This window comes from Larimichthys crocea, chromosome XVIII (assembly GCF_000972845.2).
Source record: "Larimichthys crocea isolate SSNF chromosome XVIII, L_crocea_2.0, whole genome shotgun sequence".
NCBI classification, from domain to species: domain Eukaryota; kingdom Metazoa; phylum Chordata; class Actinopteri; family Sciaenidae; genus Larimichthys; species Larimichthys crocea.
In genome coordinates, this window is record NC_040028.1 from 17,635,026 (window position 1) to 17,698,730 (window position 63,705).

General features: G+C 41.7%; 6 protein-coding genes across 10 annotated transcripts in view; 3 read left to right on the top strand and 3 right to left on the bottom strand.

The window, feature by feature from the left end:
- Positions 1 to 11,384: 11,384 nt before the first annotated feature.
- Positions 11,385 to 20,691, bottom strand: cbsb (cystathionine beta-synthase b). Its single transcript, XM_019261169.2, has 15 exons — positions 20,646 to 20,691; positions 18,257 to 18,532; positions 16,814 to 16,920; positions 14,929 to 15,063; positions 14,777 to 14,856; positions 14,493 to 14,697; positions 14,031 to 14,122; positions 13,787 to 13,906; positions 13,601 to 13,685; positions 13,429 to 13,534; positions 13,273 to 13,350; positions 13,061 to 13,195; positions 12,720 to 12,828; positions 12,557 to 12,641; positions 11,385 to 12,377 (listed from the first exon to the last, which is right to left on the bottom strand). Exons 2-15 carry the CDS (start codon positions 18,523 to 18,525, stop codon positions 12,265 to 12,267), a joined length of 1,719 nt encoding a protein of 572 aa, XP_019116714.2. The 5' UTR covers positions 18,526 to 18,532; positions 20,646 to 20,691; the 3' UTR covers positions 11,385 to 12,264.
- Positions 20,692 to 22,267: 1,576 nt separating this feature from the next.
- u2af1 (U2 small nuclear RNA auxiliary factor 1) lies at positions 22,268 to 27,564 on the bottom strand. Its single transcript, XM_019261157.2, has 8 exons — positions 27,436 to 27,564; positions 25,385 to 25,472; positions 25,093 to 25,159; positions 24,942 to 24,991; positions 24,662 to 24,760; positions 24,437 to 24,570; positions 22,818 to 22,910; positions 22,268 to 22,725 (listed from the first exon to the last, which is right to left on the bottom strand). The coding sequence occupies exons 1-8, from the start codon at positions 27,477 to 27,479 to the stop codon at positions 22,596 to 22,598; spliced, it is 705 nt and encodes a 234-aa protein (XP_019116702.1). The 5' UTR covers positions 27,480 to 27,564; the 3' UTR covers positions 22,268 to 22,595.
- A 4,724-nt stretch (positions 27,565 to 32,288) lies between these two features.
- Positions 32,289 to 44,080, top strand: gabpa (GA binding protein transcription factor subunit alpha). 4 transcript variants are annotated; one of them, XR_003464130.1, is made up of 11 exons: positions 32,289 to 32,442; positions 34,744 to 34,844; positions 34,936 to 35,080; positions 35,195 to 35,279; positions 35,363 to 35,587; positions 35,668 to 35,862; positions 35,957 to 36,013; positions 36,785 to 36,910; positions 37,460 to 37,652; positions 37,914 to 39,245; positions 44,065 to 44,080. XR_003464130.1 is itself a non-coding variant. In XM_027290725.1 (10 exons), exons 2-10 carry the CDS (start codon positions 34,768 to 34,770, stop codon positions 38,134 to 38,136), a joined length of 1,326 nt encoding a protein of 441 aa, XP_027146526.1. In that variant the 5' UTR covers positions 32,465 to 32,785; positions 34,744 to 34,767; the 3' UTR covers positions 38,137 to 38,629. The 4 variants fall into 4 exon arrangements, 3 of the variants coding, with proteins under 3 accessions (XP_027146526.1, XP_027146525.1, XP_027146524.1); XM_027290725.1 differs by lacking the exons at positions 32,289 to 32,442; positions 44,065 to 44,080 and adding an exon at positions 32,465 to 32,785 and having other exon boundaries at positions 37,914 to 38,629; XM_027290724.1 differs by lacking the exons at positions 32,289 to 32,442; positions 44,065 to 44,080 and adding an exon at positions 32,800 to 32,954 and having other exon boundaries at positions 37,914 to 38,629.
- On the bottom strand, positions 39,687 to 53,863 carry appb (amyloid beta (A4) precursor protein b). Of its 2 annotated transcripts, XM_019261174.2 has the most exons (18): positions 53,570 to 53,863; positions 48,872 to 49,039; positions 48,660 to 48,789; positions 48,464 to 48,576; positions 48,021 to 48,211; positions 47,694 to 47,926; positions 47,377 to 47,544; positions 45,348 to 45,481; positions 45,187 to 45,261; positions 44,081 to 44,239; positions 43,741 to 43,869; positions 43,554 to 43,653; positions 42,418 to 42,485; positions 41,460 to 41,598; positions 41,241 to 41,294; positions 40,778 to 40,869; positions 40,539 to 40,685; positions 39,687 to 40,459 (listed from the first exon to the last, which is right to left on the bottom strand). In XM_019261174.2, the coding sequence occupies exons 1-18, from the start codon at positions 53,627 to 53,629 to the stop codon at positions 40,358 to 40,360; spliced, it is 2,262 nt and encodes a 753-aa protein (XP_019116719.1). In that variant the 5' UTR covers positions 53,630 to 53,863; the 3' UTR covers positions 39,687 to 40,357. The 2 variants fall into 2 exon arrangements, with proteins under 2 accessions (XP_019116719.1, XP_019116720.1); XM_019261175.2 differs by lacking the exon at positions 47,377 to 47,544 and having other exon boundaries at positions 53,570 to 53,856.
- On the top strand, positions 52,914 to 60,620 carry LOC104932348 (selection and upkeep of intraepithelial T-cells protein 1). Its single transcript, XM_027290726.1, has 6 exons — positions 52,914 to 53,166; positions 54,983 to 55,348; positions 58,039 to 58,350; positions 58,453 to 58,710; positions 58,821 to 58,938; positions 59,125 to 60,620. The coding sequence occupies exons 2-6, from the start codon at positions 55,306 to 55,308 to the stop codon at positions 59,204 to 59,206; spliced, it is 813 nt and encodes a 270-aa protein (XP_027146527.1). The 5' UTR covers positions 52,914 to 53,166; positions 54,983 to 55,305; the 3' UTR covers positions 59,207 to 60,620.
- Positions 60,621 to 63,089: 2,469 nt separating this feature from the next.
- The window catches only part of piga (phosphatidylinositol glycan anchor biosynthesis, class A), a 9,405-nt gene continuing 8,789 nt past the window's right edge, over positions 63,090 to 63,705 (top strand). The window contains exon 1 of the mRNA XM_027291058.1: positions 63,090 to 63,134. The gene's annotated coding sequence lies outside the window, so the exon portion shown is untranslated. The remainder of the gene's footprint in view (positions 63,135 to 63,705) is intronic.

Sequence of the window (63,705 nt, forward strand, 5' to 3'; positions counted from 1 at the left end):
GGATCCATGAAGCCAAATTAAAGGTTTGAAAGAAGCTTATTGTGAGTACATCACGTAATGAGCCTTTCAAAAACAAGCCACAGATAATCTGTTAATGGATTCAAAAACATTTTATTCTGAAGGGCTGTGACCCTCAGATGAAGTGCTCCTCTGTGTTACTAGGCAGACAGCCCTCGAATGTCATGAAGTATTGAAAAGCTGCAGCAGCCGCTCTGAACTCTGGGTTTCGTAACAGAAAAGCCCGACTGTCCCCTGAGAGACACCTACACACAGCCCGGAGAGCAGTGTCTGTCTGGACGAGCTGACACGGCAGCACAGGCTGACTCACAGCGCTCCATCTGATGCACCACCTCTGCACATCACTGCACATCAGCATCAAACTCTTCTCAGAGGCACAGCTGGGTTTGTGTGTGTGTGTGTGTGTGTGTCAGTGATCTTGTGGTTTTCTTCCAGTAATCTTGGTTCATTAGATCTTCTGTGCACTCCTTACAGAAATGTATCCACCCATCATTTGCAGATTCCTATCTGTCTGGCAGCTGGTGGGTGTGTGCTTAACCTTTAAAGAACGTGACAGTACAGGTTTGTATGTGTCGGCTGCTCACAGTGCTGCTGTTAATACAGTGCACAGCAGGTTAAAGTTGAAATTAAAACACAGAATCAGTGTGTTCGTGTCTCCTTGCTGTTTGCTTTGACTGTAGTTACTCATTTCTATTTATTCCTCTGACGTTGTCACGCCTCCTACATTAGCTTTCTCCAGGGGCCGTGAATTTATAGGCTGACAATGTTGCTACTGTCATTCGAATTTGAGGGCGGGCACTAAAATTTGTTGTTAATATCACCTTAGTTTCAACAGCAACAGGTAGCCAGAAGTTGCTTGGATGCTAAAATCCAACACGACTGATGGAGCTGATCGCAGCTAATGTTTGAAACCCGACAAGAAGTCGGCTCTCCACAGAGAATATGCAGCTGTTATATCTTTGACAGACATCGCTAACAGCCCATGTCAATCTGCACAGAGCAGATCGAGCTGGCCAGAAGTCTGATGCAGAAACGGCTGGTCGATGCAAACTTCTGATCATAAAAACAGCCAAATTAACTACGTAGCATGTGGTAGAACCAAAGAAAAACGACCAAATCTGAGCAGGAGCAAGTTGTCCACTAATCAGATGATTGGTGGGTCATCGATACCGGGCTCCTCTGGCCTGCATGTCGAAATGTCCTTGGGTAAGAAACTGAACCCCAAATTGCTCACAATGGTGTACCATCGGTGTGTGAATGCGTATGAATGGTTAGCCCCCAAAAACTGATGAGCAGTTGGCACCTTGCATGGCAGCCGACACCATCAGTGTATTAATTACAAGTACAGTTTAGTTAACAAACTCTGGTGGGCAATTCGGAAACAGCCTCCCGGTTGCGACGTGATAGGGCAGTGCCGCCGCGCCCAGTAGGATTCAGGCATTAGTCCCGTCTGTGATCTGGGCACTTTGAGTTCATCTTTGTTATTATTCAGATCACGGGGTGTCTCCAAAGCATGGACAGTGGTTAAATATTATTGCTCGTTAAATATTATTCAATAAAAAATGACCAATTACTCAACTGACATCACTTTGGTTATCTAGCCCAGTTCTGACAGGTGACTATAAAAAACAACTCCCATGCGTCCTGGAGGCTGGAGCCGATCCCTGCAGGATACACCCAGGACAAGTCAGCAATTCATCACAGGGCTGACACATAGAGAGCAACCAGCTAACCTGCTGCACCACCGTGCTGCCCCAAAGCCTCCAGCCAGCCTGCTCTGGAGGTATCCATTGATCAGCAGTTAAGCGTAGTCCCATTGACAGGTGATTCCTGAATGTAGGCCATGTAGCAGCACACCAGCTATTCTGTTCACTCAGATCAACTGTATGCAGCAGCCAGATAGATACAAATACACCAAAAGCTTTTTTACAGTGTTTTGATTGACAGATTGGTGCCGTCACAAATGGCTTGTTTGCGCGCCCAGGCGTCATTCGGCCCGCCTCGGGTCCAACGATGATCCACATCTTTGACGAATTTTAGATTAGCCCGGAGGTGGCGGAGGCAAAGATTTTGACCTTCACAGCTTCGTATTTATACTATGATATTAATGCATAAGTGACCATAGTAAATAGCTTTTTCTACAGTGTGCAGGGCTGTGAATGATATGTTTACAAGCGTGGGAGTCTAGACGGTTATCCTGGGATACACCATGAATGGTGAATTGTGCATGTTTCTACACGCATTGTCAAACTGATGAAGATGATTTACTTAATTAGCTGTACGTAAAGTTACACAATCCATAACCAACACGACAGAAATGCACCACAATCACTGATAACACATCTTCTCTGCAACGCCTACACAGCTGCATTATAATCATAGCTTATATTTCACACAATAGACTTTAAATTTCAACAATGGTCTTACTGAAAGCTCTTGAACAGGCTAAAACAACGCAGAGTGACTCTTGCACTTGAATTGTTTAACACTTGGCTGACATCCGGAGCTCAGAGAGAGATCAGAGAACAGAGACGTGATTATTCGACATTCAGTCTCTCCAAAGGGACACTGTAAGAAAATATGGGAAACAATAAACACATTTTGGCAACCGACACCAATGTAAACTGTATCCCTCAGCTCCTCCCGATGAAGAGCAAAGGTTAGTTTCAAACTGCTGTGCTCGCCCCCCGAGGGGCCTGAGCGTGACGCAAGAGAGAAATCAGAGCAAACAGCTGCTTTGCCCTCCATTCATTTGACTCTATATCAGTAATTCAATCGCATACTTTCACATGTTTGTTTGTTTATCCGTGCCTGCCCGCTGACAGAAATGACCTACCTTTTATCTGCTTGTGTAAATGCAGGGGGACAGTATGACGGGGCACAAAGCAGAGAGGAGATTGGAGCTGGCAGGGGGCAGGGGTCTCTATCGTTTCACGAGATGACACACTTGTGATTTATACGTTTTGACGGAGCAATGACGCAGAATGAGAAAATTAAAACCAGGATGCGTTCTTCCTCTCTGCTGCCTCCTGCTCCCACTTCACTGCCGCATAAAAAAACCCTGTGATTCCTCACAATGTTCTCCATTGTGCTGTGTTCCTGTCGGCTAAAGAGGCATTTCCGACCACAGAATCAACCCCAGGATCCCCTGGAATACTGACAGTGTGTCCTTACGTGGAAAGTTATCTGAAGTGGGGGGGGGGTTGCTCTGAGGGTCTGACCTTCACCTGGTGCAGTTAGACGGAAAAATGACTCCCTGCATTTTACTGGAGTACAAAAGCATTAACAGCTGTTTCTTTAAACTGGTGCAAAGGTGGAAACAGTGCAGCTGTTTCACCTTTACTGTCAACTAAGATTACACCCTGCATAGAAACTGGTATTTCTTGTGATTTAGCACCCCCAATTTCTGAGTGCAAGCGCAATTTAGTAAATATGGACAGATGTGCATGCATATTTGCAAAATTATTAGTATTATTTAGATTGCTAACAGACAAACATCAACAACACAAGACATAGGAGCAGCTGATATTACTGACTAGTCCAGCAGAAGTCAGCCCAGCTCGGCATCTGTCTTTCAGCCTTTTATTTCACCAAGCTCTCACCAAGCACTAAAAGTCAGTCCCAGTCTCTTCTTAGTTTCCTCCATCAACATCCTCTTCAGTCTTTTCGCCTCTGTCATTATAGAGGCTGCTGAGTCTGGCTACATTGCTCACTTGCCCAGCTCCTGTTCTGCACAACACTGGCTCAGATCCCTCATCAGCATTCACCCAAAAAACTTCTTCTTCTTCTTCCCGGTGTTCTAAAACACCTGTGGTACAAACATTAACACTCCCCCCTGGTGATCTGAGCTCACACCCCGGCTAACAAACTGTGAGCTAACAGCAGCTGCAGTGGTTTATTACTTCACTTAAATCACAGAGAGTTGAGACTGAGCAGCCGGAGGACATCAGAGGGGAAAACCAGGAAACATTTTCTCCGTAAAATATGATCCAGTTTCACCAGAATCAGTGAAATAGTTGGTGCTGTGTGACTTGATTGTGATATATACCCGGACATTCACCTGATTACACGTCGACGTATCATCAAAACTATTTTGAACTTGTTATTTTATGGTTGAAAAGTTACATAATGTTCCTTGACCTCCGGGGAGAGTGCAGCTGGAACACATTTCCTCTTTCCTTTGTAGGTTTTTCATTTCTCAGGATTTGTTTCCGCTGCACATCTTTGAACTCTTGTTGAATTTTACTCTCGGCTTTAAAGTTTATTTCTTTACGCAGCCTGAACAAAACCTGTGGGAACTTCAGCACAGAGCACAGTTTATTGTTCAGTATGCAGGCGATCCAGTCGCTACAGTGGACGGAGTATTCTTCGTCATTAAACACTGGACAGGGCTATTCTCAACAGTATTGATTCCCCACAGAGAGAATAGCGATGATAATAGCTCAGAGCTTGAACCATTTGGAGCACTGACGCATGTGTAAATTTCTAGGCGAGGGGTCGTGACTACAGGTGACCCAGTGACTCCACTCGGGTGAGTTAGATAACGCTGGCTGGGAGCTGTGATGGGATGAACCAGCAGGGTTGTTCCTGTGACAAAGGTCCTCCGTCACTGCGGTAGCTGTGCACTGGCTTGGAAACTGACGGGGGTTCAATTTGTGCCACTTAGACAGAGACATGTCATTCACACCACAGTGTGTGTTGTGTTTGTGTGTCACTGTCAAGCGAGCGTTGACGTCTTTCCTGTGGATCTGAATTCATGCACAGTCAAGAGGAAGAACTGTGATCTAATAACTGCACGATCGTTTTGTCATGAAGTGTTAAAACCCGTCATATCCCGTCAAAGGAATTATGGAAACCATGAACCGATCTGTCCAACATTTTGTGCCAATGCTTTGAGTAGATGTTGAGGTACGTCACAGGATAAGTGAAAACTTTGACCTGCAGGTGGTGCTAGGCAGAAATTCAGAGGATCACAGAAGAAATGTGGGGCCATATACTCATGAATGTACCCAATTTTTTAAAGCAATCTATCCAAAAATTGTTGAGGCGCTTCACTAAAAGGCTTTTCTATCTGTTGACAGTGCTTTAGGAATCACTAAAGTCAGTAGGGTTCATCCTCATGGAACCAATGTCTGCACAATATCATCTGAACCCAACGGCAATGCAGACAAGGAGGTTTGTGAATGAAAAGTGACTTTAATAAATTTATCGGGCAGGAATGCAAACGCAAAAACAACTGAAGGCGCCTGAGAGTCCAGGCAAAAATACCAGATGAACCAAGAGACCAACAAAAAGTCCAAAAAACTAAATCCAGAACTGAGAAAAACAAAACAAAACAGGAACAGTAGCAGAAACACGTGTAAGCACAAGATGGAAGAATGGAAAGAGGAACCAACACAGGACAAAGGAAACAGAACACAGAGACACAAAGGAACTAAATAACACAGCTCAGGACACGCAGGTGAAACTAACGAGGGGCAGGTGAAACTAATCAGATCGTCAGAAACAGGCGGGAAAACCGCAGGAAGTAGAAATACACAAGACACTGAGGGAGAACTACAAAATAAAACAGGAAACTCGAAACCATTACAGACATTCTCCGTGGCTGTGAAGTGAAACCAACATGGCAGTGCCAAAAATAACACAGTTCCTCTATTCACCATGCCAGCACACTTTGAGCTTCACACACAGAGCCTGCATCTAGGTTTCATACCATTTATTAAACAATACACAGCGATTTCATTGGAGAATGTGTAACGTACATATGAAGGTGTGTGCACAGTACAGACATTGTGGAAGTATGTTTGTGTACATAATTAAATGCAGTAGAGATATACAGACACAGCCTTTATTTTCAGAATAGGGCAGACATGAAATATAATATTCATAAATATGATTTCATGCACGTATGATCACCGGAAAATGAGATTCTTTTTATTTTTGTTACTACAAAATGTCCCTTTTATTTCGACAAACAAACACCATCTTTCTGCAAACTAAACTAAACAGTGACTTTAGACACGGCTCTTAAAATGTTGTTTCTCCTTTATAGTAGGCCGGTGAAGGTGGTGTGAGGAGAGACCACTAGATGCAACTAAATTCTACACACTGGACCTTTAATGTTAGATTGTTCCCCTAATATGTTTACATTGTAGTCTATGTCTGTCTTCGGTTCAAACAGGGTTGTGTGTTCTTGCACGTCGTCACTGTTTGAACAGTGGCTGCGTGCGCTTGTAAAGCGGTCAGCCAGCATTAAGGGTCAGGCTCAGTGGTTTTCCCAGAGTACGTGGACTGAAGACGGTGATGAGCAAAAGACCAGGACCACGGAAAGTGCAGACATGTTAAAGCTGTGGATGTGTTGTTTCCTAAGATAGAGGAGGGCTGTTATGGTCATGAGATGATTTGCTGGAAATGTGACTCCAAATGTGCGCCAGAATTTTTATTGTTGTTATTCTTGTTGATTCTTTTGTCACTTCCTGGAAGTCTCAGTTGTCTGGAAACTGCTCGCAGCCAAAACAAACCCTCAGCACATACAAACAAACTGCAGACACAAACACAGTGTGTTTTTGCCCAAAAAACTGCAGTTCCTCTTGTCGTCCACTTGAGGCTGGCTCCAGAAGTGAGTCAGTCTCCATAAGTCCCCATGTTCAAATGTCCAACTTCACAGCAGAAATAAACATGTTTACAGCCTGGTACAAAAAACAGTTTTGGTCTCTGTAGCTAATTTCCCCGTTCATGACAACTGTACTGAGGGTGAATTTATATACAACTCACCTGTTCACATTATATTAAGGCTTAAAGTTATGAAGGATTTAGGACGCTTTGATTGCCTCAGGTCCGCTGATGATCCACGTCTTTGTCCATTGGTAGGACAATCAACTGTCGCTGTCCATTCTTTATATAGTTGAACAGACACAAATGTTAGCTATTGTTTCCAGTGGTGGAAAGTAACAAAGTACATTTTACACAAATACTCAAGTACTGAGGTATTTGTTCTTTCACTTTAAGCTACTTTATACTTCTACTGCAACATGTGAGAAGTAAATGATGCAGTAACTCTGCATCAGGAGATCATTTAAAAGTCTGAGAGCCCTCCTCTGTCTGATGTGAAATTAAATCTTTGGTTGGTTTTAAATCATGTCTATAGTCACTTAAAAATCAGCCTCCTTGATAAATATAATAAAGCCAATTTTGCAATTATTCTCAGTGGGCAAAGGAACCAGCGATAGTCTGAGAGGGAACTGGACGTGCGTCATTCCTAATGTCGCGCCCACTTCAACTTTTTTCGGTTGTTTTCAGTAATTCGTGAAATTGGTTTCATTTTCTCATTACGCCAAGAAGCAGCTACATCTTAACAGCTATCCACCCAAACTAAACAGTCATAATCACAAACTGTGCAAAACGATACAAAACAAGGACAAACGCCACATTATCTGTTGAATATGGAGAGCGGGTTACCATCACCTTGAGAGGTGACACTCCTTAATATGTGAGAACAGCAATAGTAAGCAGAAGCAATGTCTGTGTGTTCTTTACAGTGAATAAATGTGATGTTTATGACGATGATCTGAAGGTTCGGACACAAACACAAAGCTCAGCGGCCTCTGAAGGTCGTTGTTTTACCTCCTCGGGCATCTAAAACTATCTAAATAAAACAATCTGAATCACTCTGTGGTTCAACCAGTGGCAACATTATTCATCCTGTAACAAGGGGTTGTGTTGCTTTAAAGGTTTGCGAGACAAAAGTGTCTTTATCTGCAACATAAAATGAAAAGATGGACATATTGGTTCATTTTTAGTTTGTTGCATGTTGATATAATCAATCCATGACTAATACATTGTTTCTGGTCTTTAAATAGAAATTACCACAAGTTTCCAAAACACGTCCATGTGACTCACTGACTGAACGAAGAAGTGACTCAAGCATCACAATTATCCTGATTGTTTCAGCAACAAAAGGAGGCAGCTGCCCACTGAGCCTGGTGTATTTCAGACTGAAAGATATCGTTATAAGAGCTAATAAGTACAAGAATGTAATCAGGTGAAGATGTGGTGGTGCAGTGGTCGCCTCACGGCAATCGAACCCCAGCCGCGACCTTTCTGCGTTGGAGTTTGTATGTTCTTCTCATGTTTACATGGGTTCTCTCCAGGTTCTCCGGATTGGTGACTGCCCATAGGTGAGAATGGTTGTTTTGTCTCTGTGACAAACTGGTGACTTGTCCAGGGTGTAACCCAGGCCCGATGATCTGCTGGGATAAGGGCTCCAACCTCCCGTGATCTGTGATCCTGTGACGAGGATAAGCAGTTAAGAGAACGGATGAAATGGAGTTAATAGAGACAGATCAGCAGTCATCAACCACCGGGACGTGGGCTGCTACTGGGTCACACAGAGTCTGAGAGATGCTTTAATTTGAAAAGTGACTCCATCTGTGCGTCTGTGCCTCTTGACGCTTGTGTAATAACTTACCCAAAAAATGAGTAAGGAACATCTTTGAGAACTTCTTTGGAAAAACCAAAAAGAAATGAAAAAGAAGAGTAGTCTGAACATACCCCTCACACCTTGAAGGCCAGCCCCTGAAAACATCGTCTTGGTCCATGGCACAGGGGACCACAGTAAAAGATTGTTTATATGACAAGTCCTGTGTTGATGTCTGGGTGTGTCCAGTGTGTGTGATGTCCACAGAGGACAGTCAAGGGCAGTGTGATGTGTTTTGTTGTGTCTGTGGTTTTCCATCTGCTGTTATAGCGGTTGTGCTGTATGACCAGCTCGCCCCGTCGCAGTGGCCCTGTTTAATAATGAAGTTAATGGTTACAGTTTCTAGTCCGGCGCACTGGGTGTCACCTCCATGTGAAGTCAATATTCAGTGACATTGGAGCTGTTGAGTCATTTGAAACGTTTTTTTTTTCCTCATTGGGAATCAGTCACAAACGTGTGTGTGGGAAGCAAGGAATTACTCAACCGTGTACGCCAACGGGCTCTGTTTAATTTAATGGAAGAGATAAGTCAACTTTATTAATCACTCCAATGGGGAAATCTAGTTTTTCACTTCATGTTTACAGATCAGACCAGAAAAAGGGTTTAAAGATAAATAAATGTGGAGAGATGGGCTGACATGTAGCAGTTAGGGGGTCGAGTACTTTGCTCAAGAGCACTTCAGCAATGCCCAGGAGGTGAACTGGCACCTCTGCAGGTACCGGTCCACAAGCCGAGTCCTTACAGTCTGAGCTACTGCCACTGCCCTGAACTATCAGTGATGATGTTGTTATTTTCATAAATGCATGATGAACCAAACACAGATTTTTTTAACACGTAGGTTCATGTTTCGAAGTGGAAGTCAGTTACACAGCAGCAACATGTAGCGCAGTGGTCCACTGGCAGCCCACCAAACCTGGCCTGCCAGGTTATTTTGATAGTGTCTGGTGTTGAAATAGAGATCCGTCTGTTACCCGCAGAGTCGCTTCCTCTTTAGTTATTATAGTATAACACTAAATAACCACCAGAGAGATAATTATAACAGATGAAGTATTTATTAATTGACAAGTTCACAAGTTACTGCTAAACTTTTCCTGTGCGATTTTCTAGCACGTCAAGTTTTTTCTCCACAGCTGACCCTCCAGATCAGCAAAGTTCCACTGATTAGCTGTAGTAAGACTTGCCAGCTGATTACGATTGGACTCATCTACAGCTACGTGGCAACTTGTTTGTGCAGTCACACACTGAGACAGTGCGGTGAGAGGTGTGTGCAGCTCCCAATAGGTCAGTACTGTCAATATCTGCACACAGAAAACCAGCATAGTAGGATTTTTGCTGGCTTTTCTCTTAAACTTGTAACCATCTGCATACCATATTGATGTTGTTTTTGTAGTTTTCAAAGTTGTAACTATTCCATTTTAGTGTTTTATTCCCATAGGTATATATTTCCTTTGTTCCAGATCATGTCTGCTCCTGCTACGTCTCGTCGTAAATGCCTAAACAACCCTGACTCCTTTTGCTATATTTGTGCTAGTTTCACCATTCCAAGTCAGAGGAAAGCAAACATCAGTGCGTTTGTCAAAGGAGCATATTTTGCATATTTTAAAGTAAAACTCTGTGATCAAGACAACAAGCCATGGGCCCCTCACAAAGTGTGCAAGCAGTGTGTGGAGAGTTTACGGATGTGGGTCAAAGGAACACGTGAAAAGTTGCGTTTGGTATCCCCGCGGTTTGGAGAGAGCAAAAAGATCATTGTACAGTTACTTTTGTTTAGTGAAAACAAGCACATATCTGTTAAGTTCAGTATTTTTCATATTTTTTAAGAAAACGAGGATCCTATAGTTCAAAAACTTGACGTGATAGTGACGTGATCAGTTTTCCGCCCCCAAAGATTTGTAAAAAACAGCTGTCAGACCTAACTCAACAAAAACTGTGTTCCCCAGTGTTATTAATTGAAGTAATTTCAGGGTGGAGCAGTTGACTAAGCGGTTAAAAAAGACAATTTGTAACAGTCTGTTAGTAATCCCAAAACCAAACCCTGATCTAGTCACTAATGTTGGCCAACTAAAGTTAGCCAACATTAGTGACTGATCATACTAGAACAAGTAAATCTGCAGTATCAGTGTAATGAGTAAAACAAGGGCGTGTCTTATAAATTATAAATGTAACTTTTAAATAAATAAAATAAAAGCTTTGTGGAATATCTATTAAACAAGATTACATTGCCCCTATGCCTAGCTCTGGTTCTGGCACAACACCACCTCTGCTCCCTGGCCCCGGTCCTCCTCTTCTTCCCAGTGGTCCAAAACACCTGTGGTACAAGTTGATGTGCAGCAGGCGGAGGACATCAGAGCGAAAACCAGAAAAACATTTTCTCCATAACAAAAATCAGTGAAATAGTTGTTGGTGTGTGACTTAGAGTGCCGTAAAGAGTTACGTACTTCTTACGTACTAAACTCAAAGTTCTCATGAGGAACTGAACATACAGAACAGTTTGTTTATGTAGAAAGCTGTACAAACACTGACACAATGTAACACACACACACACACACACACACACACCTGTGTCCCTGCTGTGTGTCAGCACTGCCCCCCTCTGGTGTATTGAGACACTACACATGGTAACAACAAGCTGAATGAGGGCAAACGTCGAGCAGCAAGAAGTGATGAAGATTTTTATTAAATATGAGAGACAGCATTTTTAATCATGTTACTATCACACTGCATTTACTTAAACATATAAAAATACTCTTTGGATAATAACTACTTTGTTAGAAATTCCTAAAAGTGCATCTACTCTTTCTTTCTCACTGATAAATCTAAAACTATGAATGATAAACATTTCATCTTAAAAATATTGATTTGACACTTAAGATATAAAGTGACAAAGAAGGTGACTTTCCCCCTTCAGCATATTAATGTGAAAACATATTATCCTGCATAGTGAAGTAACAAAAAAATGCAATATATTTTTGAGTGGAGGGAGGCAGACCCAAAATAGTCGATATATTATGTGCATGTTCATATCACATGCGAGTACAACTGATTACTGCAGGTTAAAACAGTTTTCAGCCACTAGGTGGAAGACTTGATCCATGAAAAGGAAACAACATTAACTCCAACTTAAAAGAAAGAACAGGTTTCCACCAAGCCCATTAAAAAAAGTCTGTAATGCTCAGATACAATCAGACCACGTTGACTGTGAAGGGATCGAAATCATCAGTGAACAGCGTCATCATTTTATACTCAAGTAACTACAGTCTGGTCTCACTATTCTCATTAGAGCCACAAACAACATGTAAAACATGTAAAACCATAACAATTAACACTTTTCAGTGATTAATACCTTTAAAAATCATGATACTCATGATACTAGCAGTAAATAGTTAGTGTGTCCATCAATCATTTGACTTGATTATGCTTGTTGAATGTAATTCAGTTTCTATATTGTCAACGAATCTCGTTAAAATCCAACATTTCATTATGAATATCTGTGACACTCATCCTGAAGCTCATTTGTTCCTATGAAGACATAAATCTTTTTTTTTTAAAGATTAAAAATGTACAATTAAATGTTTTTAAGAGGCTCTGTGATGTCCTGGAACAGCTGGGCAGTGTAGTCCGTCATATTTTATACTCAAAATATAAATTTGCTGACAATGAAAAAATATATAAACTATCACCTAACCTTTCCTTTAAATTTGATTTAAGAAACTCATGCTGCCTCTTGGTCGGCCACGTCTTCAACATAATCTGGTGACAGATAGCGAGCATTAAGGTGGCGAGCCGTCCGGCCCCTCGTGTGTGGTGATGTAGTGGAGGAGGTCGATTGCTGTCACGACGCCAAACACCATCTGCCTCTGACAAGCTGACCCATCAGCCTTATCTGAAGAGGGGAGACAATGGACTGTTGTTACACTGACATTACACTGCTTAAATTAATTAATTAATAACAAAAAAGACACAGTATTTGAGATGCTATGCACAGTTGTATGTCCTGTCTTGTCTCCCCTTATTTTCCTGTGCACTGTGTCCATTCAAACAAATAAAAATAAGGTTTCTTACACTGGGTGTGATCGTGCACCACCAGAGCAAAGTGGTCTGTTTCGAGGATTTTGGACAGCATCCCTAGGTTGTCTGTCAGATGCACCTGAGAGCACAAGTGATAGTTTAAACACATGTAACGTACAGTATGCATGATGCACTTCACGTGTTTCTACTGACTAACCTGCGTGAAAGTCTTGCGGAGAACCTTGATGACAGCGTCCGAGGCTTTGACCTTCCCAGCCGACACAGACGACAGAATAGTTCCCAGAGTCACCATCCCGAGGATCACACTGTGAAAACACACATGCAAGGCAACAAACGCCCCGTCACCTGCTGAGGACGAACATCAGAGCATGTTAGAAAAGGTGCAGTCTGATGTTTAGCCTTTTTCTTTGAATTTTGGCTGCATCATGGAATCTCCTGCAGGTTTACTGCTACTAGCATTCCTGTTCACGCCGTACAGTCTGGATCGCTTTGATAATGAGGATGTATTAGTATACAGAATTTCCCGAGGAGATGTACCCTGACTCATCGACGACTGGGGCCTGGTCGAACGCTTTCTCCTTCAGGATCTCAACGGCTTTCTGGCAGGACACAGATGGTAACACAGTGAGGAGGGCAGGCGGGTGTAGACATTGGACAGTCATGTTACACCACCTTAGAGAGAGAGAGAAATTAGTTATTTAACACTCATCTGTGGTTTGGATTCGTCGCCTCACGGTTGACTCTCTCACCAGGGTTTGGGCTCCAGCGGAGCCTCCGGGCTGAGGAAGCCCTTCTCATACATCCACTTGTCACTCAGGAACTTTGACCTGAAGGCAAAATGGGTGTAACTTTGGTGTTGAATGCTCAAGTTTAGTGCCCAGGAGTTTAATACATCGGCCTCTTACATGTAGTTGCGGACAGAGTCGGCCAGGATGACCACACAGCGCTGTCCTTCTTCAAGATGCTGAGCCATCTTCACTGCTGCCGCCATGGCCGAACCAGAGCTGCCGCCTGCAGTAAAACAGGCCAATTATTAAACGCACCATTACAGGGAAGTTATTTAGTCAGTGACCTTACCGCACAGAAGACCCTCCTCTCTGATCAGCTTACGAGCCATCGTGAACGTCTCCATATCCGTTGATTTATACCACATGTCAACAAGCTGCATAGATTTGCAAGGGAGAGAGGCAGCAGCCATGTCATGTCACAAAACACATAATTATCAATTAATTACAAGAAGCTCTGTGTGTGTTTGAAACTCACAGATCTGTCCAGCACCGTGGGGACGAAGTCATATCCGATGCCCTCCACTTCAAAAGACTTCTTTTCGCTCGCCTCTTTTGATCCGGTCAGAACGGAGCCTTCAGGGTCAACAGCAACTATCTGAAATAAAACAAGACGACAGCATCACGACAGGAAACAGTCAACAGACAAATCCATGTGCATACATTTAGCAAATAAACATTCAAAGAGGTTCTTAATCACAATAGTGACAGAGGCGTCTTGCCTTCACATTGGGGCATTTCTCCTTCATCTTCCGAGCAACCCCAGTGAGTGTACCACCTGTGCCAACTCCGGTCACCAACATGTCCAATTTACCTGAAAGGAACAGCACATTTTCTTTTCTAATCGACAAAAAGAACATTTCTTTATTGGATAACAGCAAACAGTAACACTGAATATGAAAAACTTTTGACGTTCACATCGGTCAAACTTTCAGCATCAGCCTGAAATGTTTCCCTGACACTGAGACTATCCAGGTGGATTCATGGAGTCTGACTCAAAAGTTTATTTTGGTTTGTGTCTGATGGTTTGAGAGATTGGTCTAGTGATTTAGAAAGTAAATGAGAGTGAGGGAGCGTCGGCATCCAATGTGCTTGAGTAAAGGGCAGACAAAAACAAAAAGCCACAATATATTGAACAGACTGCACTGTGTATCCTGAAATATACAAAAAGATTCAGTACAAACCATCACACTGCTCCAGTATCTCCTCTGCTGTGGTATCGTAGTGAGCCAGAGGGTTACTGGCGTTGCGGTATTGGTCGAGGATGTGCGAGTTGGGGATCTCATTCTTTAGACGCCAAGCTGCACCGACGTGAGATTCAGGTGAATCAAAAGCTGCAGAAGTTGGCGTGCGCACTATTTCTGCCCCAAGAGCTCTCAACACGTCCACCTACAAACACACACAGGAAAGGTCAGATTTCATCGGACCAAATGTCCCATAATGAGGTGATGAGAAGTTGTGATTGTACCTTCTCCATGCTCATCTTCTCGGGCATGGTGATGATACAGCGGTATCCTTTTACTGCGGCTGTCAGGGCGATGCCGATACCTGCAGGAAGCCAGAAGAGGAAGATTTACAGAACTCGCAATGTTCTCTTCTGCACAGTTCCCTGCAAGGTACCTGTGTTGCCAGAGGTGGGCTCGATGATCGTGTCTCCTGGTTTGAGGATCCCGGCTCTCTCAGCGTCCTCCATCATCCGCAGGCCTATCCTGTCTTTCACGCTGCCTCCCGCATTGAAGAATTCGCATTTGGCCACTAGGGACAAGAGACAAACCCAGATTTACTCTTGTCTTGGCGGCTTCTTGCTCCCTCACGCTCTTCATATCTCTTCTTAGCTTCCTCCGTCAATGTCCTCTTCAGTCTTTTCTCCTCTGTCATTATGTCCACAGAGGCTGCTGAGCCTGGTTACATTGCCCACTTGCCCAGCTCCGGTTCTGGCACGACACTGGTCAGCATTCACCCACAGTGTGGGCCTGAAAACCTCTTTCCAGTGGTCTAAAATACCCGTGGTACAAATACTAACACTCCCCCAGTGTTTTGAGCTCACGGACCTGCTAACAAACTGAGCTACCGGCAGCTACAGTTGGCAGCAGTTCACTTCACAGTCCATCAGGAAACTCTGAGAGTTGAGGCGGAGCAGCCGGAGGACATCAGGCAAGATTAGTCTAGGTTAATAAGCGGAAGGGAGCACACGGTTCTTTCTGTAAGCCATCGACTGCTGAAGTGATTCAAGTCTAAACAGTCACTACACACCGTCCACACCGGGCTACACTTCCAAATTCAGTTTGAGTGACAGACCTGGTCACTGTAAGGCAGATTATGGAAGGATTGAACTTATTTTATTTGGGGTCGTCCAAAGGTCCCTCATACACAAATTCACAACTCTCAGTTACATCTGGAGCGAACTCCGGAGTAATCCCTGTCATGTGAACGAAGTGTAAGTATGGAGTGTAGGGTCCTTGTTCCCATTAAGCCGTGGGAACAAACTAGAACTTCACTTTCATCAGTTTAAGTGAGTGTAAAAGGGCTTTTCTTAATGAGGCTTAAACTGATGCGTCTGACAGGTTTCATCCTCGCTGAACCCGAAGACCTCACCGCACCGTCAGTACGAGACGGTGCAGCTGAGAGAATACTGTACTGAAACCAAACGTATGTCCGTGCAATGTGTTAGTCTTTGCTCTGTTGGCTAAAAGAACAACAAGTCTTTATTTCCACCTCCCCTTTCATGGGAGCCCACCACTGCCTCAGATAAAGCCCCCAACAGTCACAAATAAGGGCACAAGCTATACGATACCTTAAGGTTTCCTTTCTTGACCGGGGCTTCTTCTTCTTAAGCAGGAAGCCAGCAGGGACACAGTTGTATCAACATGCATATCTACCTGCACGTATCAGTTTTATATGTTTGTCTGCATACCTTGTTCCCTGAAAGAAGTTCTTTCTTAGCGTAGCCAAAGAATGTATACCAAGTAAGGCTTCACGCTTTAATCTAGTGCTGCTGCACATCCAGCCAACACTTTTCTCTGTCCTGCTGGTTGCTGAAACTTCTCAACTTTCTGGCTGTTCCAGGAGGGAGAACAATAAAGCTGTTGTTAGGAGTTAATGTCTCTCCTCTTCTGAAACGGAAAAACAAAATTTTTACTCTCCAATCCTGTTCATCTCCCAGAGGTGCCAAATATTTAAGCAACATCACAGGATGAGGGCTTCATGTAATGTAATAGGTGTATATATACAAATAGCTCCACAGCCAGACTGTACTGTACTGATTTTATTTATCCATATTATATTTTATATTTATTGATCACAGGCCTTTGTATATATTGTTGTATTATATATTGTATATGCTGTCTGTTTATCTCTATTTTCAAGTTTAATCGTCTAAATTATACCAACAATTACCATGAATACCAAGTTGATCAAAGCACAGTTTAGAAATAATAGTATTATGATGTTTTGTAAAAAAAACACTGATAACCAATCATGTGTGTGTCATATCGCTTTTACTCACAAATATCACACTTGAGTCCAAACTCCTTCGGGATTTTGTTCAAACGAACCAGAGGTGTGTGTCCAATTTTCCCAAGGATGTTGGGAAGGATGCTGGGAGGTTTGGTGCTGTGGTGGAAAAGAAGAAAACCCAACAAGAGACCGTCAGTAAACATCAATATAATACATGGCCACCTTTACGCAGGACAAGCACAGTGTCGCTTATAACATTAACGAGGTCTAAATGTTCCAGTAAACCATGTCAGTGAGTGAGTGAGCATTAAATGTAATGCAGCCATCACTAAAGTTATTTCAATGTCTGATGTGAAAAGAGTTCCCACAGTGGTCATGTTGACTGCGAGACACACAGGTCAAACTAATTTACTTTAAAGGTTCCCGCCTCTCGCCCAAAGTCAGCTGGGATAGGCTCCAGGTCCACGGGTGACCCTGATGAGGATAAGCTGCTACAGGTAATGGATGGATGGTTCCCTGTGGAGTTATTCAACATGTGTGGTTACCTGTTTTGTGTGCTCTCATGCATGAACGCACACATGATCAGGTTAATGGTTTAAAGTCAATCCATGGATCAACAGGTGGAGGTAACGAATAAGTAAGAATAAAATGAGGCTAAGAAGACAATGAGAGCTTAAATATGCAAGAACCTCATTACAAAGAATACTGATGAAAGGTCAGAGATCCTCACACACACACAATGTGGTTCAGAGTCTGTCAAAGAGTAATAAAAGTAACTTATCTATGCAGTTACTGCGCTTCAACTTCAGTTGTTTCTCATCCTGTCAAGTGAATCTTCCCGTAATGTGAATGTGACTCTTCTCTTTAGCCTTGAAGGTTATCACCAGAAGTCAGTTTGCTACCCAACTCTCAGCACAAACTTACAGCGAGGCACATGATGTGCGAGATAGGAAAGTTGCAAACTGTAGTCACAAAACACACAGAGCACGGAAAAATACAATCCAGGTCACCAATCACTCACCCAACTAGTTTCATTTCTGTTCCTGTCTGAGTGTTATCTCTATGAATGACTGCAGAATCTGTCCAAGATTTTCAGCCACCGTAAGCACTCTGGTTTCCGTTTGTAATTTGAGTATTAACCAAACATGTCTGAGCGGGCTTTTGTGTGGAAAGCAAAAGAAACAAAGCAATGTAACTTACTGGTTATTTACAGCAGAAATGTGTCATTCTTGTGTATCAACCAGAGAACGTCTTGGCCTGGATATCCATTTTTTGTAGATTGATCTGCATGTTATACACTTAACATCCCAAAAACACTGATGCATATGTCCTGTAAGCTATTAAAGGGAAAGTGAATTCAAGGTGATATTTTCCATTACTGAACGAGCCTGCTGAGACTCTGTTTAAAGTGACTGTTACTTACATTTCTCCATTAAAAGTAAGGATGTTCTGATTGTCTCCTGCTTTAATTGCTTAATTAATAAACTCTTACCGAGCTGGGTGGCCATGAGGTGACTCTGTAACAGGTGCACCCAGCCTCCAGGTACATCTGCTGGGCAAATCAGGACGGATCCAGTTCCTGGTCTTGTTCTCCAGCTCACTGTCTCTCTTGTGGTGTGTTTCATCCTGAACCTTGAGACAGTCCTGTTCTCTATTTGCAGACTTTTGATCCTGGGTGATATCTGCATTTTTCAGGTGAGCTGCATGTGGGCAAAGAGCAGGAGCGTCCTCCAAAGACGTACTTTCAGAGACAGAAAGCATGGCTCACCTGCAGGGAGAGGAGACAATCACACATGCACATAAACCAAACCTCTGAAATGAATACATAGCACTCTTTAGAGTTTTAATAGAAACCATCAAAATGTGGTGAATTGAATGTATTGGTATATTAGATAATGTATTGATAATTAAATAACATAATGATGAGACTGTGAGAAAAAAAACAACACGAGATTTACAGAAACTGAGAAGTTTTTTCAGCATGACTGGGAGTAGCCAGGAAATCTCGCCAAACAAAATACCAAAAAACAGGATACACCTTGCCAGATAATCTTTAAGCCAGGATACAGCTTATCTCTCCAAATGTTAATGTGTGTGCTAAGTAAAGACATAACAGTTTTTGCCCCTAAAATATAATGAATTAATAAAATGTCCAACTACACAGCAGGAATAAACTCAATTTTTAGCTCTAGTTTTGGTCTCCACCAATTCCTGGAGAGATCCCTGAGGGAAGACTGCACGATGTTCACCACCTCGTGGCTCATCTTGTCTTTCGTTTTGGTGCTGAGCAAGTGAATACAACGGGTTTATCAGGGATTGTTCACTGCCTGCTGAAAGTTATGTAGGGCTGTAAAGAGAGACGATGAGCTGAAAGGTGCTATAATGTCCCGTAGAGCGTTGGGGTTTCATTGTGCCAGAAGAGAGGAACTCATCCAGCATCTTCTCTTGTTGCATTTTGACAGACCGCAGAAGAAGATGACATGATGTCTCTCTCCACTTTATATCTGTTTTTATCCAAGTTCTCTTCCCAAAACAGTTCAGATTCAGTGTGTGTCTAACTGTCCAAAAACTGGTCTCAGACTTTGTAAATACATTCTCTGAACAGGTCGGCTGTGCCACACACTCAGACAAAAAATCCTGGGAGGAGGAGGAGCTGGGAACGCAGATCGGGATGATGTTTGGGAGGAAGAGGGTCTTAGTGGGACCAGATCTTGTTCCATTAATGCCAGACGGCAATTAATCCAATTTAAGGTGATGCACAGGCTTCATTATTCAAAACCTATTCTTAACTCCTTCCTACCATTTCCTCTCTATGTGATCGACCCAGCTTTTCTGGACATCTTCAAAGCCGTGCCTCGGTTTAAGTTAGAAAGATGGATCCTGACTGAGTAGCAATAAAATTCATAGAGCTACAGTGCAAATAGTCCAACGGTTTGAGAACGTCAGCCACATGTTAGTCAATACTTGAATTAAAGCTATACAGATCCAGGTTCACAAAAGAAAATCATATTGAACTTTCTTTTTGCAATTAGTTCCTCAGAATAAGTTTAAACAGCAAGAGAGGTTTTTAAAACTGCATGAAGAGACTATCCAGGTATGATCACACCAGAGCCAGGTATGATCACAGGAGCCAGGTGTAATCACAGAATAACAGAGCCAGGTGTGGTCCCAAGTTAACCTGGTTATCTGTCCCGTGTTTAGAGACGGCAGTCTGTTTGCTGTATATGTTATTTTATTATCAGGTTAATAATAAAATCATAGCTATTTGTCTTTTATTGATTTTGTCACAATGACACGTGTGCAAATATATATTTTTTTTAATTCAAAAGGCTGAATATTTCTTCTTACACGTTTACATGTTGGCTCCATAGACATATTATAGAAAATGTATTCAATGTATCGTTCACACAGATAAGACTGCAAGGACAAGGAGTCAGGTCTGTGTCTGACATTGTAACGTTAACGGGTCAGAAACTAAACAACGAGGCATCTACAAGGACAGCTGCGTCTGTTTTCAACATCTGTAGTATCTACGACAACCACAGACGCGTCTCACCTGAGATCACCTCACTTTTTCATATATATATATACCCTCATTTCAGACTTCATTAATTATTTTACACGTTAAATAATTTAGATTTTATGCCATCAAATATTTTTATGACAACGCAGATTCAACAGATATGTCACTGATCAGCTCGTTATATTCGAGAAATGATTTTACTATTTCAGTTGCGACATTAATAGATGAAAAAAAAAACTTCTGGTTAGTCATCATTGGTTGGTTTCCTTTTAAATACACAATACAAATAGAAATAAAAATAAAAAACACGTACTGTCAGAGTCTGCGCAGACAAAGCGATGAAGAGTCGTGCACTCACCTGTCGGTCAGACCAGCGACTGATTCAACAGTGACCGAGCCTCGATCATCATCAGACCAGCCCACAGCCTCTCTCACTGATCACTGATCAGCTTTACTTTGACATCACTGCTGTCTAAATGCAAAATGACTCTATCAGAGTGTGTTAGACAATTATCAACAATTATTAACTATCTTTACACACACTGCACATACATTTAGACAAGCACCATGGTGAAACATAAAACACAACATGCAACAAGAGCTACATGAGGTGCAGTGTATGTTCAGACAGAAAATACTGAATCAAATTCAGTAGCAGCAGAGATAAAAGGTGCAAAATATGCATGGAAATATGAGGAATGTGCAGATTGTATTCATGTTTTGCTGTTGTTTAACAGTCGGTATTAAACTGCAGAGTAGAGAAGAGTGCATGGGTGGAGTGTGTTGGTCTTGTCTTGCAGTCAGAGACACAGTGATGACACTTTCTACAATGGAAGAAGCTATCTTTAATATTTGATTTATTCCAGGTTTTCTTTATCGAAAAGTAACTAAGTTTTTTTTACATTTGACTTCATTTCAGAGGGAAATAATGTACTTTTTACTCCATTACATGTATGACAGATGTAGTTACTTCATATGCTATATAAAAAAAACAGTGTGTAGTTTCATGTACTGCAGCAGGACTCATGATTTCTTGACTCCTCACCACACTCTCTTCACAAACCTGTCCTGCATACGCTGTCCATTCTTGATACTGTCAGTGGAGCCAACATGCAGCACAGCAGCACTCTGACTGTGTGGTGGTACGTTGTACACATTTAAAGGCTCGGTCCTCGCCACAGCAGCACTGGATTCAAATCTAAACCCTTCCTGTCACTCTTCAGCTGCCACTACCCAATAAAAATATCTTCACAGAATGGCTGTTAATGCAACCTGCAACTGTTACCTTAATTAGCATTACTGGTTGCCCTGTTTCATGTCAAAACAGCTGCTGTGAAGAAGGTCTATTACTGTACATTTGTGTTTGTATCGTGTAAATAAAAAGAGGACGACAAACTCTTAACAGACCTGCCTTCACGAGAGAAAACAGCCATGAAGTTTTTAGTGTGTGCACAGCATCATCATCAGATTTGTAATCGCAGAAACACTACGTTACAACACTTCATTTAAAAGGTGGGATCAAAGTAATAACTACAACTTGCAAACACATGAAGAATGTTTATTGCCCTCGAGTCAGTTTAACCGAAACAATGACAAGTTCTTTATCATCGATCATCAGGGATTTATTGTAACTTAATTTGCTTTGTACGTCCGCATGCTGTGAAGATTATCAACCTGCAGATTTATCAAAATATTAGTTATGTTTATTTAGCACAGTTGCGTGTACAAGTGTACGTTCATGTAAGTATTATTAGATTAGATGTGTATTAATCACCACATCCAGGGGAGCTGCATCACATTTCTGTCGTACATCTTTGTGAAACTTTGAATCAAAAGAGGCAGCAGAAAACTCAAACATGAAGGTAAAATGAACTCCCTTCAGCAGGAAACTGATGCTTGTTCAGTGAAAGAGAACAAGAAAACACAGCAGGGTGCGTGGCAACTGTTGTTATCTTTATCAATGACCTCTGAACACCGAAATGATCTGAATAACACGTCAGCTTTAATAAACATCAGTGTGTACATTTAGTAATACTGTATTCTAACAGGAGTAGGAAAACATCGCGTTGCCATCATAACGTGTAATAAGAAAGGTTCATGAATCAGTCACGTTAAGTAAAAATGGTAAATTTAATGAGGTGAAAGTCATTTTCAGAAATCAAGAAAAAACATGTTCATCAATGCTGTCACAGCTTCAAAATCGGGTACCTCTCAGTTAGTCCTAGAGTGGAGCTGGAAGGGTACAAACTTAAAAAAAAGACTGGGGATGGATCGGGGGAGGGAAGGACGAGTAGTCATGGCTTGTGGTTCAGAAACGTCCTGAACGCTCTCTGTCTCTGGAGCGGCGTCTCTCGTGGTCGCGGCCGCCTCCGCCTCCTCGACCTCTGTCCCTTGAGCGAGATCGCCTCTCTCTTGATCGAGATCGAGACCTGTGACGGCTGAGGAGGTGAAGAAGGAGCGATGATGAATCTCTATTAAAAAAACACCTACACAGGCACTTAAATGTAAAAGGTAGCGTATGTGTTTGTACCTCTTCCTTCGACGTCCATACAGCTCTCTCCTCAGCTCACGCGAGATGGGCTTCAGATGCATGAAGTTGCAGAAGCCACCACGAGTGCATTCCCTGTGAGGGAGGGCAACACGGAGCGGTTAGAGCAGAGAAACATAAAGACATCAGACATTGTAAGTGTGCAGAGACTTCAAACTAAAGCTGGAACCTATAAAGGAGGACAACAAACAATAACGTATAAGCCGAGTGTCAAAAAATAAAAACAATACAAGGAAATGAGGCATAACTTATTTTCTATTGTATTCTACACTCATTTAATGACTGTTGTGTTAGTGATGATACTATATAGCTATCGTCATATGTTGCTTTCACACCGGGACAGTCCGAGGGACTCAGTTGGACTGGGTGGGGAATGCTGAATAAATTTCGTTCCCTTTCACACCGCACTTTGGAAAGCGGACCAAAGCGCCAGGACAACATCATGCAGTCGCAGCAGCTGCTCGTTTGGGGGCAGTATTGCCCAAAACAAACACTGACTAGAAAGAGAAACAAAAGGAAAACCTTGCTCATTGACCGATTAGCGTTCTGATCTTTGGTTCAGGGTTCACTTGCACGTTTTCAGGCGGACCTGAGTCCAGATGAGCTTCCACACCTGCCAAACTAACTGGACTATCTGAGAAAACAAACTCTACTCTGTGTAAAGCGGACCAAACAGCGGCGGTGTGAAAGCACCCTGAGAGGATCCTGAACAGAACGGCTGTTATAAAAATTAGGAGTACACTGGGGTGCAGATGTTTTAACTCTTATAGAGAGAGTGTGTGTGTTTTCTGTCTTTTGCATATCTTGCCCACTCCCCTTATCTGGCCTGTGTTTACTGAGGCTGGCAGGGAGAGATGATTAAAAAATAACAAGAGAGACCGGTTAGGGGAAGTGTCATTTTGGACAAGAAACACAATGTTCGTTACAAAGTGGAAAACCAAAAAAGGAAATTGTTAGTGGGGAGATGTCCGAGACCCATTTCGAGAAAATTGTATAAGAACCAACTGTTAGAGCTCCTCGAGGAGCCTTTTCTCTGTAACCTCTTCTGTGTGTTGCACTGTTAAACGCTCCTTCTTGTACAAGAATAATAAATTCAACTTAAATGTCGATACTTTGAATCCAGTCTTCCTTATTCAAGGGTCCTTCCTTAAAAATTCTCGTATCAACGGCCCCGGACAGACATTAAGGTTTTTATTTACACATTTGTTAGACTTATTTTGTTAGTTTAAACAGCATCCGGTCACTATTTGTTCCCCTTCGTTGTTGTCTCACCTCTTTTTGTTATATTATAACTAATTCACAATCCAGAAAATAAATAACTTTGTTTTTTACCAAATATAACTGGTTTAATGTTACTTAATGTAACCCTGAACAGACAGAAACAGTGTGCAACTTCCTGTCCAACATTAATGTTTAACGGCAGAGGGACATAAATCTCTTCATATTTATTTATTATTAATGGTAGTTCAGAGTTAACCTCTGTGTTTTTTCCTCTGTGTGGTGCTGATGTCCTGACCAGAACGTGCCTTTTTAACCTGAGTGAGTCGAGCTTTACATACAAGTTTACGTTCATATGCTCCATCCGAGCACACGGTACTCACCCCATTTCATACTGGCGACAGCAGGCTTCTCTGAAGTCTGTGACGGGAGAAAGCTCGGCATGGATGGGCTGTCCGTTAAACCACCGGTTATTCAGATCTATCACGGCCTTCTCTGCGTCTTCTTCATAACGGAACTACAGAAGAAGGACGATCGAGAGACAGACAGTTGAAGACAGAGATTTTACAGTGACGGTGACATATGTGGCTTTTAGACCCGATGCCTACCTTGACATACACATTTCCTACTAGGTGGTCCCCGAGGTTGTCACATACATTCATTTCCTCCACCTCTCCGTACTTTTCTTCCATCTCTGTGAAGACCTCCTGCGAGGAAGGGAGAGAAACATGAAGCATGTATGCATTAAAGAAATGAGATATGACATGTTAACTAATCAGATTTTGGAGGTGCTGGTGAGCAGAGACAGTTTCCAGACTTTATTCTAAGCTAAGGCTGGTTCATTATCAACGTACAGATATAGGAGTGGCGCAGACAACATTCAGTTACCTCAAAGAACTCGTCGTAGTGCTCCTGCATCTCCATGTCACTGATGGCACCTAGTGGTTATGAGAGAGAACACGTGGATGTAATGCACACATACGTCTGTTTACAACTGACATAACGTGATTATAAAAGGACGCAGATCATTGCCACGTACAGGTGAGACCATCGGCAGACTGGGCACTGTTTTGAGGGTTCCGGTAAATGTTCAGGAGGGCAATCGTCTGAAACAGAAGAATGTGTTAGGGATGATTGAGATATTGAACCATGGTGCTTTTTAAATAACTAAAATATGTAAATAGTATCGACACATTACGAGAAAATAACTTGGATTGTAAAGAACATGATTCAGATCTCAAATCAAAGACACAACACAGTCTGAATATTCTCTGCTGTCCTGCGATCACTGAACGAAGTGTACTGTAAGTGTTTCTGAATATGTATCTTACCTGGCTGAATGTCGGCTTGTTGTGTAATCTGGAGCAGCGGTCGCCATGTCGGCAGGCACCAATTTTAAAATAAAAAGAACAGTTGACCCTGGAGAGAGAGAGAGAGATCACAAAGAAGACGTGATGAGGCAAACATAAAAACACATAAACTTCTCTGGTTTGTCATGTTTGAAAAATAAGCATTTAATGAGCCTGTTCAACGAGACAATCTTGTTTACAGGAGACTTTAAAAGCAACATTTTTATGCCAAATCTCTCTCCAGACAGACGAACACGATTTTCCTCAACAAACGTTACAAACGGAAGAAGAACAGGAGAAAACCTCCAGTTTTAAACAGCTGGAGAAACGGTTTACGCAAGGTCACCGACTCAACGTCATCTTTTTTTGGAAACTATTTAAATATTCTGCCCACTGTGACACTTTTGCTTTTCGAGAACGAGCGCTCACGTTGGAAAGCGGTCTGACTTTCTCCTCATTTGGAGCCACGATCGCACGTCACATCTGAGCTGATGGACGTGTGTGTTTAAGGAGAAACAACGTGACTATGCATTATTAGAAACTTTGTAGTATTTTGATGAGTATAATACGTTTTTTAAATGCCTGCAAGTACGAGTACGGGAAGCTCAGATACCACAAGTTGGAGAATGTCTCAGATTAAACTGTGTATTTTATCATCCACCTTGTGTATGTGCGGTAACAAATCATTAAAGTCCATCTCATCTTATCAGAATATATTCTGTGTCACGGGGAGACGAACAGATCCAGACGTGGAACCACACGAGTGTTTGTGCCTGATATATATTTAAATAATAAACCAATAAATATGTTAATATAACATGGGAAACAGTCAGCGTAGGATGCATTTTTAAAGTTTACTGTCTGTAGTGTTGATCGTGACCAGTACCACACACACCATCATGATATTGTGTGTAACTTTGTATTTTGTATTATGTGCCCTGTGCTTTGTACTGTTTGTTATTGTGCTTTAATATGTTTTAACTGTGTCTGCGGATGAAAAGAAGCTGTAAGCTGGTGCAGTACATCAAATGTAATTTTGAGACTTTACAACACCTGCACCTGATCATGTTGTAGTCTCCTGTTCATCTCTGTTTCTGTTTTGTTTCTGTAACGCTTATGTTACACATTCTTAAAACTGCACATTATACTCTAGTACTTTTTGTTTTTGTAAATAAGTACACTGTGTTTCCCTCCTTGGTTTCTATTTTTCGCTGCTGTAATAAGTGAATTTCCCCGTTGTGGGATCAATAAAGTATTATCTTATCTTATCTTAATAGTTTAATACTTTACATGGTCCCATTAAAGAAATGAATGAAATGATGATGGGGCATGAATGGATGAAGTGTCGCCTAGCAACAGCCGCCTGTAGCATAAATAAGAAAGACTACAAGAGTGTGTAGAGTAACGGGATTCAAGGGTGGTAACGTTGAAAGTAATAGATTACATTTAGCTGACACGCTTACAGGGAGCGATATGGGGGGGGTTAGTATCTTGGCCAGCCGGGAATCGAACCACCGATCGTCTGATTAGTGGACAACTTCAGAGCAGTAGATACAACTCACACCTGCATCATGACACAGGTGATACTCTGAGGTTTGAAAAGGTGGAGGAGCTTTCATCGTGGAGGAGCTCGGTCGGTTTCCCGCTGTAACAAAGACTCCAACGGCTGCGAGAGCGCACCCAGCGTCCGTTAGCGCAAAGCTAGTTGATGTTAGTCGCTTTAACTCGAGTTTAAACGTGAGACTGAATCCGTTTTAATTCAAAGCTAAGTCTGTAAACGTGTTTTTTTCCCGCTGACCATGCCGCCGCCGCTGCTCCGCACCCCGTGGATGGAGGAGCGAGCTGTGGCGGCGCGGTGTTAGCACTAGCCGTTAGCTGCTAACGCCGAGCTAACGGCTAGCAGCTACCGGCAGTAAACACACACACACAAACACACAAACACACACACACAAACACACACAGGAGGCAGAGCTGAACTGTGGACAAAATAAAAACACGTCTAACGATTAATTAAACGAACGTTAACTACTTACTTATCTTTCTCTGTCCCAAAAATGGACGCCAGGTACTCTGCCATCTTGGCTCGCCTGTTGTTCGAGCAGCAGCAACCACGCCGACAAGACTTCCGGTGGAGCCCCTTCAGAATAAATGTCTACATAAAACAATAATAAATAAATAAATAAAAAAAGAGCTCCCGGCAAAAATCTGCACAGATTTTTTTAAGCACACACTGAATTTTAAATGTTATCAAATTCAATATCCCTCCTATAATTGTTCATATATAACATACAGTACTAAAACATTATTTTGTTTTATTTAACTGTTATTTATAAGGTTTTAGATCTACATATTGCATAGTTCACTGTCACTTGGTTTTTATTTTACTTTTACTGGTTTAATTTAACTGTTTTTATACATGTGTGTATATAGTGTTAAAAATAGGATATTGTATAGTGTTAAAGTTTTGTTTTCTTGCCCTTACCGTTTGGGAGCTGCTGTAACCAAAACAATTTCCCTGCGGTGATTAATAAAGTATTTCTGATTCTGATTATATACAAGCTCAAGGTTCATTTTAATGTGTTATAAAAATTAGGATTTATACTGGGGTTCAGATGTTTAACTCTTATAGGGAGTGTGTGTGTTTGCTGTCTTTTCCATGTCTCGTCCACTGCCCTTATAATGTGTTTGTGTTTTCTGTCTGTTGCATGTCTCGTGCACTTCCCTTATTTAGACTGTGTTTTGCTGAGGATGGCAGGGAGAGATATTGTTATAAAAATTAGGAGTATACTGGGGTGCAGATGTTTAACTCTTATAGGGAGTGTGTGTGTTTGCTGTCTTTTCCATGTCTCGTCCAATCCCCTTATCTGGCATGTGTTTACTGAGGCTGGCAGGGAGAGATAATTAAAACAATAGTTCAAGGACAAGAGAAACAGGTCAAGGGAAGTGTCATTTTGGACAAGAAACATAATGTTCATTACTAAGCAGAAAACCAAAAAAGGGAATTGTGAGTGGGGAGGTGTCCGAGACAGCCCATTTTAAGAAAATTGTATAAGAACCAACTGTTAGAGCTCCTCGAGAATCCAGTCTTCCTTATTCAAGGGTTTTTCTTTAAAAGCATAACATAATGTATGTACATAATGTATGGCTACTGTGTTGTATCTATCTAAGGCCTTCTTGACACTGCCTCTGGATGCTATGGACTCAATTATGTTTTATATACACATAATATAATTTAACCACATAACTATTACTCTATTTTCACTATTTATATTGTTTAGTTCACTGTACAATACATCCTGCTGCTACATAAGCTGCTACATTTCTGTGAAAAAGTCACAATTTTATTCTGTTTCTGTTTCTTTTTTATATTTTATTCTGTTTTATATTTCATATACTCTATATTTATACTGTTATTACTTTGTCTTCTGTTTTTATTCTGAGCCTATGCAACAAAATTTCACTCAAATGTACAGCTGAATGACAAAGTTTAAATTAAAGGTACAGTGTGTAATATTTAAGTTGCTCTATTTGCAGAATAGGGCAGAAATTTAATGTAATAATTTAATGTAATATGCACAATTATATGTTTTTATTAGTCTATAATCACCTGACAATAAGACTTGTTGTACCTACAGATGCTGCATACAAGTTCATCATTTTGACCCACCATGTTTCTACAGTAGTCCAGCATGATGAAAGAGGGTGAAAATGAAGGGGGTTGTAATTCGTAACTACACTGCTAGATGCCACCTAATCCTACACATTGCTCATTTTAACTGTAGCGTAAATACTGTAATGCACGTCCTCAAGGTTAACCAAATCTTGTACAGAGGTTAGATTTCGAATCAGATCGGCTGCACAGGATATATTTCATTAATGCACAAATGCATGTCAAAATACACCTACTAGTTTGTGCTCATGCTATTATTTATACTGTAATTATTTAAGAGAAGACTGATGACTAATTAAAGTGTTATGCAATGATGGTATTTTGAAATGCCCTATGAAAACTAATCTGTGCCAATTATTATGATTATAATTATATATTTTATGGGATTAAAGTGTACTATTTTTTTTTTTCAAACATTTTATCTGTGCCTTTACTTTACTTAAAAATTACCGCCCTTGTTTTGAAGGCAAGGCACCCAAACCGGAAATATTGGACAATAGTGATCATTTCCGTTTCGACTGTGACTTTCGAAACAAGAGTTTCCTTCTTACTGTGCACGACACATGGCAACACCAACTACTGACAGCTTAGCATCCTTAATGCCTTTAAAAGACTTGGATATTATATATTATAACATAAAAGAAGGTTATATGTTACAAAACATAACATTATATTGGGAATACCACACAGTTATAATTGTGTAGAAATGCAAATGAAGAGCTAATTGTACCCTGAGTAGCCAACTAAAGTGCAAAATTAAAAATATATTATGTTTAATTTATAAAAAAGGACAAATGACAGTGATTCCCAGGGAAGCAACTATTTGATAGATGTGAAAATGAGACGTGTAACCATATTATAAATACAATTAAAGCCACAAATAAGACATTTATTTAGTAAACTTTACACATTTGTGTGTTTTAATATGAAAAATCAAGACTTATATAGACATTGGTTTGTCCTTCAGATCACATTATAGCAGATTAACAGAAATGCAACAGTACACTATGAAGAGCTTGCTTTGCAAAGTCTGCAACCTACCATAATAATGTACATTAACATAACCATCACATGGCCTTTACCCAACACAAAAACTTTAGCATAAACCAAGGCCGTGATTAAGAACCAGACAAAGAGTAACTGCCCCTGAAACAGTAGGGGTCCTATGGTAGATTAGATTCAACTTTATTGTCACTGCACAAAGTACTGAGACTATGAAATGCAGTTTAGGATCTAACCTGAAGTGCAAAAAAAGCAGTAAAGTGTATGTGCATATGTATAGTGATATATAAATAACAGTTCAGATATAAATCAGAATATGTTATATATACAGTATGAACAGTTGAATACACTAAGATATATACAGCTATACAGTATGAACAGTTGAATACACTAAGATATATACAGCTGAGCAGCAGCAGGAACAGTTACAGCTGCAGGTATAAGTGTGATTATACACTGAAGGTATGTACAGTATGAACAGTATTAAGAGTAATTGTATACACAGCTAGATGTGAATACACTCACAGATATGTACAGTATAGGCAGTAGCATGTGAATACACAATAGATAGTAGGACAGTGTAAATATGTATAAATATATAGGTTCTGTAGGAAGGGCCTATGTCAAATATATGTTCAACACCTTTACTATCATGCTTACATAGTGCATATTCATAAACAAAAGAAAACTTGTTGTGTACTTGAACTTTGGGGAAAAGGTGTGTACAGGGACCAACTATATTCATACTGTATATATCCATACATAGCACTACTGGGTCTGTATGTTGTTTATGTTACACTTCATGTAGTCCTTTTGTGTTGTTTTATGCTTGATACAGCAACTGTGCACCGTGTATTTGTTTGAAATGACCAGACTTGACTTCAGTAAGGGTGCACAGCTCACTTTAGATAGATAGATAGATAGATAGATAGATAGATAGATAGATAGATAGATAGATAAGATAGTGTAATAACTTGTGCAAATGTGCACTGTGAAAAACTTAAATGGGGAGAGTGCAATTATGCATGAATTATTTTATCCATCCCATTATATAGTTGATTTATTGGACTTTCACTCATTCACTAGGCTTGTAGGAAACAGGATGAATTTCAAAATAAAAGTATGATAAAATTATGAATGGAGGATATACAGCGTTTGACTATTGAATCCATGCAACTGTGTGTATGTGTGAAAACTTGTTGTGTACAGGGAATAACTATATTCATACTGTATATATCCATACACCCCAGACCTGTTTCTACTGGGTCTGTATGTTGTTTATGTTACACTTCATGTAGTCCTTTTGTGTTGTTTTATGCTTGATACAGCAACTGTGCACTGTGTATTTGTTTGAAATGACCAGACTTGACTTCAATAAGGGTGAATACATAGATATATAGGTAGATAGATAGTGTAATAACTTGTGCAAATGTGCACTGTGAAAAACTTAAATGGGGAGAGTGCATCCATTATTTTATCCATCCCATTATATAGTTGATTTTTTGGACTTTCACTCATTCACTGGGCTTGTAGGAAACAGGATGAAGTGTATGACTATTGAATCCATGCCACTGTGTGTATGTGTGAAAACGTGTTGTGTACTTGAACTTTGGGAAAAAGGTGTGTACAGGGACCAACTATATTCATACTGTATATATCCATACATAGCACTACTGGGTCTGTATGTGGTTTATAGTACACGTTCATGTAGTCCTTTTGTGTTGTTTTATGCTTGATACAGCAACTGTGCACTGTGTATTTGTTTGTTGACCAGACTTGACTTCAATCAAAGGGTGGATACATAGATATGTAGATAGAAAGATAGTGTAATAACTTGTGCAAATGTGCACTGTGAAAAACTTAAATGGTGAGAGTGCATCCATTATTTTATCCATCCCATTATATAGTTGATTTATTGGACTTTCACGCATTCACTAGGCTTGTAGGAAACGGGATGAATTTCAAAATAAAAGTATGAACGCAGGATATACAGCATTGTTAGGATTTTGGGGGAGTTAATGGGAACATTTCTGTTCACCATGACTTTTAACACAAAATGCACATCTGACTGGACATGATGCAACAAAAAAGTATGACTCCCATATCCATGCAGCTGTGTGTGTGTGTGTGTGTGTGTGTGTGTGGTGCTAAAATAAAGCAGCAGCCTCTTTTGTACAAGTTTTAGTCTAAGTGTGTGTGTGTGTGTTGCCAGTTAGTCTCCGCCTCCTCCCTCTGAGTGTGTGTGTGTAACGTTAGTTGACCAAAAAAAAAAAAAAAAAACTTGCATGATACGACTCGACTGTGTGAATTTTGACTGCTGAACACACTCCATCACCTTTCCAAGGCCTGGTGTTTTTTAAAAAAAGAGGTATGGATACAACATAAATGTATTTATTTTTAAATTTGTTGGATTGTGCTGTTGTGAAAGGGGGAGGCCTGTTTGTCGTGCTCCGACTCTTCCCGCTATTTTGTCGCCTAGCTCCGCTTTAGCTGTTGTTGACCCCCTCCCTCCGTGTGTAGCCTGTTTTTTAAAGCAATAAAAACACACACGACACATTAACCCGCTTCATCCGAAGCTAATCTAACCCGGGATACTTTAACGGACGCTTTCGTGCCAGCTGGATGAGTCTAAACTAGCATCACAGGACGGTTTATACCCGGTTCCGTGTTAGCTCGGGGCGCTAACGCTGAGACAAACGCATCCACAGACGGTTAAACTCCGGTTTTAATCCACTTTTCTCCGTTTGGTCTCGGTTTGTGTCTAACCGAGCTTCATCTCGGGGTGTTAGCGGCTCTACAGCCGCTCCGTGTCGGCGGTTTGTCCGCTCTCCGGAGCCGCTGGTGTCGTCTTTATCCCGGGCTCCTCTCTCGGAAGTCACGGTAACGCTGTAAAGCTCTTAGCCAGGATTTCCGGCTCCTTTTCCATTTGCCCTATGCTGTTTTGTTTCCGTTTATTCTATTTCCGTTTTAAAAGTTTTCTACGTGCACACACTTCAAAGTGTGGATATAACAAAGATTTGTCCGAGCCACGAAGCGCGACCCGTTCGTGGGGATATTTTAACGGTTGTTTTAGCGTAGCACGCACGGCGGGGACCGACCGGGGCTGAACCGGGGCTGTGTTAACGGCTGCCTCGCCCCGCGGTGGAAAAAATGTGGCTAACTTTGCTCCAGCTGGAAACCAGCCGCCACACATGTGCAGCCCGATGTTTTTAAAGTTTTATTAATAATGCCGCTTTATTTAGTCTAATCAATACTTGTCGATAACTAATGGCCTATCGGTTTGGCCTTTAGACGCCAAAAGCCTCGCCCTCGAGTTGGCTAACGTTAGCAGTCAGTGAACTGTCCCGGGCGGCCAATGAGGAGTCGAGGCTGGGAGGCCTTCACCGGAGACAGACCCCAACACGGAGCAACTTTATTTATCATAGAAATCATTATTAAGTTTATTTACAGAAATCATTATTAACTTTATTTATTCACTTTATTTACACGGAGCAGAAATCATTATTAACTTTATTCATTCTGACTTCAAGTTTCAGTTTTATTTGTCATGTGCAGGTTAACATGGGGTCAACAACCAAAGGAAATGTGTTGGACAAGAGGAGCTCAGAGCTCAGCAAGAAGAATACAAAAGTAAAATACAATGCTATAAAGATTAAAAAGGAAAAACATTAAAATATATATATATACACTAAAATAGAATATGAAACATATAAAATATACACTAATAGAACATGAAAAATATTAAATTTACGCTAATAAAACTAAAAAAATATAAAATATACTCTAATAGAAAATGAAAAATATAAAATATACGCTAATAAACAAAAAAAATATAAAATATACACTAATAGAACATGAAAAATATTAAATATATGCTAACAAAACTAAAAAAAATATATATATATATACTCTAATAGAAAATGAAAAATATAAAATATACGCTAATAAAACAAAAAAATATATAAAATATACACTAATAGAACATGAAAAATATTAAATATACGCGAATAAAACTAAAAATATATATATAATATACACTAATAGAACATGGATAATATTAAATATACGCTAATAAAACAAAAAAATATAAAATATACACTAATAGAACATGAAAAATAAAAAATATACGCTAATAAAACAAAAAAATATAAAATATACACTAATAAAACTAAAAAAATCTAAACAATATTACTCTAATAGAACTCACAAAATATAAAATATACTATAATAGAATATAAAAATATAAAATATACTAAAACAGAATATAAAAAAATATAAAATATGCTTCAATAGAACATGAAATATATATTTTCCTCCTTTCAGCAGGGATCAGCAGTCTTCCCACAGACCGTATGTTAGCGCTGCCTAGCACCAACAGCTGTTCTCGAGTGTAAACAAGAGAGCAGAGGCTTTTTTTTTTTTTTTTTGAATAGGTCACTGAATGTATCACACAGAAAAAGGCCAATCTCAGACCTCCACAGTTCCAAGTCCATGTTTGCACATGAAGCAGATGATCAGTGTTGAAAGCAGCACCAAAGACACAAAGACGTTTCACAAGTGTCTTGTGAAATGTTTCTATCCTCATTTTTCAAGCGGTTGTTCGCGGTGGTTTTAGGTTGTGTAAATGGCAGCAGTCAGTAACATTAACACTCTTCATCTCTTCCTACAGCTCGGCTCTCTGCGTTAAAACAGAATGTCCAAAGGTGAGCCAGAAGAGATGATAGAGATCGAGATCGATGAGCGGGAGAAGCAGGCATGCCTGGAGGAAGGGTGAGCAGGATGGTAGTTATTTGATCTGTGCACTCTCGCACACGCATCAGCTACACATTCATATTTCGCCTCTCTCTTCTTTTACTTTCAGCGTCGAGGAGCAGACGATCACTGCGTCAGATCTGATTCAGCAAGACATCGACATAAATGAGCCCATTGGCAATCTGAAGAAGCTCTTGGAGCCCCGTATCCAAATTTCACTGGATGCGTATGAGATCTGCTTGCAGGACATTCAGGTACCAATGTGCACGAGCACAGAAAGATCTCAGTTTGACAGGGTCTGATTCATCTATCGAACTGAGAGGTGTGTTGAGTCTTGTCACTCATCTGTTGTTTTTCTTTCTGTTTAGCTTCACCCCGATCACAGCCTTTTCGATCAGGGAGTAAAGACAGATGGCACCGTGCAGCTCAGCCTGCAGATTATAACCAAACCAGGTACTGAAGAGACGCTTCAAAGATCAGAAAACACACAGCCGGATTTAGACACGCACACATTAATCTCCTTTTTCTTTGTCCAGGTGAGGAGAAGTTGAACATTTTGGAAATCGTGAAGCCGGTAGAAACGGTCGAGGTGGTGATCGACCCGGATGCGGCAGGAGAGGAGGGTACCCTGGTGGAGGAGGGTCAGCTCATCGCCGTGGAGCGATCCGGCTTGTCTGATGAGACTTCAGAGCAGGTCACACGCTGGGCTGCGGCGCTCGAAGGCTACCGCAAAGAGCAGGTCCGCCTCGGCATACCATACGGTGAGGAACGCTTGAACAAAACACATCACGGATCCTTAACGTGGGTGTTGGTGTGTAACGTCTCTCTCTTTCCCCCGCAGACCCCGTGCTCTGGACAGCCGATCAGGTGATCCACTGGGCCGTGTGGGTGATGAAGGAGTTCAACATCGACGAGATGGAGATAGGAAGCATTCACATCCCCGGACGAGATCTCTGCTCATTCAGCCAGGAAGAGTTCCTTCAGAAAGTGCCCAACGGAGAGATCCTCTGGAGTCACCTGGAACTTCTACGCAAATGTAAGTCAGCCACGATAGAGTTGGTGTGTGTGTGTGTGTGTGTTGAGATTATTCAACATTAAAGATCCTGATCCATGCTCTGTGTTTTTTTCAGATGTGTTGGCAAGTCAGGATCAGTCGGGAGGAGACGCTACTGTCACCATCGACCAACGTAAGTGTTTTATTGGAAAACATGTCAAAAGGGCAATTAAGGCCGCATTCAGACGTCGTGAAACAATCAGAAAACAACTTTTTATTTCACCGATTAACCGGATTTATTGAGGCCGACGCTCGCTCACTCTCATTCACTGTCACAACCATCGGACACAGACCAGAGAAAGTTTCTTCGTGTCCCGTGTTTGCAGCATAAATTGCGAGCCAGACTCAGATTTAGATGACATGAAATAAATAAAGTCAGAACACAACAGGTAGAGTTTCAGAGTTTAGATCTCAGGTTTCAGTTTCAGAGACATTTCAGGGCGACTGTGGAGGTTCGACCGGTCTGACCGTCTGATCGGCGGGCACAGCATGACGCTGGGTGTTTTTCTCAAAAGTCGGATCCGGCTCAACTTGATGTCACGGTGTGTGTGTATATAGTTTGGCTGGGAGGAATGGCGGTTTAGTTTTTGGAGAGGTTCAGTGGGAGGTTGTCTGCCTTCATCTACGTAGAGAGGCATTGTGTGAGACTGAGGAGAATGTCAGAGCTGAGTGTCATCTGCATAGCTGTGATGGGAGAAGCCATGCGAGCAGATAATTGGATCCAGGGAGGTGGTGTGAGTAGCAAAGAGACTTGTCTGAATGTGGCCTTAAGATATTGAACATACCTGAAAACGCCCCGTAGACACTCTGCTATGGACTAGATGATCAAGTTAGAAAAGTCAGAGCATCTAAAGGCAGCAGTCGTTCTGATGATCTCTAACTCTTTCATCTGCTTTGTCTCCAGCTGTGCAGATAATCCCGGCTCAGGTGAGCACACCCACCGCCATAAAGGTCTTGAAGCAGAGCCGAGGTCCCAGGACCCCTCGAATTTCAGGAGGAGAGGAGCGCAGCTCGCCCGGCAACCGCACAGGTAGTACTAACACGTGTTGTTTTATCAGGGTGTACAATATGTACGAATGTAAGAATAACACGTGATTTGTTGTAAGTTCAACGGCATTCAGCGCCGCTCCCTCTTCTCCGGCACCGCGAGTTACCATGGTAAACGGGAGCGCGTGCACACTATTGCAATAATTAAGGGATTAACAGTAACCGTGCACGTCCCCTCTCATTTATCAATGCTGTTTATGCGGTATGACTAAAGGCAAGGTGTGTGGAGGTTTTAAAAAAACACATTTAGAAGGTGTTTGAAAAGGAAAGGTATTAAATGGTATTAAATTCTGGATTACTGCATAAACCCTGTTTTACATGTTAGGACAGCCTGACACTCTGCGTCAAATGTTTTTACAGGGATGATGATGTTTGGCACAGCGATTATCATGATTAAACAAGTTATGTTTGTCTGCCAAAGCATCTCAAGTGGGAGATTTAGTTTCCTTTGTTGTAAGCTGTTGTCTCAGGCTTTAGAATGACATTTTTACAGACAGTTGCTAACACGTTACACTGACTGCTGTGTTCCTAGGCAACAACGGTCAGATTCAGCTGTGGCAGTTTCTTCTGGAGCTGCTGACAGACAAAGACGCGAGAGACTGCATCTCCTGGGTGGGTGAGGAGGGCGAGTTCAAACTCAACCAGCCGGAGCTCGTGGCGCAGAAATGGGGCCAACGCAAGAACAAGCCAACGATGAACTACGAGAAACTCAGCAGAGCCCTCAGGTGTGTTTGTCTTTTTATTAGATATTCTAGTTGTGCATTCCTATCCTAAACACGGACAGTTAATCACTTACTACGCCTCAAGTTCAGATTGAGGTGATGAATATGTCAACAAAGCTCCTGCAGGGCCACGAAGACCTACAACTGTTTTCACGGGCTGAATCGTGACGAGTAAACTGATTATTCATGTGCAAAATCAGCCGAGTGTCCCTTTTAATTTCCCACCCGGCATGATGTTAACTGGACTTTGTTATTCTCGTTCAGGTATTACTACGACGGGGACATGATCAGCAAGGTGCAGGGCAAGCGCTTCGTCTACAAGTTTGTGTGCGACCTGAGAACTCTGATCGGCTACAGCGCCGCCGAGCTCAACAACCTGGTGACGGAGTGCGAACAGAAGAAACTGGCTCGCATGCAGATGCACGGCATCGGTCAGCCCATCACTACAGTGACCCTCGCCACCACAACGCTAGACAAAGACAGTTGAGGGGACGCCGGGCGCACGCCGTCTCTCAGAATCGAATCGAATCTTTCACGACAGCTGTGTTCGGTAGGCACAGAAACACGAGGCTGATCATCGGCGCGGATGAACTTTGTTAATGTCTTTGCAGTTTGATCAAGTTAAACAGAGGCAGACTTTTTTTTTTTTTTTTCCTTTTTAGCTTTTCTTTAACTCTAACCGAGAGGAGAAGCGTGTGCGGGATGAGCGAGCGAATGACGCGTGATTGAACGCTTGAACGTGCGACTGAAAAAAAACCCAGCTATGAACTTTGTGTAAAGTGTTCCTTGTCTGTAGTTCAGGATAAACTTCACTGTATATACCGGTACTTCATGTTTTTGATAGACACAAGGACAAGTGTATTTTCATATTTTCCATTTATAGAGGACCTGTTTTGTATTTTATTTAGTGTTCTTGTTCCCTGAACTGTTGGACCTTTTTTGTCCACTAGGGGGAATAAAGTGGCAAGCATTTTTCTTAACAGGTTGTGACTGAATCATTTCACCAGGAGAGCCAGAGACAAACAGCCAGGAGGTCGTATGTACATTCAAAACTTTATTCATGGTATAGTGAGCGTAGAAAGCTTTTTTTTTCTTATTCTATGCAAATGATTCATTGAACTACACACAGAGGAAGGTCACTGAATTAATGAGAAATTATATATATATATTTTTTTAAACACTAGCCTCCAAAAGACACCCACAGTGAGCATCCATACAAATTTTAAACATTCACCTGATTAAGAGCTTCAGTTAGTGTGTTTGAAATGTGCAGAGAGGTGATATGTGTTGTATTTCTATGGTATAGATGCATGATATGCATGTCACATTCATGTTTTAACTTGAAGTGATGTTAATAACTTAATTAAGGGAGCGAGAGAGGAGGGGAGATGTGTCTACGCTGCTGCTGCTGCTGCTGCTGATAATAATGAAGATGCTGCTGATGCGAGATGCGGTCGTCCTCCCTGTGTTCTTTTTAAGACGACACGGTAACGCAGGCAAAGAAATGATCCAACCACAGGACGAACAGAAGCACTGTACATGTTTACACAGGAGATGTAGAAAAATAGAAATGTGATTCGGTGAAGGAATGTGTGTGTGGACAAGGAAAAAACACAAAATCTCTGTAGGCCCCAAAAGTCCTGTTTCTTTTTTTTGTTTTGTTTTTTTAAATATCAAACACTCCCCAAGTGCTGCACTGTACAATATTGCTGACACAGCCAGAAAGAGAGGATAAACAGGACAGATGGGGGGGGAAAAAAGACGAGACAAACGAGGGGCTTGTTAATTAAACTGGACCGCTCGGAGCTGAATCTTCCAAATATTTACACTCGATAAGAGACTGGAATGAGAAAACCTTTCTAAAGTTTGAGCTCTAATAAAAACGGGCATCGGCGGGGACTTTTAACAGTAATAATAATAATAATAATAATATTTGGTGATAATAACCAGACAGAGTGCATAGAACGCAAACAGTAACAAATCATCTTCCTTTCGGATACTATAACACTTCATATATTACATATAGAGCTTTTTTTTTTTTTTTTTTGGTCTTTTGTTTTTTGAAATGTTTTCGAGCCCATGCAGCTAACACAACAGTGAAGCGTGGGGATGAGCATTAACGAGCCGAGATTCGGTTAAAGCGAGTCTGTGTGACGACAAAAAAAGCAGACTGGATCCTGAATAACTTCTTCTTCATATCACAAGATCACAAAGAAGACACTAGAAATGTACAATCCTGCTAAAATATCTAATAAAGAGGACCGCTCCCTCGAAGACCTCGACGCACAGTATGCTGTATCTGTCATCAATGTTGCCATGCACTACATATACTTACAGCTAATCTCTGTCTTAATATATTACACATAATAAAAATCAGAAAACCAAACATTCAGTATTTTGGATTACGTATGGGTTTTTTCTTTTTCTTTTTTAAAACTCCTTTTTTTTTGAAAAACAAACCTGAAACACTTTTGGGCTTTTTGAATCGTGTCGTGGAGAGCGAGCGGGGATTTAACTGCTTCGTATAAATCGTCGATAGAGGGCGGTGTGTTGGTTTTGATTGGCTGAAAAGGCGCAGGTGAAACAGAGTAACCCTTGTCTGACCAATTGCAGGTAAAGTGTTTCCTCTCTTCGACAGGGCATGAAACTGTGAGAGTGTGACGGGGGAGGGAGGGTTTGGCCTGAAGTAAATGTTGCTGAGCAGCTCTTCAGTTCTGCATCTGCTCGAAGAATTTGTAGGTCGGGTTCTCGTAGCCGTTCTGCTGCATCTTGGCCAGGTGGCGCTCTTCTGGCGTCACCGCCGCGTCCACCTGCCGACACAGATGCAGAGGGTCAAGACAAAGAACGACAAACAAAACTGAATTTCGCACCTATTTATAACATCGTTACCTCAATTACGCCGTGATGAATGGACGTGTACTGTTTCTTCCGCAGCATCACCAGAGTAATGACGATGACGGTCGCTATGACGACCCCTCCGACCATGAGTCCGATGATGGCGCCTTTATTGGACCCGACGTCCTCGGCGAAAAACACCTGGCGTCAACGAGATGAAACACAAAGATATTCATGTGCGCAGACGACCGCAGGACCGAAACACAGACATGATGCATGTTGGTTTTTCATACCAACTTCTGATGGTAAACTTCATAACCGGCGCTTTGCCTCTCTTCAGTCTCCACCCGCACTTCTGGCATCTCCTCCGGCTTCAGGGCAGACACTGAAACAAGAGGAGTGTTTACATATTTAGTCATTTAGTCATATTAGTCATGCTTTCATCCAGAGAAGCGAAACAATCGAGGACGTTAGTGCAGCAATAAGTTGTGGATAGATTTATCATGTCCAGTTGTCTGAGGAGGAACTCTCTGAAGAGCTGGAGGTCTTCAGGGGTGGAGCAATGTTTTTACAAGTGGATCCCTGTTGAGTTAGCCAAACACTATCTTGATCGTTTCACACTGTTCTGCTGGTCAACAGTTGGAGTTGCTAAAGAGCGCAGCAATGCCCAATGAAGAAGACTGCGAGCCGATATGATCAATCCAGAATTTAAAAGTGTTACAGTTGAGCAATTATAAACATTAGTTGTTGGCTCACCAGGTCGTGTTGGGAGTCCTCTGTCCGGGATTGGACGAGCGTCAACGGGCTCAACTACAGACGAAAACATCAAATAAATAAACGTTCAAATAAAATTGACTCACTTTCTCACGTTGCATGTTATCTGTCATCTTTAATAATATAATAATAAAATACTGCTCCATCTAATATTGACTGTCTAATATTTAAGATATATGTGTGTGTGTGTGTGTGTGTTACCGTGGTTCTCTGTGTTGGGCTGGTTGAAGCTCTCCGGGTGGATGTAGCCCAGTCCGTCCAGGCCAGGATCCATCGGAGCAGAGCTGTAGGTCTGATCGGGCATCAGAGCGTCATTACCGTAACTCACCCTGCCGTCCACCTGCAGAGACGGAGGAACGTTAATCTGGACGTGTCGGTGTGAAAATATAATCCAAAACCAGTCATGGGAAAAACACTGAAGATTCATCAACTCTACAGTTGCTCTCTTACAGTTACAGCATCCCTGTGGAAGAGCAAATATTTTCTGAACATGTTTTTATGTGTAAACAATGGCTGCAGGGTCCCTTCAGCGGAAATGAAGGACTCCAACTGAGATTCCTAGGAATATTTCCAGAGTACATCAGGGTAAAAGTCAAATCTCAGATGGTCTTTCCAGAAAGGATAAACATAAGTCTGGGAAATGTGAGCGTGGTCTGCCAAAACAGATCCAAACTAAGATGCACTTAATTTGGATTTTTGTTTGGGGGTAAATCAAGAAACGAGAGATTTTTCCAGCAGTACACAGGGAGAGGGTGGAGGTCGACTGGGTCTCCTGTACTTGAAGCACACATCCGCTGAACTTGCTTCATTGCCCAGCGCTCCCTTTAGTGTTTTTGAAATTATAAGCATGAATATGTATCTGGGTTATTCTTTAGGGCTCAACAGGACCAGATCTGTCGATACTGGTAAAAATCCTCTGCCAAGCTCGGTGTTTCTCCACTTTTAACCACAGACTGAACAACTCCGTCTTTTTTCTTACTCTGCTCTTTCTGCGTTAAATCCACCACCCCCCAGCCGAGGAGGAGTTTCTTTCTTTTCTGTTTTCATGGCGACTTTGACTTGCGTCGCCGCGCAGAGGTGATTCTATTTATATAAGAGAGAGTGCGGCGTATACGGGACACGCTCCGCGCATATGTGCACGAGTGCAAACTCGACTCACCCGCCCATCGCTCTGCAGGGAAGAGACTTGCTGAGACAGCTCGGCCTGAACTCTCTGCACGATAACAGCTGAGGAGAGAGAGAGAGAGAGAAAGAGAGAGAGAGGGAGGTTGGTTTAAAAAAAAAAAGCATGCCAGGTGAAGTCCACACAGTGTCAGTAGAGATCCTACGTTATCAGCACACCATGCCTCGCTGGACTCTGGACATGCTGTTAAACTGGTTTTCATCCTCACTCAGCACTACAGGAGTTTGTGCGGGGTCACTTAATTAAGCCGACAAAGTCCCACGACACGTCGCAGCTGTTTATATTTAGGCCGGTTTAATTAGATGTTACTCCAGTGTGATGACGAACAACTTAATCTCACTGCGAGTCAATTTTCTCGGCAGCTGCTGCTGACTAATTATTTTCCATATTGCTGCATCTTAATTATTCTCCCAACTAATCAGTTAATTGTTTGGTCCATAAAATGTCAGAAAACTTAAGAGTAAAAGACATCTTTAAAATGGTTTCATCCGTCTGAGCACCAAAAGATATTCAGTTTACAATGATAACAAAGTAAATATTCAGATTTAAGAAGCTGAAACTTGTTTGTTCTTCTATTATCTGCATTGTTGCTCTGAATACTGACTATATGTTGTAGGTAAAACCAAGCGGCTGTGAAGTGAAGCCGATGCAGAAGTGCCCAAAAAACTGCAGTTCCTCAAACGCCCACTTGAGGCTGGCTCCAGAAGTGAGTCAGTCTCCATAAGTCCCCATGTTCAAATGTCCAACTTCACAGCAGAAATAAACATGTTTACAGCCTGGTACAAAAAACTGTTTTGGTCTCTGTAGCTAATTTCCCCGTTCATGACAACTGTACTGAGGGTGAATTTATATACAACTCACCTGTTCACATTATATTAAGGCTTAAAGTTATGAATAATTAGAAGTGCGGCTGCTTTGATTCCCAGGATCCTGAAATCTTCGTGTGTCAGTTATTTTGTTATCTATGTGTGTCATCGCTGAATGGGATCTAATTATTTTCATACAAGACTTAGTAATAGTGAACTAATAAGTAACTTTTAGTGCACTTAAAGGAGACCGTTCTCTGATAAGGACACTTAAACTATAGTAAGAAGTTTGAAGCTGACACTTACAGACTTGGTTCTGGATCTCGTTGGCCACACTGGGCACCTTGTAGAGCAGACCCAACGACTGATTCATCCTCTCATCGATCACACGTAGGTGGGTCAAAACCTAAAAAAAGGTCAGATTAAAGTTCCAGTCATCGTTTTCTACACAGGTGTTCAAACTTTCTGACTGTGCGTGCGTGAGGTAAAGTACCTCAGGTCGGATCTGGGCGGCCTTCTTTGGGTCGACTGTGTGGACGTGCTCGTAGTGTTTGAGCGTGTGCTGCCTGTCCTTCTGCTCTGCACGGACGTACTTCTTCAGCAGGCTCAACACCTGACGAGCCTGAGCGTGACAGCGTTGTGTGGCGTTAGTTGTATTATAAAAACACACATTATGAGCTGTCTTTAACTCCACATACACTTCATTATATTCCTCGCCAGTAACACTTGAAGAATAACTTCACACATACTAAGAAAGTCTTTAGGTTGACACACCCGACTTTATGTAACAGCTTTGCTTTTATAGAAAAGTGTACAGGTGTGTGTGTGTGTACCCGTGGAGGGTTGGCCTGGAGGGCACTGAGGTAATTTTCCAGAGCCAGGCGTCGGCGGCTGTTGAGCAGAGCTTCCACCCGGGCCATGTGGGTTTCCACCAGCTGCTGCCTCTCTCCTGCTGCCTCCCGCTCCAGAGCCTCCACCTTCTCCTGGAAGTGCTGCAAATACATTTTACATGCAAGAGATGAGACAATAATATATAAATCCTAACAGCTACGGTTCAGCTTCGTGAAGGTTTCATGCACTGTGGCTGCTAAAATCTTATTTTTTTGTTATGCTTTAAATAACATTTCACATGTTCCTCTGACATAACAGTTACTCTATCACATGTTTTTCTTTTTGTCATGGTTTTGTCTTTGTTGTTTCGTGTTTCCTGCTTTATTTTGTAATTCTCATCTCTTTTCTTGTGTATTTCTACTTCCTGCCTTTGTTGATTGATTGATTCTGTTCCACCCTCGTTAGTTTCATCTGTCTCTAGTTTTTTTTTTCCTGTTCTTGGTTTTTGATCATTTGGATTTCTGTTGACTTGGATAACTTTGACTTTTGGACTTTGTTATTACCTGAACTCGCCTGTTATTTTAGTTTGCCAACCTGTAGATGGTCATTAACGTTATGTCTGCATTCAGGTCCGCTCCTCGACCTCATCCGTTACACTTTTATTATCTTGTTTTGTTAAATCAAGATTAAAAACTGTCAAACATTTACCAGGTTCAAATGTTTGTGTCCCTGCTTTCAAATTTCGATAATCTCTGTCACTCCTTTCTCATCCTGTAAAATATTTTGAATCACTCATCTGCATAAATGAAATGTGATAAAGCAACGAACAGATCAGCAAAAAATCTGCAGCTTCGTACGTCACTTGAAGTCTCTGATGTAGCAACGCAGGTGAAAGGTGTGTGATGGTCAAAGTCCTCTCCTGCTGCATATCTCACTACTGCTCACTGTGTATTCATCGTGTCACACCCACTTTTACAAAGCACTCACTCATTCACACTTTTCAGTCATTTTCGCTGAGGTAATGGAGCTCAATATTTTTATAACAAACACCTTTGACAGTCACAAATAATGTTATGAATACAAAGAATAAGTCAGAGTGTGTGTCTACCTGGATGACAGCCTTCTTGTCAGCGCGAGGAAGGTTTTTGGCCTGTCTCTCGGCCTCTTCCCACTCCCTCATCACCTGGACATAAAGAGTATCAAGTCAGGGACAGAAAGCAGTCGCTACACGTCGGCTTCGACAGAAATCCTGACGAAACACAAACATACCTGTGACATCCTCTCACGGTGTTTGGCCTCCAGGCTTTCTTTGGCCTTCTGGAAGTCGGCGTGTTCGCTGTCGTCGCCGGGAGATTCGAGGTACCGGTCCACGGCGTCTGGAGGACTGGGAGCCACGGTGGGCACTGGAGGAGAACAAAGATGGAGGGATTCAAATACGGGACAAACAGACCTAAATGTGAGAAACAACGTGTTGTGAGGCAGAGCGACAAGTAGAGAGGATGCGTGAAAGGTCAATGTGAGAAAAACACTGATCCACAATGACACTTTATACAAGACATTTATACGAGTGTGTGAAAAAACACCAAGTAGGTTAGACACAAACAGGAAACTGTTTTAATATAAACACAAATAGAGGCATAAAAGACACACAGGTTATGAGAGGACGATGGTTTCCCAGTACAAGTGCTGTACATGAGTCTTTATTTCATGTGGGAGCTGGAGATAAGACGAAAAGCGCTGAGTCAGGATCAGGGCAGACGCTGCACCACCGAGCAGTGGCGGCGTTTCACTGGGTGGAAACAGCAAATCAACCCGTTAACCTTTAACAACACCCTCCCCCACCCATCCACACACACACACACACATTATGGCTACAAACACAGTGCAACACTCAGCTGGTTAAGACAGATTTATGACATCGTTAGAGACTCACAACTGCCGGGTCAGACTACGACGGAGCTGCAGCGGCAGACATAAAACCTTGCTACTGCAAGGCATGCAAACACACGTGTGTAGAGAAATGCATGCAGACACACACACACACATACAAGGTTCAGTGTTTACGCTGCCTCGTCCACATGCTGTAAGAAGTATCGTTAGTGTTACTGGTTAGAAAACGATGAAATGATTGATTAAATCATTTTGAAGTGATGGCTGCTTTCCGACTCGATCCGCTTGCCTTTACGTTTTTTTTGTTTGTTTTTTTTTCCTCTCACTGCGACGTTCAAACATCTTCAGTTAAACTCCTGACTCGACTGATGCTGCTCTAAAAGACGGAGGTTTATCCGATTCTCAACAAATCACATGAAAAGACCAAAACCATCAACGAACTGATGCGACTGACACGGATCCTTTAGTTTAATAAAGTGTGAGTGATGGGCACTGTTGTTTCATACTGGTTGCTGACACTAGTCCCTAACAGATGCTCTATTTACTCCTGTTTGAGTAACAGTGGTTAAAACTACATAGACAATCCGGCACTGTGGCAAACATGCAGGTTTTTTCATTAATTTGAGCATGGCTGGTGACTGGTGCCACAGGGTTTTCACCAAAAAACACAGCGACCTGCAACAAAGTATTTGAGCCGGATCTAACTCTTGGATAAAAGCCCAGATCGGTCAAACCTCCACGGTCAGCCTGAAATGTTTCTGAAACTGAGACTGTCCAGGTGGATTCATAAACTAAACTCTGTTTTATGCACCCAGCTTCTAAATCTGTCTGACTAAAGTCTGACTCGCAATTTACGCTGCAAAATACTGACACAAAGAAGTTTGTGTCCAATGGTTTGAGACAAACAGCAAACACTGGTCGACAGACATAGACAGTGAATGACAGTGAGCGAGCGCCGGCTTTTTATTTCACTGATTAACCGGCTTTCACAGCGGTTCCATTCAGCCTTATTGACACACCACCCCTGCACCCTGCCTCACAACCCTGCCAACTCCGGACTCTGTTTGAATGTCCACTACTGCATTCTTGGTTTTAGTCTTTTCATTGAATTTCTTGGCAATAACAAACATTTAAAGACCTTCTCTTTGCTTTCTGTGTTATTCGAGGGGGAAAGGTGATTTCACAGCCTTTCCTCTCTACTGTAAGATTTATCTTGCTGAGAAAATAATCCTATAATACTTGAAGACAAGCAACCAAAGCTACTTGTCAGTGCTCCGAGTGGTTAAGAGCCATCAGACACTCAGGACAGAGAGAGAGAGACAGAGAAAGAGACAGAGAGACAATCTGCCGCATCAGGCACGTGGTGTGGACTCTTCAGGGTTTACACGGCTCCGGTCCCGGCACTTACACGAGCTGCTGCAGACGGCTAGGCAGTACTCCTCCGAATCAAAGTTATTCCTGTTGCCCCCACAGCCCCCAAACAAGAAGGGAGCACAGCGGCCCTTCTCAGGCACGAAGAACCAACGCTCCAGCATGGCATGACACGGGCCTGACTCGGCACGAGCCCAACAAACGGCTGAGATATGTGCACACAGGCGGAAAGAAATAAATTAAATATCAAATAAAAATGAATGTGAGCTTCTGGAATTCATGGAAAACATAAAAGTGACTCTCATGTAAACAACAAACAGTGAATGAAAAACACACAAACACTCGATTTCTCACCTCGGACGACTTCCTCAACTGATTCAGTGGTGGTGGTGGTAGTGGTTGTCATGGCGATGTTTGCACTGTGCTCATCGCTGTCCCGCTCGTCGGTCACGTCGTCCTCTTCATCTTCCTCCTCCTCGTCTTCGACACCATCTCCGTTCTCATCCCTTTCGAAAGTGTCCGCCTCTTCATCCTCGTCTTCGTCATCCTCCGCGTTGGCAGGCTCCGCGTCTGCCGGACGTGACATGCTGCAGGGAGAGCGGGGAGTGTGTTCAGTCGAGAGTATGTGTGTGTGTGTGTGTGTGTGAGCGTCAGGTGACGAATGTGCGCGAGCGACGTTACCTGTTATCGGAGTATTCAGCCTCAGCTCCGCCCCACCAGACGTCTGACTCCTCCCCTCCGAGCTCCCCGCTGTCTGACTCTCGCTCCGCCTCCGCCGGACAGCAGACGAACTCCACCCCTCGGAAACGGTCGATGCCGCACGGCAACAGCATCCCGTAGTCATGGAGATTCATGGAGCGGTCCCCGCAGGACTAAATAATTAATAACAGGCATTAATAGAGCACTTAAACAAATTGAATTAAGAAATCAGTGCTTGACTGACAATTATCTTTGTGGGTGACTGCACTTTAATGAACAATCAGAAAGTCGTGACGATAAAAGGAACAAGGAGTGCTGAGTCATTCAGCAGGAGCAGAAGGAAGAAGCCACCGGCAGAGGGAACATAACACATGATATGTAGTTCATACAGTGACACTGAATGCCGTCTTACGGTCTGTCCTCACCTCTTTAGCTACAGTGTGCCAGTGCAGGTGGCTCTCACACTGGTCCATGCGCTCCTGGTGCAGGAACTTACACTTGTCAGGGACGAGCAGGGCGTCGCTCACAAACTCCCCAACTGCAACATAAAAATGTTCATAAAAATGCTGAATATTCATTCACACACACACACGATCCACCTGTGTCATTAACCCTGCTTACCCAGGCAACGGTATGGCACCACGATGTGTGTGTGGCTGCGGCATTGCTTGCGCCCTTTCTTGCACCAGTTCTGGATGCTGACGGGCTGGTTGGCCTCCACAACGTTTGTGATCTGCAACTCTGGGTACACCTGGAGAAGAAGAATGAGAGATTTGTATGTTTTCTCTGTCTCTGTCTGTCTGTACACTGCTGTGTCGCTTTCGTTTGAATACCTCTTGGCAGTACTGCAAGATGCCCTCCTTGGTGCCGATGCAGCTCTTGGTGCCGGTCGGGTCGGACTCCCATTTGCCGCTCTGCACATTGATGTGCATGTTGAGCTTCCCGCAGAACATGGCCACCTGGGGCTCGGTTAGCAAACCCACGGAGTCATCAGCAGGGATCTGGACACACAAGGGGGACGAGAAATAAAATATAAAATATAGCTTAACCATAAATACACCCTGGTGCAGCTTCTGAATATTTACTCCCTTTACAGCTGTCTCTCTATGAAGTACTGGCACAAACGAATCAGCCTCTTTAAAAGTGCTGCACATGTTGGTTATTATGTAAATAAATAAATAAGTAAGCATCTGGTTTTAGCCCTAAGCAGAGCAGAAAGTTTCTCAGTTTCATCCCTTTGAGCCTAAAAGCCACAGAGCTCAGCATTACAGCACCAGGACAGCACACGTGCCTCTGTTAGCTTAGCTCATGGGGTTTTATTTGTTTTATATATAAAGAGAGAGTGCAGTGAGCTGGAAGGGAGCAACATATAGGACATACTGAACCACAGGCTGTGAGCAAGCATGAGGCGTAAGCAGTGAACTGGTTTCGTCTGAGTGTGGGACATAGCTTTCTGCGATAATCTGTTTTTCTTCCTTCATGTTTGGAGGAACAATAGGAGGAAGTCTGTGTGTTTTATGCCTAACGTGTCCTGGACTTTCCGAAGCTGCAATCTGACAATACATTTGACACCGAGAGATCCGCTGCCAACCTTAAAATGTCTGACTTTATCAGTTTTCTCATGAAGACCTACTTATTCATTGTTCCCTTCTGAAGAAAGCGATTCCCATCGCACCTTATCATCCCGTTACATAAGGTCATCCATCATTTATTTAGGAATGCCAGTTTTTTTGGGGAGGGGGGATTTTTTTGAGCGCTCTTTCTGCCCATTCTGTTTGAACCAAAAAAAGCAAAGTAGAAAAATACAAACTGCAGCGGTAAGCAGTGCACGCATGAACCAACGCCCAGCTGAACACAGGGAGCGTTACAGACTACAGAGTATAAAACAAAGAGGTGTTGAACGTGTGTAGTAGTAGTTCAGGTATGTTTTTCACCCCACGTATCGCTGGTTTCTGTCGTTCAAATCACATTTCTCATGACATATTCGTTATATCAAACCGTGTGCTACCAGTAAATTGTGTTGTCCTGTGCTTATTAGTGTCACATTACGCTTAGATAACCAGTCTGACCTGAAGAAGAAGCTCTGAAACTCCCCTGTGTGACTGTAGGGGGGGTGGCAGCAGGTCAAAGGTTATCAGGTATTTCTGCTGCAGGGCCTGTGTGACTCTCTCTATCATGACTCAGCCTACAATCTAAAAATAACACAAGCAAATAGAATATAATGCAGTGGGTGGATTTCGCGTGATGTCACCCTCGGGTTCCTGAAGAGCAGTTTTGAAGCTCAGAATTCGTGGCTCTTCCACCTCCCGGCTAATCTAAGAATCGGCAAAACCGTCGACCTGATGACTCCTGGTTGCTCAAACCAGCTATCTGTAGTCAGTCAAAGCGTCCATGCTGTTAATTCTGCATCAATTTAAGCCTTAATATAATTTGAACGGGCGAGGAAATCAGCTACAGAGACCAAAACTGTTTTTTGTACCAGGCTGTAAACATGTTTATTTCTGCTGTGAAGTTGGACATTTGAACATGGGGACTTATGGAGACTGGCTCAAGCGGACGTTTGAGGAACTGCAGTTTTTGGCTTCACCGTCACGGAGGTTGATGCTTGCTATAAACACGCAAACACCAGGCTCTGCTTCTGAACCCTACAAAAATGTAGATGCTACAAAAATATAATAGCTAAGGTATAAACAATATGTCGAGATATAATGATAACATAAACCAAAGTTAATCAACAGGAATGGAACAGTGAACACAACACTTCCCACCCAAATTGGACAGATATAGTATCTGAGGATAATCACAGATATGGCAGAAGAAATAATAATAAACTTTATTTATATAGGACCTTAACGAGCACAGTTACACATATACACACACACACATAAATAGATCAACTAAAGGCCCTTATTAAAAAGTGCGTTTCCAGCCCTGATCTCCTCAGACAGGTCACTCAATTTGATTGCACAATCGCCATTGTGTAAATATCTAGACCGAGAAACAACTGAGAATGACGCATCTCAGGGAGCGAGAATGGACGTAGGGTATGAAATAAAACAGCTAAATAGCGTGGGGCGAGGCCATTCAGGGCTTTATAAGTAATCATCCATCCACCCATTTTCAGAAACTGCTTATCCTCAGTAGGGTCGTATCCCAGCTGATGCTGGACAAGTCACCGGTTCGTCACAGGTATAATCAACCCCACAGGCAGTGTTAGGAAGCAAGAATGGGTGTGATTATGTTTTGTTGTCTGAGTGAGTCAAAATCCTGGCAGTAGAGTGTTTTAACGAGCTGGCAATGGTAAGGGGAATTACAGTAATCTAGCTGAGTAGTTATCAAGGCATGTATGAAGATTTTCCAAGTTTGTGGCAGACAGAAATAGTCTGAGCCTTGAAGTGTTTGCAGGACGTGTTTGTCTACGCTGAGATAGATATATTAATCCCTCGAGGGGAAATTCTTTTTTTCACTCTGTCTTTTACATGAACTTTAACCCCAAAATACAAATGTGGAGAGAGATGGTGGAGTGATCTCCCAGAGCAGCGCCCTGCGAGCAGTTGGGGGGTTGGTGCCTTGCTCAAGGGCACCTTGGTCCGGTTCCCAAGCCAAATCTCTATGGACTGAGCTACTGCCACCCCTGCAGTGCTGAATTATATTTATTTTGAAAATCTATGACCAAATCTCTTGGTCTTATCAGCAGAAAATGTTCATGAATGCATTTACATTCAATGACAGGACTAATTAATTAATCACAGGCATTAATAGTGCACTTAAACGACTTGAATGACACCACACAGCATCCAGTGATTTGAGGACATGAGAGCGTATCATGGTAAACTTTTGGTGACGTGAGATAATGAGGTTTGACATTATTAATTAGCCTATAACTAAGGTTAAAATTATCTTTGTGGGTGACTGCACTTTAATGAACAATCTTCCATAATTTGGTTCCCAAATTTCCCAAATCTCTGTGGACTGAGCTGCTGCCACCCCTGCAGTGCTGAATTATATTTATTTTGAAAATCTATGACCAATATCTCTTGGTCTTATGAGCATTTAGCTGCAGAAAATGTTCATGAATGCATTTACATTCATTGACAGGACTAATTAATTAATAACAGGCACTATTGGAGCACTTAAACGACTTGAATGACACCACACAGCATCCAGTGATTTGAGGACATGAGAGCGTATCATGGTAAACTTTTGGTGACGTGAGATAATGAGGTTTATGATGAGGTTTGAGATTATTTATTAGCCTATAACTAAGGTTAAAATTATCTTTGTGGATGAACAATCTTCCATAATTTGGTTCCCAAATTCCCCAAATCTCTGTGGACTGAGCTACTGCCACCCCTGCAATGCTGAATTATATTTATTTTAAAAATCTATGAACAATATCTTTTATGTCTTATGAGCATTTAGCTGCAGGAAAATGTTCTTGACATTGTTCACTGCAGCAGCAGGCAGCAGGTTTGGTTTGGGTGTGTTATTTGAGCATGCATTATAAAAATAAAAAAAACAATCCAAGTTAAATGCAGAATGAGAAATTGCATATTGCATCGTAGGGATCTCCTTTTTCCCCCAGCTGCTCCTATAAGCTCCTTGCACAACAGCAGCCATCTCGCTTGTGTCAAACTAAAAAAAGGCTGCTCCATCCTTTTTTCTTTTTTTTTTATTCTTTCCATTCTCCTCAGCAATAACACCACCCTGCAGCTGCAACACTCACTGCTGCTGCTGGACCAAGTGGGCCAGGCAAGGCAGCAGCAGCCAAATAACACTTGTAAACGTTCCTATAACGTTAATAAAACATATGTAGGGTATGAAAGCTGGAGTGCTTGTGTTGTATGTGTTACAGACAAGTGTGTGTGTGTGTGTGTGTGTGTGTGTGTGTGTGTGTTAGCTCATAGCCGTTGCCATGCCAATCCGTGTAATAGCCTTTAAAAGGCTAGTTAGCATGTTAGCATTCCGCATTAAACAGCACAAACCGGGTGATTTAACTTAAATATCTCACTAATATTAAAAACACAACAGCTAAAAAAAAACAAATTATAATTAACCGTGTGTTAAAAAATAAACCAAAACATGTCCAACACGGCAGGGCCGAGCTGTCAATCACTGACATCTAACGGTAGGCCTCGGTAGCATTGCTGACATTGTTTGCCTCGCAGTAAATCTGTGTCTGTGCCATAAATATTCAGTTTTAATATAAAATAAAACGTTTAAAAGCTTCCAGGTGAATCATTTAAATGGATTAAATCGAGTTAAATCAAACAGTGAAGCCCGGTGGTTGTGTTAAATCGAGTTAAATCAAACAGTGAAGCCCGGTGGTTGTGTTTTTCTTCGGGTTTTTAACCGTTACTCAGCCGTTAGGATCTGTGCTGCGTTCACGTTCCAGCCGTTATGTTAATGCGTCATGGCTCCAGTTGTGACACAGCGGGCAGCGCCGTTAAACATGCCCGCTAAGGAGCTACAGGCCCGGGGCACGGCTCGCCGACACCACCGCCTGAGATTTTTCCTCCCGTTGTGCTCACCTCGGATGAAAGCGTCAAGGTCGCCACCAGTAACAGCAGAAACGCCGTGTGCTCCCCCATGCCGTCCTCCGCCGGTGTCCAGCACCCTCTTTGTTATGTTCACGGTATTATTCCCCCGTTATAGAAGAAACGTTAAAGCCAGGCGGTGATAGCGCGTCGACACGGCGGCTCACAGTGTTCCCGATCCCGGTGATCCCTCCCTGTTTTTAGCTCTCCCGGCGGTGACGGTGTGTGTGTGTGTGTGTGTGTGTGTGAGCCTGGAGGGATGTGTTTGGTGTTGGATGGGGGCGGGGGAGCGGGTCTGACTATGCGTGTGTTTGCGTGAATGTGTATGTTTGGAGGTGTGTGTGCGCGTGTATGTGTATGTATGCAGGTGTGTGTGCGTGTATGGAGGTGTGTGTGCGCGTGTACAGGCATGTAGTTTCGTGCACGTTTGTTGGCGTGTGTTTTTGTGCATGTATTTGTACATATGCAGGTGTGTGTGCGCGTGTATACAGGTGTGTGTCGTGTGTGTATGCGCGTGTATTCAAGTGTGTGTGCATGTATGCAGGTGTGTGTTTCGTGCGTGTCTATAAGTGTGTGTTTCTTGCGTGTCTATAGGTGTGTGTGTCTTTGTGAATGTAAGCAGTTGTGTATTTTCGTGCGTGTATGTTAGTGTGTGTGTGTCGTGCGTGTATACAGGTGTGTGTTTCGTGCGTGAATGTAAGCAGTTGTGTGTTTTCGTGCGTGTATGTTAGTGTGTGTGTGTGTGTGTGTCGTGCGTGTATACAGGTGTGTGTGCATGTATGCAGGTGTGTGTTTCGTGCGTGTCTATAGGCGTGTGTGTCTTTGTGAATGTAAGCAGTTGTGTGTTTTCGTGCGTGTATGTTAGTGTGTGTGTGTGTCGTGCGTGTTTCCTGTTGTGTGTTTTCGTGCGTGTATGTTAGTGTGTGTGTGTGGCATGCGTGTATGCGCGTGTATTTAAGTGTGTGTGCATGTATACAGGTGTGTGTTTCGTGACCTAAAGCTCTCCACCCACACACCTGATAAGATTATGCAGATATCTTAATAAAATATCTGGAGTGATTAAAATAATATTGCATTATATATGCCATGGTTCGTCTTGATGGTCTTTCCCTGAATATTTATTTTTATACGGTTATACGGTTTATACTATTTATATCTCTAGACTTTTCTATTCTCAGATGTCTTTTAGCTTGTATATATTGTGTATATATTTTTATTTATTTATTTAATTTTAATATATTTTTTTTACATATTTTTGTATTTTATATTTCATGTCTAGTGCTGTTTGGACAGAGAGAAACGCAGTTTTAATTCTCTGTATGTCTTGTACATATTGCAGTATTGACAATAAAGCCGGACTTGACTTGACTTTTATTAATTTACTTTCTCTTCTGTCTGCCAATCTAGTGAAAGGGGATGTATGTCATCAATTTCCTTCATGCATTGACGATGACTGTATTCCGGAAACGTAGATTTGGACAGCCACTTGGATTCACTTCCCTTCATAAAGACTGCAGCCTGCCGTCAGTGAGGACGTATCTGACCTGCTCACTCGCTGTTCAACAACTTTTATTGGACAGATATTTACCACGGCTCGGCACGGAACAGATTATAGTGATGATATCTGTGGAGATCGTTGGAGCAGTTTAGCGGGACATTCCTCGACTAAAGCTCAGATCCATAACTGATTTTTTTATTTTTTATTTTTTTTACCCTCCGCAGAGCGCAACATGAGGACATTCCTCGGAGTGATTATGGTGCTGATTGTCTCTGGTAAGTAAGCCTGCGATATCATTCATATGTAAATAATACATGTTTATACATGCACCTGCAGAATATTCACATAAAAGTGTTATTAATTATGATTAACGAGTGATTTTAACATAAACTATTTGCGGTGATGATATTTAACAGTTACACGAGGTCGAGGAGGAGGCATGTTGTATCATCTGCTCCCTCTGCATTCCTGTCGGGTTTGATCACAGTTAGGGAAGGTTTCGATCAGGGCGTTTATGACTATTATGACTTATTTAAATTTAAAAAAACATGTTGCTCCATCCTCTTTTTCCATTCTCCTCAGCAATATCACCCCCCTGCAGCTGCAACACTCACTGCAGCTGCTGCTGGACCAAGTGGGCCAGGCAAGGCAGGCAGCGACCAAATAACACTTGTAAACGTTCCAATAACGTTAGTAAAACATATGTTTGTTAGAGTCAGTTGACGTTTTTAAACGGGACAAACTGAACACTAAAACACACGACCGCGCTATGTGTGTGTGTGTGTGTGTGTGTGTTGGCTCTAAGCCCATGCCATGTTTATGACCGTTTAAATGAAAGAAACACATGTGCTCATGTTCTTCTTCTATGAAGTCTCAGGTGGCTGTATATGTCAATATGTTGTGTTCACACTTTAATAACAGGTTATCTTTTGAAATATTTAATTTCTAGAGCCATAAACAAAAAAAAAAGAATATTGTTCCCTTGTGGGAAGTCGTTTTAATCAGACAAGCCAAGTCCCTCTGGAGTTTAGGGAAATATTTTTGGGATGAAAAACAACACTTTAATTCTTTTTTATTGCTTCTTTTGTCATATTTAAATCTATTTGTGCCTTAACATCAGATCTGGACTTGAATCATCCCATGTTAGTATATTTCCTTTGGATATCTGCAGGATTTGAGCAATATTTATGTTTCTTTCTTCAAATCCTCTGAGGGAATGTAAACAAAGTAAAACTCTAGGAGCGGCTGTTGCATTTGAACAACAGAACATGTCAGATAGTTATCACACTGGGTCACATATCTGAAGCTAATGATCAGATTGGAGGGAATGATTCATTACTTTGTCATTCTAATAACGTCATAAGGCACATGCAGAGCAGACAGTTGGTGGCAGTGCAGGGCTACATGACTGGATGATTGATTTACATTTTAAGGTGGTTATGAGGTGCTGGATGGCTTGTGCGTGTGTCTATAAAGATAATAACAATATATAATATATAATTACAAATATTGTAATGACCGTGCATAAAACTTGATGACTGATAAAAATAGGAGCATAACTTTCACTATGTTTATTTGTGAAAATCAGAGGGTAAATATGTTCAAACATGTCTGTTTTGCCTTAGTGAGTGCAGCGCATGAGTGATCTTTATGCTGGTTTGGCGAGTCTTATGATTATATGAAAGGGGAACTTCTGTGTTGTTATTGTGCGCTACTATCACATCATTTGATTTGTAATCTCTGTTCCCACTGCATTCCTGTTTCTTTGATCATCTCTTTATAGCCATCTGGGAAAGCTTATTTCATGCCTATGACTTTTATGAATAAAACAAATGCTTACAATGCTAACAAATAGTTAGTTTTTGTTCTTGTAATATTCAAAATTCACTCAGGGACACAAACGACTCTGTGAAAACCTGATTAAATCTCACTCACTAAAGTGTTCTGTAGCTACAAGTGTTCCGGGAACTAGACTAACATTTGTTACATTTTATTTAACACTGGATATTTTTTTTTAGACACGTTTCCTTATGGCATCAATCCAACAAATCATAGAATGTGAGGCGGGGTTACAACAGAAGGGTTATTGTTAAAATTTCCAGCTTCCCAGCTCCTTCACACTTGACAACATAAGAAAAATCAGTTCTGCACAGTGAAACCCTTTCAGATGATCCAGACCATGGTGGCATGCCTGGTATTCAGTCAAACCAAACTCTGTTACTCCGCTGCTCATTCAACTCCACGGGCTACCTGTAGCAATCTGCATTAAATCAAATCACTAATGCTGCCTCAAAGTAGTTTCCACCCACCTACCTGAACTCCTTCATTCAGGTATATGTTACCTCACGACCATTGCACTCCTCCAATGAACGATGCCTGGCTCTGCAACCCGTACACTGAAGGCAATCCAAACTTTTCTCGTTTGTTGTTCCTCGTTAGTGGAAAGTCCTGCCAGTTCCTAACAGAGCAGGGTGTCCTTCTGTACCTTGAAAAATCTCTTGAAGACCTCTAGCTCTTCAGAGTTACCTCCTATCCAACACTACCGATAACTGGACATGTTAAATCTACCCCCCTTCTTGAACTGTCACTTGATTCTTTGCGAGTAGTACTTATTGTTGCAATAACATATCCATGTCCTCAGCTGAATGGCTTTAGCATGAGAGCCGGGGTACATCCTAAGCAATTCATACTCACATTCACACCTATGGTAGAGTCGCCAGTTAACCTTTTAAGTGTATGTCTTTGGATTGTTGAAAGAAGTACCCGTAGAGAACATGCAACCTCTGCACGGAAAGGTCCAAGTGGAGGTTCGAACCAGGAACCTTCTTGTTTAAACATTCTTGCTGTAAGGTGATAGTGCACCATTGTGCCGCCAAGAAGAGAAAAATGTCTACCAAGAACAAAAAGACGAGAGAAGACAGTCTGAGTAACTGGACTAATCACAATTTACCTTTTTATACCGTAGGTGATTGCGAGAATGTCTCAAGCATCTTAAGTGGCAGTGTCCTCCTGCCATGCAGCTGCCCGGAGAGAGAACTGAACGACCCGTTTTACTGGCAGAAGGAACGGCCAAAAATGTTGGTGTTTAAATACAGAAACGGCAATTCAACCTTCAACGACACATACAAGGGCAGGGGCAAAATATTTCTGCCTGAGGATGGAAAAAACTGCTCTGTGCTCCTAACCAACGTCACAGCAGATGACCAGGGGCAATATAGATGCAGTTTTAACCACCAAGGAGTACACAGGAAAATCTTTGTCAATTTAAATGTTTATGGTGAGTCATTAATTCATAATGTGTGCACTATAGTGAGTATATGCATCCATGAATTAACAATGGAGCTGGTAAAATCTTTTTAACTTGAGTATCTCTCCACAGCGAGCTACAGCGTCTGTCAGAAGAACTTTACCGAGTGTCATGTGAAAGGACTCTACAGAGATGCTGAGATTGAGTGGAGTCTGGATGGACAGCCTCTTACAAGTTCACCCACAACTGACATAACCCTGGATGATAGTACTGGCCTCTACCATTTCACCAGCAGACTCATCACCAGCCTCAATGGGACCTCGAGACCTACATGTACAGTCAAGGCCAAAGGCGTAACACCTGATATTAATCACTGCATACATGCTAAAGGTTTGTCTTTATTTAATTCAGAGAGGATGACACTTATATAGTCCATTACTACTCCACATTAAAAGTGTTACAATGTTATATATTAATGCAATGTTCTTAATTTTCCACAGAAGCGAGAACCGACACCAAAACATTGTTGCCTTTGAGATATCGGTGCTTAAAAATAATTCCCATCGTGTTGGTGCTTGGATTTTTCCTGGTCTTGTGGCACCGCTTGAAATTTTCAGAGTAAGTTTTTCAAGTTTCACATACTGTGGATTGGTTTGCCACACTACACTTGGACAGGTTAAACCAGGGTTGCACAACAGTCGCGGCAGTTTTGTTTTTTCAACAAACCGGCTTCAGTTTTGTTCTTTGTGTCAGAGTCTGGCAATGTGGAACTTATCTTGCTGTGTCTTTTTGCCTTTGCTACAGGAGTAAGCCAACAACAAGACAAAGAGAAATTGGCAACTGTTACTGCAAAACAGGGAAGACGAACTCCAATGTGACAATTTGAAAGTGCAAAAACAATTTTTTTCCAATAGGTGTTGAGTGACTAGCGTGCCTTCATGTCTAAACAGAAATGGATCTGCAGGTTACTAATGATGTGACTAATTTTTGAAACAGCATCCATTACGTGAGCTTACATGTTTGCAGGTAGAGGATTACTGTAAAATGAGACTACCCATTATAATATGAAGATGAATAAATAGATTTAAATACAACAAAGAAAGCACAAAAATATATTACTGGGTATATGCACTGTAGCGGGTAATCACTGTTCATATTAAGACTCTTTGGGAAATTGTCAGCACAAAACATAATCAATAGAGCGTGTGACCACGGTGCTGCACAAACTAAATTGAGACCTACTTTTCAATCTTCAAGTTCTAAACGTCCTTCATTACACAAATACAGTGTAAAACTGAGCCATTCAATGCGCATTATATATATACTGTAAGTGCCTTGAATTAAATGTGAGACATCTATGTAAGACAGAGTTGTTTTAGGTAAGATGATCCGACATCGTAACACTTTGCAACAGTTATAAAAAATATAAATTTTGGGTTGATGTGCGATAATTTTATAACCTGTTATCGTCAACCCTTAATTGGCAATATACTGTAGATTGTATTACTATAACAAAATACCATTTGTATACGTCTATACATTAATTTCAATTTAATTCAAATGTATTACATGTAATGGAAGGTGGGGAAAATGTGGCTGATAATTTACTGTGATTTCTTCTAGAGGTTTCTTGACAATCTTCCTCTCTGGTATTAGGGGATGTTAAAATGTATTCTGTTTTTCTTTAACTGTCTTTGTGGCATACCGGTTACTCTGATTGTTGCTGTTTACTCTGTTTCACAAGTTTATTGTATTCGATATATATAACGTTGGTTAAGTTTGGATGGAACGCTGACTGTGACAGTTTATGAAGAGGTATGCCTGCATATGATCCCTGCATGGACATGCAAAGCAAAAACTTTTCCCTCAGTCGAAACAGACTATGTTGAACTCTGGGGAAAAAAAAGAGGAAATTGCAATAAGATGACAGCATGAGTACGGGCTCATCTCTACGTCAACAAACGTACCCTGAAAATGACTCACTAAAAGAAACTTGTGTGAAAACTTGTGTCTTTTATATATACACACGATTGTATTATGTTGTTTTGTATACTCTTATCATTATCGTGTTTTTTTTTCTCTGATAGTCACTTTTGTGTGCGTAGTTGGCACACTTAGTTGGCACAGTATAATGTTCACAGGGTACTACTACTGAAAGGATTTCCCAACATGTTGAGACTGGTTAACGGAGCTCAAGGACCGAACACACTTATTTCTGTGTAGCTGTAGGAAAAAGTACCCTCTTCCAAAAAGGCGTTTTATAAAGTTTTGCAAGTAATAAAGTTTGATAGACAAAATGGGAGCAACAAGCCGTGAACTCATTTCCCTTTATAAAGTTTCACTTCTCGTCTCTATGTCTTTGTCATATAATATATCTTTGAGCAACCAGATGAATCGCACTACTGTGTAAATACAAATGGTGACATTTTCAGTTTCCTCCTTTTGTTAAATCAACAATCCAAAACTCCGCAGACATTCAAATCACAATTATTTACTGTTGTGGAGAAATTGCTGAAGTCAAAGGTCAATGGTGAGGTCAGGAAGGAAGAAAGTGTTCAGGAGCCTCTGATGTCTTATGCTGTATTATTTATTGACGCTTGGCCCAAGGAGAATTAGAGACACTCTCAAAGTTCATCAGAAGTGCCTGAGTCGGTCTCACATTCTGCACAACTAATCCTGGTGGATCGACTTTAAACCCCAAGATAACACCACAAATACTACACGCCCAGAATTAGTCAAAGAGAATGTCTTTACCCATGGAGGTGTTATTGTCAGCATATTCTAGTCTGGAGACACAGATGTCTGTTTACGCAGATTGGAACGTCAACAGCAAGCTATCTATTATGTCTATGAAGGCAGCAATAGGTCTCTTTGACCCTGGCCACCACAGTGTTGAGATAGACTGGCACCTACTGTTCTCAACCAAAGCCAAACAACTAATACTGCTGAGGACCTCAAGGCCCACACGTGACCTTGTGTAACCTAAGGATAGAAAATTCCATAACATTTACAACAATGTGAGAAAGAAATCTTCATATTTAAGGAGCTGAAACCTTTTTGCCTCCTTATGAATAACATAACATAACATAACATAACATAACATAACATAACATAACATAACTCCTAAATAGAAAAATGTCATGCTGGTGTTGAAGTGTCTGACAGCTGTTGGAATGAAGTACCTGGTATAGCTTCTTCTTACATGGTGGAAGCAGCAGTCTGTTGCTGAAGAAGCTGTTTAAGGCCTCCATAGTCTCATGAAGGAGGTGAGAGGAGTTGTTCATGATGGATGTCAGCTTTTCTAACATCCTCCCCTCCCCATCTTCTTCTATGAAGTCTAAGGGGCAGTGTTCCTCAAACTTTTTACACCATAGGAACACCAAATATTTCCTTTCAGGAGTCAGGATTACAGAAATTTTTGAACCATTCTTTTAGCCTCCACTTACTGTCTCAAGTCACATTTTAACTAATCATGGATATACGAGCACACTATGTGAATAAACGTGTCTACGTATCAGGCTGATATTTAAAAAAAAGATATTTCAGGACATGCTAAATTTATTTTAATTAACATTCTAGCGATGCCCTTATTTCATTCACAATATTGTAGATCAGGGGTCTTCAACCTTTGGAAGAGAGACAAAAAGAGCAGAGACCCTCACGTGTCACATTTTAAGCCTTAATAACTTTTATATTTACTATTTTCACCTTTTATTTCACCTTATTAACCTATTTATATACTGGGTTATTAGCCTGTATGTGTGTATGATTGATAAAACATTCAGGCATGATGGAATAATTTATAAATAATATATAAATAGTAATAGTTTTTGTCAAAAGTAGCTTTTTTTATTGCATATTAATGCTTGCAGTTTACTCATCAGTTTTTTAATTCTCACAAATTATTTTGGTGAAAACTGTCAATTGTTATGACAACAATTGGCGGACCCCCTGCAATACCTCTGCGGACCCCCTAGGGGTCACGGACGTACTACTAGTTTATAATATGTTTTAAATTATTTTATTTAATTAAAAAAAGTCCCTGCTGTGTGTGTAAACAGTGTGTACAACAGAAACACACGTGTTGCATCTTTCTTACCCCACGTTGACGTCCACTAGTGATGTGTCGGTCGCGAACGATCCGGTTCTAAGAGCCGCTCTTTGAAGTGAACGACGGGATCCGATTTAGGGAGCCGTTTTTTTTCACTTCGGTGCCTCACTGTCTCGTCTCCCCGTGTGTCGTGTGGTGATGTTTTTTTCCCCTTCTGGCAGGGGTGACAGACACACACACACAGCGGCGCGGAGGACAAACACGACAGGAGTGAGACGAGAGACATTATTCATTATGCATTGATTTGTGGGTGATAAATAAATTAAATAGTTCATCGTTTTATTTATATAGCACATTTTTACACCGCATGCACTACCAAAGTGCTTTGCATGTCAAAAATAAAATATAATAACATTGAAAAATATAAATATATATAACAGCAAAATAATAAAGATTAATATTAAAAAACCAATTAATAAAATCTGGGGAGCCTTTGGGGGAAGAGCGGCCTGTAAAGAGCCGGCCGCTCTCCAAAAAGAGCCGAATTCCCACACTAACGTCCACCAGCACAGGGCCGCCGCGTACGTCATTGCTCATCGCGTCATCACGCGTCATCATCGCTTGAGACGTACGGAAACCGCAGGAGAGTGATACCACAAGCTGCTAACCGCTAGCTCCGGGCTAGCAGAGTCAAAATGAGTCAAATCGGAGGAAGGTGTTGTTTTTCCACAGGCTGGAACGGGACTGACGTTTTCTGCTCACGGTAAGAGAGAACAACCTGTTTCAGTGTCAGTGCGAGTGGTTAAATGTGAGCAAAGTTGGTTAGCTCGATGCTAATGCTACGCATAAGCTCGTTGGTGTAACTCACCTGACATGACACCAGCTGCTCTCTGAGCTGTCACAGCACAGGTAAACAACGTTAAACACTAGAGAGTGCTACACTATACTCTCACTGTGTACATGTTTATATGAGTTAATTATACAGCTAATGTGTCACACAGGTATCTCCTTAAACAGCTCCTTCAGCAACAGGCTGCTAATCCCACCATGAAGAAGGAGCTATACCACAGGTAGACAACAACAACAACAACAACAACAACAACAGCAGCTGTCAGGCTCTTTAACAGCAGCATGACTCATGACTATTTCTTATACATTTCAGGGCTCAACATAACAGTAGATCAGAGTTTTACTGGCCCCCCCGGCTGACAGAAATGAAAATAACTCTTTTTTTAAAAATTTATTACAATTTACACATTTCAGATAATAATTTCTCTTTCTAATGTCAATACTAAGAATGCATCTGCCGTAGAACACAATCACATAGAAAGTGA

Excerpts from the sequence above, each read along its gene's own strand:
- cbsb (XM_019261169.2), bottom strand. The coding sequence starts at position 18,525 with ATGCTTTCTGTCTCTGAAAGTACGTCTTTGGAGGACGCTCCTGCTCTT. Across the intron at positions 16,921-18,256 it reads CCTCATGGCCACCCAGCTCG|CACCAAACCTCCCAGCATCC; the intron begins GTAAGAGTTTAT and ends TTTCCACCACAG. Across the intron at positions 12,642-12,719 it reads TCCGCAAGACTTTCACGCAG|GTGCATCTGACAGACAACCT; the intron begins GTTAGTCAGTAG and ends TTGTGCTCTCAG.
- u2af1 (XM_019261157.2), bottom strand. The coding sequence starts at position 27,479 with ATGGCAGAGTACCTGGCGTCCATTTTTGGGACAGAGAAAGATAA. Across the intron at positions 25,473-27,435 it reads TTTGGGACAGAGAAAGATAA|GGTCAACTGTTCTTTTTATT; the intron begins GTAAGTAGTTAA and ends CTCTCTCTCCAG. Across the intron at positions 24,992-25,092 it reads GTCTGCCGATGGTCTCACCT|GTGCCATCAGTGACATGGAG; the intron begins GTACGTGGCAAT and ends CATAACCACTAG.
- gabpa (XM_027290725.1), top strand. The coding sequence starts at position 34,768 with ATGTCCAAAGGTGAGCCAGAAGAGATGATAGAGATCGAGATCGATGAG. Across the intron at positions 35,280-35,362 it reads GCAGATTATAACCAAACCAG|GTGAGGAGAAGTTGAACATT; the intron begins GTACTGAAGAGA and ends TTCTTTGTCCAG. Across the intron at positions 37,653-37,913 it reads AAACTCAGCAGAGCCCTCAG|GTATTACTACGACGGGGACA; the intron begins GTGTGTTTGTCT and ends ATTCTCGTTCAG.
- appb (XM_019261174.2), bottom strand. The coding sequence starts at position 53,629 with ATGGGGGAGCACACGGCGTTTCTGCTGTTACTGGTGGCGACCTTGACG. Across the intron at positions 48,790-48,871 it reads TCTTGCAGTACTGCCAAGAG|GTGTACCCAGAGTTGCAGAT; the intron begins GTATTCAAACGA and ends CTTCTTCTCCAG. Across the intron at positions 45,482-47,376 it reads AGCCGTCTGCAGCAGCTCGT|TGCCCACCGTGGCTCCCAGT; the intron begins GTAAGTGCCGGG and ends GTTCTCCTCCAG.
- LOC104932348 (XM_027290726.1), top strand. The coding sequence starts at position 55,306 with ATGAGGACATTCCTCGGAGTGATTATGGTGCTGATTGTCTCTG. Across the intron at positions 58,351-58,452 it reads TGTCAATTTAAATGTTTATG|CGAGCTACAGCGTCTGTCAG; the intron begins GTGAGTCATTAA and ends ATCTCTCCACAG. Across the intron at positions 58,711-58,820 it reads TCACTGCATACATGCTAAAG|AAGCGAGAACCGACACCAAA; the intron begins GTTTGTCTTTAT and ends AATTTTCCACAG.